Source organism: Panthera tigris, chromosome F3, assembly GCF_018350195.1.
Source record: "Panthera tigris isolate Pti1 chromosome F3, P.tigris_Pti1_mat1.1, whole genome shotgun sequence".
NCBI classification, from domain to species: Eukaryota; Metazoa; Chordata; class Mammalia; order Carnivora; family Felidae; genus Panthera; species Panthera tigris.
This window is the reverse complement of record NC_056678.1, coordinates 34,075,863-34,147,951: the sequence shown is the minus strand read 5'-3', so window position 1 is coordinate 34,147,951 and position 72,089 is coordinate 34,075,863. Positions and strand designations below refer to the sequence as shown.

The window sequence follows — 72,089 nt, the reverse complement described above, 5'->3', positions numbered from 1 at the left end:
TGACGAACCAATTGAAATTCCACCTGCTGAAATTCTAGTTCCGGTCCCTCTGTACTGACAAGCTCAAGCAAGCTATGTAACTTCTCTGGGTCTCAGTTTCTGCCTTTGTAAAATGGGGACGTTGTAATAGATGCGCGCTAAGAGCCATACTCAAAAAGAATAATACGCAATTTTATGCATAATTAGATACTGTCTTGTTTATCAAGATTGCTTCATTTCTTTTTACAGAAGTCTGTAAGCCAGATTGTCTATTTCTTTTATAACCCTGTAAGACCTAGTCCACTAATATATTTGACTATCCTTTTTTTTTTTTCCTGATCGATGGATTGGTTGCAAACTCACTTTGCTGATCGTTACATTAAGTCTTTTGAGGGAGTGTCTACATTGAATTCAAATTAACTGTGGACTTGTAAACGTGTCTTCTCCCAGAAATGGACAGTACGTGAAGGAATAATGATAAGAGATAACATTTACCGCGGCCGTATTAACTGCCGGGCTCTGTTCTGGGTGTCTTGGTTTTTTTGTTTGTTTGTTTATGTAGTTGCTCATTTAATTCCCGCAAGAATCATAAGAGATGGGCACTCTTGTTATCTGTGCTGTAGCAAAGAAGGAGAGGTTGGGGATGTTGTTCCATGTTGCCAATTCAGTAAGTGGGCATTGGGATTTGAATGGGACTCTGGAACCTGTGCTTTCCTCCTGCCCTGCGCTGCTTTCTGGCTGTGCCTAGAGGAGCAGACTGGTTTCCTCCTGTCCGGCTGTGTGTACAGGAGGAGCATGCCAGAGAGCAGACGGACAGGTGATGTTGGTCCATGGATGCTTGTCCTAGGCTTGGAGCAGGAAAGAGGAGTGAGGTTCGAGCGAACGATCTCTAAGCTCCTTCGTTCTGCGGCATGTTATTGTGATTTCACTCTAAGATGGCAATGGTTGACCTTCCTACCACTGGATAAATTTGTTTCAACCTCATCCCAGTCTTTGTCATTCCTCCAGTGAAAACGGTAGGGTACACAGTGTATAAAATATTTACATAGTTAGGTACCTCTGAGTGCATACATGACCTGTATGTGGGTATATATGATATATATAATGGAAAGAAATCTAAAGTGTAAACGGCCATATCTCAGGAGGGGGATTATTTTGTAACAACGATTCTCTTTCCTTATAATTTTTGAAAATGTGAATGTGCTTCCAAACGAACCGCATTTTGAACCGTGTAGATGACGGCACCCGCATTAACCCTGGGCTGAGTCTTAGCACCCCACTTCCCCCCCACACCCCCCCAACTCCCCACGGCAGTTTGCTGCTTTGGCTCCTTCAACACCATTTTCACTTCCTCCTTGAACTGAGTGTGTTCAGCAAAGTAAAATATCTTGCAGGCCTAAATCATGTCTCACTTGCCTCACAATTGAAGTGGCATGGGGCTTGGGGAGGGACCTGTGGTTTCCAGAAGTGTAAAGAAGCTGAGAACGCAAGGAGAAAGACAGTAGCCTGGTGGTGAGTGAAATGAAATTGCTTTAAAAGACAAAACACGATACCTCTTTCACCCGGGATCTTCCCCTCTCTGTGACAGTCGTGCAGAAAAGAGTATCGCAGATTTTTAGGAGAAAAGCTATTGACATCTGAAGCCCAATTAGCTGGACGGATCTCCTCCCCTGAGTTGTACAACATGAAGTTCCTTTCACTTAGTAATTTCGTCTCCCCTAAAAGAGAAAATCTGGGATCACAGCCTGAATTCAGGGCTCTCCTCTCAACAAGGACGTCCTTTGCTAATAAGCCTAAATATCTGAAACTGTACCTCTCCAGGTAATAATTGCTACTTAAAACTGTCTGCTTTTTTAAGGCCTACAGAACTGGAAAAGCCATTCTTTTTTTTTTTTTAATTTTTTTTTTAACGTTTTATTTATTTTTGAGACAGAGAGAGACAGAGCATGAACGGGGGAGGGGCAGAGAGAGGGAGACACAGAATCGGAAGCAGGCTCCAGGCTCCAAGCCATCAGCCCAGAGCCCGATGCGGGGCTCGAACTCATGGACCGCAAGATCGTGACCTGAGCCAAAGTCGGACGCTCAACCGACTGAGCCACCCAGGCGCCCCAAGCCATTCTTTACAATAGACACTATGTAGGGGCGCTCGGGTGGCTCAGTCGGTTAAGCATCCAACTCTTGATTTCAGTTCAGGTCACGATCTCACGGCTTGTGGGATCAAGTCCTACATTGGGCTCTGTGCTTGGGATTCTTTCTCTGCCCCTCCCCCACTCATGCTCTTTCTCTTTCTCTCTCTCCAAAAAAATGAAAAACATTTTACAAAATCATTTAAAATAGGGACGCCTGGGTGGCTCGGTCAGTTGAGCGTCCGGCTTCGGCTCAGGTCATGATCTCCCGGTCCGTGAGTTCGAGCCCCGCGTCAGGCTCTGCGCTGACAGCTCAGAGCCTGGAGCCTGCTTCGGATTTTGTGTCTCCCTCTCCCTCTGCCCCTAACCCACTCACATTCTGTCTCTGTCTCTCTCAAAAATAAATAAACATTAAAAAAAATGTTTTTCGATCGTTTAAAATAGACAGTATGTGTACCCAACTTGCGCAAGTTTGTGATTACAGGATAGGTCAACGGACCTGGGTTATGCTCCTTTCATTCATTGCTTCCTTTACCTCTTCAACAAACATTTATCCATTGCCTGTGTGTCCTGTCCTGAGCCAGGCAGAGGGCACACAAAGAAAAACAGTGCATCGAGTCTGTTCCATGGAGCTAAGAGTCTAATGAGGGTCTACGGTTAAGTACATAGACAATTGCAGGGTGACAGTTGCAATGCTGGATTTGTGACCCAGTTTTTCAGACAGATACCAAAATAGTGCAGGGCGTACAAGACTGCACAAAAGTACTCGTGCGGCAGTACAAATGAGCTTGCTTAAATGAGTGCCGACTATTGTTGACAGCAATTTATTTCTCTTCCCAAATGAAGTGCTATTTTGTTGAAAAGGGGTCCAGCATGCCACCTACCTATACTGAGAAAACTCAAAGAGCAGATGCACATTCTAAATAATAGCAACGTTATTTGCAAAACATCTTTTATCTTGTTAGCCCATAACATGCTTTACAAACTCAATAAATGACTGTAATATATTTTTATCAACATTGGTTAAAACACTGACGTTTTAATATATTTCATGTCATAAAGTATATTCGTTTCCTAAAAAAGCCATCCAACAGTAATTTTGCCGGTACTTACATTAAAGGCTGTCACTTGCACTTCATAAAACATGTCAATCTGCTGACAGACAGAAGGTGAAGATGTTTTTCTCTTGACAGGGACAGAGTTTCCTGTGATGTTTCAGGCATGGGTCTTCGGTAGGTCTCTAGCCTCATTTTCCCTGACCTAATTTTAAAGAAGTGAATGTCGAAAGGATGCTGAGAGCAGAAGACACGCACAAAATCACCTTGCTGGGTGATAATCCTACTGTGATCTTAGTGTTACGTTAATGGGCCAAAAATATATGTGATGTTAATTTAGTGACTTGTGAGAAAGCATCTGGAGTTTAATGTAGCAACATCGACTATGCAAAAAAAAAAAAATGTAATCATAATGCCGGCAAGGCTCAGTGCTCTGGATGAAGCCCAAATTGTTAGTCAGTGCCACGAGGGCATTTAAAGCCAAGCTGGAGAGAGGGGAATGTGCAGAAAATGCCACGACATGTCCCCCGATGCCTCCGATCAGCTACCATTTGGTTACAATACAAAAACAATTTGAGAAAGAGCTTGGCAAAAACAGATAGAAAAGAGCCCTGGGGAAAGTGAAGGGAATAAAGGAACGCTCTGTTTTTGCTTTTGCTTTTCTTTATGTCATTTTACGTATGCCTCGTCTGATAGGTTATGAAGATCTATTAATAAATACTTTTTCAGAGAATGTAGACTCAGTTTGCACGCTGACATCACACTTAGAGATGTCTCGGGGTATTGCATAATGTAGGACGGAGAGCTGGAAGTTGGCTTTGAAAATGGCGGAATGGGTCCCGTCAATCATGGTTATCAGGTAATTTTTTGGAAAAATAAAATGTTACTGAGGCACCAGGTCATCGAAGCCATTACAAACTCCTGCGATAAATCGGAGTTGGGCTTACCTGGATACTTATTACCTGGAAACAAAGTGGGAGGGGGAGAAGGCAGAAACATGCATGAACGTTTGGGGTCATATTTTCTTTCTTCAAAATACAGACAGGCTGAGAGCAAGTGTTGGAGCATTTGCTTGCTTAAGCTATGCCTGTAATAGCCTGACCTTATCACTCTCAATGCAGCTAAGTAATTTGATGTCTAAATGTGCTTGTATTGGGGCGCCTGGGTGCCTCAGTCTGTTGAGCATCCCACTCTTAATTCCAGCAAGGGTCACGATCCCAAGGTCGGGGGATTGAGCCCCATGTCGGGCTCTGTGCTGAGTGTGGAGCATGCTTAAGATTCTCTCCGTGTCTCCCTCTGCCCCTCTCTCCTCTGCCTGCTCATACTCTCTCTATCACAAATACTAAATAAGTAAGTAAGTAAGTAAGTAAGTAAGTAAATAAATAAATAAAATGTGTTTGTATTATGTTAGAATTTCCTGGAGCTAATGGCTGAACATATTGAGAATTTACATCATCAAAAGGACTTATTTGGCCTAAAATCTTATTATAAGTTATGCACAAAATTGCTTCACAGATGTGACATGCCATTCTTCAGGGGTAGGTAGTGGGAAGGAAGTGGAGAAGGGGTCACTAACATGAGGGGCAGGGGCTATATTCACATGTATCTGAGTCCAATATTCCTTTAAGTATAGGTGTCTCAGTGTTAGACCTGGTTCCATCTCCTAGTTCATTTGGTGACCTTAGGCAAGTGATCTGACCCCTTTGCATATCACTTTTCCCAGCTGCAAATTGGGGACGTGTTGCACCCACCCTATGTATTTTTATAAGGTTCTAAATAGGGCGAAAGAAGAAAATGTATACAACGTTATTGTGAAAAATATAAGGATAGATAGATAGATGTTATATATATGTATTTAATAATTTGTTGTTATTCCGAAGTGATTTTAGTACACCAGCTCACTGTCCTGAGGGTCGAGATGGGATATGAAAGCTCTATTGCGGAGCTATTTCCAATGAGTTTTTCCAATAGATTTTTTCTATAGAAAATAGATACCCCTAGAAGGAACGAGGAGGAGTGTATAAATGAGGATGTGGGCAGAGGTGCCGGCAGCCAGAATAGACTTCACAGCGATTCATTCTCTCCCTGTAAACTCCAGGAAGGTGGGAGAGAAACTGGTTTCAACGTGAGAGACTTCTTTTTCACCTTGCTCAACATACAATGACATTGCTTCGTCATATGTAACGATACGCCTGCGTGCAAGTCATGATTTCCAGGCTATTTTAAGGATCTCTGCCTACATACAGAGGTATGCATCATTCAATTTGTCAGAATCCTGATGGCAACAAAAATTGATGTCTGGTCAGATGTTCTTTCTCATGTTCTCAGGCAGACCATATGCAACTGAAATACAGGAGTCAGGTGGGCAGAAAGAGACATGGAAAGTTTTACTCTTTTCTTCCTTCCACTTCCTATCCACCCCCGTTCTCTTCCGCTAACAAAATAGTATGAGAAATCAGGGGCATCTAAAATAGAAGGGAGAGTGTCAAAATGCTTTTTATTGTCTAGAAGCTCTTCTAGAAGGGAATCGCGGGTCTCTGAAGAGGAAGCAGCGTCTTCACCTATCTAGTGGCATCCTTCCTCAAACCCCACTACAGAGAGGGAACACTCTGTCTAGGAACAAGTGGCACTTTATGTCAAGTCGCCAAATAACTAGGGAAGCAACCTAGGGCATAACTACCCGCGCTTGATACAGTGTTTATAAAGTGGAAAACTGAGACCGTTGACTGATTTACCTCGACCAAAAATGGAACACCCAGAGGTTCTTGGGGGGGTGGAGCAGAGAAGGCTATAAATTGACTGCAATACCTTTCCTCTTCCTCTGGGGCACGTTCTCCTCCATCCTTCCAGTGATACAAGCCACTCCTGGGCCAGAGTGCTTCAGAAGCAATACACTCCCCCCTACTCTCTTTCCCTGCACGCTAGCTGAATGGAAAAGCTTCCAAGAAGCTACAGAAGGACAGAAGCAACCCAAAATAGAGCACCAAAAAGGAATTGTATGAGTAAGAAAATAGACGACCCTGACTGATAAAAAGGGAGAGACATTCGCTCTCTTTACGCTGAATTCATAGGATAATTCAACTGACCACTAAAAGCAGCGACTTGAAACTGTGACCTAATGAACATCTGAAGTCTACACCAGTGGTCTTCAAGGCATGGTTTCCAAACCAGCAGCATTAACATCACCCAGAAACACATGAGAAATGCAAACCCTTGGGTCCCACCCCAGATCTACCGAATCAGATTCTCTGTAGGTGGAGCCAGCGTTTTCATGACGCCCTCCTTGTGGTTCTGATGCGCGCTGAAGTTTGAGCACCTCTGTTCTGGAGGTTTCGGGACCAGGGTGGAGTTTGAAACACGTTCACAAAGGTAAATGGCTCAATGTTCCAAAATCTGAACTGTTGATATATACTGTTCAGGCATATTTGCAAATAACAAAACAAAACAAAACAAAACAAAACAAAACAAAACAAAAAAACCCAAATTGGAACAAAGGCATTACTGATGCTCTGCTTTAAGCTAGAATCTACTTAAAGAAAAAAAAAAAAGACTTGTATCAGATTAAAGGACATCAGATTTGTCTAGCAACTTGTATGATCCCGAGCTCATACATGACCTGGTTGGGGCAAGGTTCGGTAGAAGATTCGTCTGGAATTGGAAGACATAGAAGAGTCTCAACATTTAGTAAAGAGTAGCTTCTTCTAGGGCATATTTAAAGGGGCTGAGACTCCCCTGTAACCCCAAAGCTTAGAAAAGTTTTGCATAATTTTCAAACAGTATCCTGAAGGCTCAAGGAAGGTGGGTTCAGCGCTGCGGTAGGTGGTCCTATTAGCCGGGGAGTTTAGAAGCTTGCCCGGTCCACCTCTCATTTGCCCAGCAGCTGCCCTTTCATTCTTAAATCAAAAGAACTGTAAAGGATAAATTCTGTGCAGGTCCTACTTTAGCATGGGGCACAGCAGAAGACCCCCATAAAAACGCTTAACCCCAAGGGCTGAGTCTTAGTCACTTGGATGAAAATGAGAGAGGAAAAGCTACGCCATCTGAATTCTGCTGTCTGACCCTGCCAGCTGAGCCATCTTGCACCCAGAGTGTCAGGTTCATAAATAACCCCGCCTCCAGTCTGGCCCCTCTTCGCGTCCCATCAAGGGAGGCAAGACCAGATTTCATGGATCAGCTGGGGAGATTTGAAGGCCTAACCTTGAGGTCACATGGATCTCAAATGTGTTCCCCTGCCTGCCTTTGTTGCCTGCTGAGGCCAAAGAGATTTTCCTTTCTGGGTTAAAAATGACTCTCCCTTCCCTTCCCCTGCAAAGCCCAATACCAGGTGGGTGGCCGTTTGTCGAGAAGGTATGTACTGCTATGAGGGTCCACATGAGAAAAGCTCGGGCAAGTAAAAGACGGTGGATTTCTGTGGCTTCACCTGTGGCAAGGCAGGTGAAGGCCATGATGCACTTGCCTTGAGCAGAAATTCAAGCGTTGCCAAAAAGCTCAACCATCAGGATAAAGGATATTTTCATGCACCATTTTCAAAAGCCAAACTTAAAGCCAAAACAAAAAAAAATCCAGGAAGAACAAATATCAAAAAATACAAATAGAGACGGCAACAGCATCACTGAGTTTTCTTTTTGCCTCTGGCCCTGAGGGTTCTACCTAGCACTGTCTGTGACTACCAGCCACAACCGTGGGACGATGCTCAGTTCTGTACACAACAGATGGGTGAGTAATGAGTGAAGTAAAGCTAATTCTCTGGGGTCAGAACTGCCAGTGGTAAAAAAAAAAAAAAAAAAAAAAAAAGGCAAGTGGGTGATAAACAAAACAGGAAAAAAGGCAGAAGAAAAGGACGAGGAAGAAAACGACGGGTTGAGTGCTTATAAAGGGTGAGTAGGCGTTGTCCTAGGCACGTTGCATGTGTTAATTCATGCAGTCCTCAAAACATAATTATGAAGCAAATACTGTTATTTGTCACCGCTCCATAGGTGAGGACACAGACACGGAGAGGTTAGTTCCCCGAGATCGCGTGAGTCAATGGCAGGGCTGCGATAAGGCTTGGGGGCCCGTGTTTCTGACCAGCAGGAAGACGAGGAAGAAAGGAAGGAACCAGGGAGGAAATGCAACGGAGAGAAAGCTCCCGGGTTTCCAGTCCTTTGTGAAGTCCCCAGTAGCAGAGCACTGGCGAAGAAAGAAGAAACGGAGACGCGGTGGCTGTTTGAAGACCAGTTTAGCATCTTTGAACAGGAGACAAAAGCATATTGGAGACACTTGCTGTTGTGCTGGCACAGAATATCTACTTAATGTTGGTTGTTTTCACATCCTGACATCTCCCAGTTGACAAGGAAATGCTTAGCGTGCCATGAAATGAACAGGAGCCAGAGCCGAGCAGACGGCGGTGGCGGCGGACAGCGGGACTGCAGCGCGCCCGCTTCTTTGGCCCCCTCCTTCCCAAACGGGTCTCACTCTGCCTCGCAGTCTCTAAATCTTCCTCCGTAGACCTCAAGGAACAGCACACAGGGATGGGTATATATTATTTATTTACTTACTTCTTTATAGGTGATATCAGCGTGCACTGTGTAAGTATTTAAAACCCGACTCGACCCAGAGCCACGAGAATGATGTCTCCATCGCAGGGCAGGGGGGTGGCGGGGCACGTTGCACAGGTTTAAGCATGATAGATGGGGCAACCTCCCTTGCTCTAGCAAACTGCGGTGAGAGAAAGGGAATAACCCTGAAATTAGACCCGGGGTGGGAGGGGGAGGGTCGCGCTGGTGTAATATTACTGGAACAAGATGCAGAGAGAAGTAATTTACTCTGAAGTGACAGTCTGAAGGCGAAAAATAAACTAACAGGAGGGAGTTTAGGCTCATTAGCAGCCTGGTCTCAATATTTCATTATTAATGATAATAAAAAGAAGAAAGGAGGGAGAAAAGGCATATGAGCATGTGCGTCCCCCTCCCCAAAACACACACACAGACACACACACACACACACACACACACACACACAGAGGAGTCAGCGCACAATAGCTCCGGGACTTGGTTTCAGTCCGGCACAACAAAGGCACCTCCAAGAGAAAGGAAATGCCAGGCAGGATGAAGAATGGTTTAGCTCTGGTTCTGGTCTGCTCTCGTCTAAATGCCTGAATCAGTGGGGCCCCTCTGCGGGATTCTGCCTGATTTATTAGAACCTCTGGTACAGGCAATGAAGCCCCCAACCGATGCTCCGCAGCCCAGCCTGAAGGAGCAACACCGAAAGGGGAGACCACGCGGAGCTGCCCATGGGATTTCTCGGGCAACACCCCTCTGGGTGGGAGGCAATCACTCCTTCCTGAGATTGTATATTGTCTGCACCCAGACAGGGAAGGAACAAAGATACGGGGAATCGATAGCTACGGTCTGAATATAAAAGGAAACAGGATACATCTCAGAGATGGTAACGAAAACCTAAAAATGAAATTCTGCAGTAAGCAACCATGCTGGATTCCATTTAATTTAAAATGGCTCTCAGGGTCTACCTGTTGGCCCAGTAAAGAAAATGATAATTGTCTTCTCTGCCACCAGACTGCCACTCCTGACAAATATTTTGCTGTGAATAACTGATACATTTTCTTCTTGACTTTGACTTTCAGAACACGGCCAGTCTGGCCTGGCCCATTTGTCTGTTTTCTTGGACAATTTCTGAAATTGTCAATATGGTTATGTTAACGTTAATCTGGTTGGGAGGAACAGTAGCTCCCCAACGGCTTTGAGCGATTAAAAACATGTTCAAGGTGGGGCGCCTGGGTGGCTCAGTCGGCTAAGCGTCTGACTTTGGCTCAGGTCATGCTCTCACCGTTCGTGAGGTCAAGCTCCGCATCAGGCTCTGTGCTGACAGCTCACAGCCTGGAGCCTGCTTCAGATTCTGTGTCTCCCTCTCTCTGCCCCTTCCCTGATTGCACTCTGTATCTCTCTCAAAAGAAAAAAATATATTCAAGATCATCTCCTCTATTGTCAGTGTCCCTGTAATGTATTAACATGACAGAATTCTCCATCCAACCAACGGACACATGAGGGTCCACCCTGTTCTGGGCACCAGGCTAAGTTATAATGAATACAGAAATGAACAGATACGAGGTTTCTTTCCTCTTGTTGCTGATAGACCATCCGGGGGACCGATATGAAGCCGTAAATGCACAAATAATTATGGTATAAGTGTAAAGAAAATGATCCCTTGCTATAAGAAGCCTGGTGGATGGAAATGCTACTTTCCAGAGGGTGGTTCAATCAGCTTCTCAGAGGAAGTGCATTTAAGTTGAGACCTGAAGAAATGGCCATCTCAACAAATCAGAGGAGGAAGAGAATTCCGAGCAAAGGGACCAGCCCAGGGAGGGCTCAGAGTCAGAAAAGAGCTTATTGGTTTCTTGCTCAAACAGGAGGGAGAGACCAGCTGCAGGGAGGGCAGTAAATGGTTATTTTACTTATTATTATACACGCGAGGTCAAACCTGCATACCGATTTGCCTTGCTGTGGACAACAACTGTATCCGGGCCCCAGAGACCATCCTACATAGAAAATCTATGTTCTTTCTTCTGGTTCTGATTTTTTTTTCCCCTCCCACATTCCTGAGTCCTCCTTATGTTTCTCCTTTTAGTCCAGAACCTGATGATTTCTCAGGTGAGGCGACAATTCTCTTAGTGTGGTCCCGGGACCAACCGCAGCAGCGTGACCTGGGAATTTGTTAGAAATATAAACGCAGATCTACTGAACCAGCAACTCCAGATGTGGCCACTCAGCCATCTGTGTTTTCACAGCCCTCCACGTGTAATTTTACTTGTTGTTTTGTTTGTTTGTTTTTACCTTTTGAATGTCTGTAAGAAAACTCAGCATTACATTGTAATATCTATTGGACAGCACTGCGCAAAAGCATTGCTTCCCTGAATGCAAGGTGCACAGGAATTGCCGAGAGGGGTCTTGTTAAAATGCAGATTCGGACTTCATAGGTCTGGGATGAGGACTGATGGTCCGCCCTGGGAGCAAGCGCCCAGGAGATGTTCCTGGTGCCGGTCTGCGGACCACACTTGGAGTAGCAGGGCACTGACACATGTTGGGGAGGTGCCTGAAACTAGATCTCGTGTCACTGCCCAACCACTAGATGTGAAATCAGTACGCCTGGCTTCAAGTCCCATCTCTGCTTCGTAGTAGCTACATGACTTCAGGCAAGTCATTTTTTTTTAATGAAAAATGTAGGTAATAGAAATAACAAATCACATTTGATTATTGCATGGTTTCAATAAAATAATATTGACAGAATTATTTTCCTATGTTATCAAGGCCAAACAGGGCTAGATAATTATTCCACACCCCCCCCCACACACACACGCATGCATGCACACACGTGCACACACACGCACATACGTGCACACACACAGGGTGAGGCACTGACCATGCTGGAATCAGTGATACGTAGGCAATTTCCCAGTTTCTAAAATAACCGAAGGCTGGGGCGCCTGGATGGTTCAGTCGGTTGGGTGTCTGACTCTTGGTTTCGGCTCAGGTCATGATCTCGCAGTTCACGAGTCTGAGCTCCGCGCTGGGCTCTGCGCTGACAGTGCGGAGCCTGCTTGGGATTCCGTCTCTCTCCCTCTCTCTCTGCCCCTCCCCTGCTCATGTTCTCTTTCTCTCAAATGAATAAACTAAAATTTAAAAAAATAGAACAATTGAAGACTACATAGAGAGATCATAAGTACGTGGATGTTCCACATTTCCTCCCAATTATCTCTGCCTGGATTCTCTGAGTCATCGTGACCAGGGAGAAGCTATCTGAGAGGGATGATTGTATTTCGCCAGCGTTTCTTTCAGAAGCATTTGGTAATTCGACGCTTTGATACTTTCCCAAGGGGCGAGGCCCCCAGGGGATGTTATTCTAAATACCCATCTAAATACTCAGCTCCAAGTCTCTGAGAATCTGAACATCCACAGAGCGAGGGGCTCCGGCAGATTAGACTCCATCAGTAATTAACAAGCAACCAGACTCTTAGAAGGAGTCACTTTGTGACCAGAGGGAAAAGAGAACAGAGCTAGCCTGTGACTTTGTCATCATTAGGAAGATGGGGAAGGCGGAGAAAGATGCATAAAGCAATAGTCCCTCAAAGCATAATTGTCATGCTGTGGTGACAACATCCATATGGCTGAGTTTAGCCCACGTCTCCCTCTAGGGCTGTAGTGCTGGGAATCCAAGATGGCAGGAGAGGGCACAACGGCTCAGAAGCTGAACATATATTGTGCGGGAGCACTTGTGCTAGGTCCTGGAATCGAAAATATTGCAATTAGCTGCGACGGCAAGAGGAACTGCTTTGTTACCTGCTGTCCCCAAATCCTCCCTCACCTCCTCCCACCTGACAGAATTCACCTGTTTCATCGCTTCCCCAGCAAAGAGGGTGTGGAATGGTTTCTTCTTTCATGAAGGTTATTGATACGTTGGTTTTGAATTTCTGGACAGGGAAGGGGGTCCCCCTCAATCTTTCTAACAGCAGTTTTCTCTCGAAGGGAAAGACTAGGTTGTTTAGACTAAGGCAAGATCCCTGCCTTGCCACGTCTACCGCTGGCCTTGTTGGTGGCACATCCCATGCACAGCATGGAAAGCCACTTAAAACCAGAACGGCAGCTCCGAGAAGCGGTGGGCGCAGAAGACCCAGCTCTATTTACGAGTCGTACTAGCCCAGGGACCTATGGCAAATCGTTCCTCTTCCCCAGGCCTTGGTGCAACATCTTTAAGATAAGAGCGCTTGAGGACGCGACCTACAAAGTCCTTTTCGGCCACAGTATCCTGCTATTGCAAAGGGTAATTTGCTTATATAAAATGACCCCGTGGTAGGGACCGCTTTGCTGACAGGGTGCCCGTGCATGCCTGTGGAAAGCACACACTACCGCAGACAGGCTGAGGCAGCACGAACACCACCCCCACGGCTTAAAGAAGTGAGACCTTTGCCACTGCAGAAGGAATGGTCACTGGCAAGTTCCAGGGCCACCAAGCAGGGTCAAAATGGACGGGAAGTTCGCCACCAGGGCCTTCCCCATTTCCTCTCTTGCCGCTCAGGCCCTAGCCAAGGGCAGTGCGTCCCTGGGAAAGATCTCATTAGATAGTCTGGAGCAAAGGAAGGAAATTTGTACTTAATAACCTAGAATATGCCCGTAACTTGAGTACAGGTTCTTATTTAGTTTAATCTTTGCTATAAGGGACAACATAGTGCAAGAAGGCCCTGGCTCCTGAGGGCCGCGAGTAGGGGGTTGACTCACGTACCACTTTGAGGGCGAGCGCCTCCTTAAATTTTGCATCTACACGCCTCCTTTGCCTCACCTAGCTCTGGTCCTCTTACGTCTGTACTTATATTCCCATGTCATAAATACGGAATCAGCCATAGAGAGACCCCAAGTCACACAGCCCCACATCTGACATTAAGATCCATCCGTTTGGGGCACCTGGGTGGCTTAGTCAGTTACGTGTCCAGCTCTTGCTTTCGGCTCAGGTCGCAATCTCACGGTTCATAGGAGATCAAGCCCCGTGTCAGGGTCTGTGCTGGGAGCACAGAGCTTGCTTGGGATTCTCCCTCCCTCTCTCTCTCTTCCCCTCTCCCACTCCCTTTCTGTCTCTGTCTCTCTCCCCCTCTCTCAAAATAAATAACATTTTTACCAAAAAGATCTGTGTGTTTCCTCTATCCCAGCAGTGCAGTAGTGAGTCAAGGCACAGACCCTAGATAGTTTAGAAGAGCCTGCTAGTTTGGAATTCTGGTACCAATATTTGCTAACCAGTAGCCTCAGCCAACTTACTTGAATGCGCCACTCCAGTTTCCTGGTCTTCCAAAAATAGGCGATGCCAGCACCTACCTCCTCGTGTGGTCATTAAGATTAAAGGCGCATCACACAGGGAGCGCTGAAAACAGTGTCAGGAACGAGTATGTATTGAGATACGTGTTACCTACTTGGTAATGAGGATGACGGTGGTGGGGGTGATGATGGAGATGATGATGATGATGATAATGACGACGATGACAGTGTCTCGATAAATGTTAGTCACTCTTACTAATACTCTGATTATATTATCGACATATAATGCTCAGGGAATTATCCTCTGATAAGTTGTTTGCGTTTTAGCAGGAATTACTTACCTAAATGCTGGACCCCCAGCCGTAAATTACTAGCTGTCATCACCGAGTCCAGGCAGATTATCTTGTGGAGGAACGAGAGAGGCGGCCACAAATCATACAACGAATGTCATTCCCAGCTCAGACGGCCAGCCCGCAAACCGATGGCTTTGCACATTACGGAAATGACTTTTTCTTCGGAATCAGGAGCTTAACTCGACAGGGAGAATTTGGCAGGCGTGGCAGTTTGGGCCCACGTGGACTCCCGCACGAGGCTAGCATTTTCCTAGACTTTTGCCCCGTGGAAGCCAAGATGTTGCTCCTCGTCCGTTCACTGGCTGCTTGTCCGGGATGTAGTCCACTCCCTTGGGAGGCCCTGGCCCCAAGAATAGAAGGTTGGATTGTCCCTGCCGCCCTAGCTGGCTTCCTTTCACAGTTGATTACTCCCCCATTAATTGTTGGTGTTGATAATCTGCAGAACACGTTTTATCAGCAGTGCCAAGTGCCGGAAGGAAGACAAGCGGTGGCTGGCATTATTTCATCGGCCTCCCCATTAGCAGTGCTTGCGAGCGTGGTCACGGGGCCAGGATCACAAACAGGCTAACTGCTGGTCCCCAAGCACAGCTCTCGTCAAGCAGACTCAAGCTGATCCAAGGGTGCCTTGCAGCTGCGGTGGCTATGAAGGAACTGACCGAACCAAACTGGGGTCCCCATGGTGACAGGTGAGCTAGGCATCTAGCCTGCAACGGAGCGGCCGTCTGACTCGTTCCTCTGAACTAGACCACCTTGAGGGAAGACAGACAGAGAGCAGGGGTGACAAATGAAAAGGGAAGGCTGAATCACCGCCCTTGGGGCACGGAGCCCGGCACCCAGCGAAACCACCCTGAAGAGACCATGTGCTGTGGCTTTACTTCCTCAGGCTGGTGTCCCTGGTCCCCGCCACTGCCTGTCTCTACGCTGACAACTCCAATTGCATCAGCCCAAAAAGGACCCCAAAGGAGCACTTGATGGGTGTCACCCTGGACGTCTCACTGGACAATGCCCAAACGCCCACTGAGCCCTTGAGCGGAAGGAGGCCTTGAAAGGATCTGACATTGAAAACAGTACTCCGGGGGTAGGATATTGAAGCCTTGGGGCGCCATTACTAACGGGTCTTATGGCCCAAGCTCCTTTTCTCTTCGGCTTCTACTTTCTCTTCCTTTGCTTCTTCCCCCTTTGTTTTTTTTTTTTTTTTTGTCTCGTTTTTCTCCTGTGATGAACTGTACCATTCCCCAACCCCCCCCACGCACATCCCCCCCCATCCTAAGCCCAAGAACATGCGATACATCATATGCAGTTATGTTTATGCAGCATGCCTGAAAGAGGGCAGAAGCATTAATAATGCATCTCTGATTGTGACTTAGAAAAACAAGAGCCTCCTTCCTGCCTCCTTGAAAAGAGCCTTCCATGCTGACGACTCCCTTTGTGAGAAGAACAAAGACAGCCCATGTGGTGGGCCCGTGGGAGCAGGGAGGACAGTTATAGAAAAGATCGGAGAAAGAACGTGATGAAATCAGACTTCCCTGCAGCCGAATGGAAGCCCAGCTCCAAACCAAATCAGAGAGACAGATGACACGGAGGCCAGATAGGGGACAGGCTACAGGTTGAGCGGGGACCCGCAGGGAGGGCTTGGGGCTGAGGAAAAGCTACAGGCACCACCTCCCAAGGGTGCACGTGTTCTCGGCGTGCTTCTTACCAATGGTAGACAACTTCTTCCCCAACAAGAATCAGGACTTGGGCTACACACCATGGTGGGCTGAGATTTTATGATGGGCCAATGCCCTACAATAAAGAGGATGGGAGGAGGATTTAAGGGGACGCTGGCTGGGTTTTGAATTTCAGGGAGCTGGTACCATAGAAGAAGGTCCTTTGCATTATCATAAATACAGGGAGACAGTGGTCAGCCAGCAGTGGGCCATCTTATTATACTTGCACTTTGCCCATTATAATGATCTTTTCCCTGCTGCTCACTATGCCTTCCACCACCACCCCCATCCACACACACACACACACACACACACACACACACACACATGCCTTCTTGGGTACCTTTGTTTTTTTTAAGTTTTATTTATTTCTTTTGAGAGAGTGAGGGAAAGAGAGAGAGAGTGTATGTGTGTGTGTGTGTGTGTGTGTGCACATGTACAAGCAGGGAGGGGGCAGAAAGAGAGGGAGAAAGAGAATCCCAAATAGGTTCCATGCTGTCAGTGCAGAGCCCAACCCGGGGCTTCATCCTGCAAACTGGGAGATCATGACCTGAGTCAGATGCTTAATGGAATGAGTCACCCAGGCACCCCCTTCCTGGGTACCTTTTTGCCCAGGGATGGCTATCACCTGCGTGCCTGCCCTTGAATGTGCTGAATGACCAAGTCTTCAGACGAGCAATAGGAGGGGATATTTCAAAGGAAATTCAAGCACCAAGGGACTGCCTTGCCCACACCTGGAAAAGTCCAGAAGGATACAGAGAGGGCACTGCCTAAACTGGAGGCAAGAGGCCCTAAATAAATGTCCCCAGCTCCTGCATAGTGGTAGTGGACTGGTCTCCTGAGCTTGGTACTTCATCCTAACCATGCCAGAGGAGGCTCTGTGTTGCCCCACCCTCTCCCAAGGTCACGGCGGCCGGGCTGCGGGAACAGCTGAACCCCAATCTAAACAAGCTCCAATCATGCCTTTGATTTGTTAATGATGCAGACAAGTCAGTTTCAGATAAGAAAGAAATTACAAGACAGGAGGAGGGGGAACTAACTTAGATGAAACAGTTGGTTAACAATTTTTGCTGGGTTTGATCTTGGGAGACAGAGTGCTGAGATGGAAAGACTTGGGTTTTATTGTTAGACAAACCCGGCCGTGAATCCAATCTCAGCAACTTCTGTGAAGCCTTGGATAAACATTTCACCCTATCTGAGCCCAGTTTCTCGAGTCAAATACATATATTATTACCTGCCTCGTAGGTGTATGAGGAATAAATGTGATAATACAGGTAGAAAACCTTGAGCGTATTTGGTTATAAATAAATGTTGGCTTTATGTGCTAATATATTGAGCTATTAAAATGTATCCCCGCCACCCTCTATTTCCCCCCTTTCCTGTTTTCTTTTCCAGCAGGTAATTGTCCTTGGATTCCTTCATTCAAAGATTTATTGAGAGCCTACTACATGACAGATACCACTCTAGGCGCTGGGAACATTGTGGTTTATAAAATATACAAAGCATTATTTCCTTGGAGGACAGACACAGAAGAGCAAAACATAACCAACCTTCAAAAGAAAATCAAAAGCAAGAAGTATAATGGATTTGCTTTCAAAAGCCCAAGCCACCAATAGGAGAAAGGATTGGAGTCTAGATACAGTGCTCTGGCAGAAACAGTGGGGCAAGCATGGTTTCCAGACTGAAAAGCGACTGTGCGGGCAAGAAACTGGGGAGGCAAAGACAGACGGGGGCACTGCGCGCAGTCTTCCTTGCTCCTGGGAGGCTGCTGAACTCCGGAGAGACGTGGATCCGGGGTCCATCAGGGACATTTTGGCAACTGGCCGCCTGGCACGTAGGTTTTGTTTGGCCCAGGCTCCATTTGAAAAAAAAGGATTATGGCCTGAAACACTTAAGAGGTAATCGGGCCCACCTCTTCTGTTACAGAGGAGGAATGTGAGGCTGAGTGAAGTATCTTAGCCAATTCACATAGTAAGAGAGTGGGTCACTGTGAGTGTAACCTAGATGTAGATAGTACTGACCAAGGGGGGCGGGGCAGGCTCAGAAAGACGGTCTCATTCAGTGTGTATAAAGGCCACTTGGAGGGGCGCCTGGGTGGCTCAGTCGGTTAAGCGTCCGACTTCAGCTCAGGTCACGATCTCACACTCCGTGAGTTCGAGCCCCGCGTCGGGCTCTGGGCCGATGGCTCAGAGCCTGGAGCCTGCTTCCGATTCTGTGTCTCCCTCTCTCTCTGCCCCTCCCCCGTTCATGCTCTGTCTCTCTCTGTCTCAAAAATAAATAAACGTTAAAAAAAATTAAAAAATAATAATAATAATAATAATAAAGGCCACTTGGTTGGGGGGAGTAATTAAAATGCAGATTCTCAAGCCCCACGCTAAAGGCTTCTGATTCAATGGGTCTGTAACAGAGGCAGCGGAAACTGCATTTAATACGCACCCTGGGGTGATTCTGCTGCAGAGGGTCTGAGGACTAATGGCCACCCTGGGCCTCTCCAGTGCTAATTTGTATGGAAACCCACAACCTCTGAGATGTAATAAGGTGGCATGAATTCCATCAAATCCCTGGCTAGTGCAGCTCCCTTCCATAGGTACCAGCCGAACCTCTTCAGCTGAGTTATGGCGTGTATTTGCATAAATTACCATGAGAAACTTGTTAATATTTCCTAGATATCTCTTCTCATTGCTCCATTAGACAAGGCTTTGTGCTTTTGTTTGGGGCTGAATGTCAGCCAATTGGAAGCCGCAACTGCGATGGCAGAGAACTCGAGGTGGTAATTTATTCCCCTCATGGAGCCCTGGTGTCACCTATCTGTTCTAAGAAACGCTATCTGAAATCGGTTGAATTTTATCATGCAAATTATAGGAAGTGTTATCATTATAAGCAGCAGGAGGTTCCTGATTTGCTATCATTTACGCGGTAAATGAGTTCGACCCGTTAGGGATAGGGAACGAGTTTGGGAAGTAGATGGGAAGGGATTCCACCAGGGGTTGAGCACCCCCTCCCCTCCCCTCCCCGGGGCTTTGTGCCTTCAGGAAAATGAAGCTTCCAAAAGATGATTGGATTTGCTGGATAGAAAAGACTCAAGAAGTTTGCTTTTTGGAGAAGATAGTCCACCAGCCCGCAGTGTAATCTGGGCTGGCAAGTATTGTCTCCAGCGGTCCTGCTCAGATATGTTCTCCTCCCAGGGTAATTGCAAATAAAAGAAAGTGTAAAGGAAACCATGATACTTTAACCTTTGATATTGAAATTTCAGCCACAATTACAGCAAGCACATTAGAAACATCTCCAGGCAGAGCTGCTTCTTAATGACTTCCCTCAGGCTGGGTTGGCAAGGAATGAAGAATTTATTTTCCATTCGGCCAGTTCTGTGTATCCTCCTAAAGGTGAGGGAACAACAGCGAGAGATAGTGGGGGGTGGGTGTGGAGGAAACACGGGGAGAGAAGGCACAGGGACCGTAAAGAACAAGACGGATAAAAAAAAAAAATGAGTTGTAAGATGCTCAAGCGAGTGAACGGGGGAAAGCAGAAATTTAACCCTGGAGTTGGAGTAGAGGCATTGAAAGCGGCTAGTAGGGGACTCACTGACCAGAATGATCAGTGATTTGGGATTTTAGAACGCCTAAATTCTCTTCCCTGTTCAGCCACAATTATCCATTTAAACCTGGATAATCCATTACAGCTCTCTGGCCTCTGTGTCCCATTCTAGAACTAAAATGTTAAAAGTGAATGATCTCTATCATTGTATAATTCTTAATGACCTTATGTCTATGGGAGTCATTGGCAACAGGCCTGTACTAACACTAGGATTTCTGGAAGAGACACAGCCCCTGTGGTGGCTAAAGATTTCAGGAAACTGGCCAAAATAAAGAGAGGATCATTAATAACCAAGAGCAAGCAGGGCAATGATGGGTAGTCAGATGACAGAGACAAGAAGAGAACAGGAGAGGGAAGGGTGTGCTGGTTTCATATTCAGCCTTTCTCAGAAACCATCCATATCATCGCTCAAGAAAAGTAAGGAAGGGGACGCCTGGGTGGCTCAGTCGGTTAAGCATCCGACTTCGACCCAGGTCATGATCTCACGGTTCATGAGTCCGAGCCCCGCATCGGGTTCTGGGCTGACAGCTCGGAGCCTGGAGCCTGCTTCGGATTCTGTGTCTCCCCCTCTCTCTCGCTGCACCTCCCCAGCTCATGCTCGCACTCTGTCTCTGTCAAAAATAAATAAATTAAAACAAATTTTTTTTGGAAAAAAAAAAAAAGAAAGAAAAGTGTGGAAGTCACCTTCCGCCTGACTAGCAAGGTGATAGAGCACATGGGGCCAGGCTTCACCAAAGACCTGAATTACGGTGATCAGAGTCCAAATGCACTGGACCAGTTACTCCAGTCCCCCAGGTCTGTCTTTCCCTATTATTAGGTCTAATATCGGTGACCAGAATCTTCCTTTAGATGGCATCACTTATCTTCCTCCGGAAGAATTTTGAGCTCAGTTGGCAAATGGAAAAGGAATACTTATTTGGGGAGTGCCCCACAGCTGCAAGGCCATGCAGAGTTTTGGGGAGGTGGCAGGATTAGGAAGGGGGGGGGTGCTAATAGCAGGGATTAAGAGCTTCTCTCATTCCAAATCTGGAAGCTACTTTTAATTCTAGCTTCCTGGGTTGGTATATATATATATGAATGGGATGCACAAAGAATCTGGGAGATCTGTTCCCTTCAGTCTAGCTCCACCTGTGACTGTATTATGATGGAAGAATGGAAGAATCTCTCTCTTTAAAAAAAAATATATTTATTTTTGAGGGCTAGAGAGAGCGCGCACATGCACACGAGGTAGGGGGGGCAGAGAGAGAGAGGGAGAGAGAGAATCCCAAGCAGGCTCCATGCCGTCAGCCCAGAGCCCGATGACTCAGGGCTTGAACTCATGAACCGCACGATGGTGATGCGAGCCGAAATCAAGAGTCGGTCGCTCAACCCACCGAGCCACCCCAGGCACCCCAAGAATCTCTTCCTCATAAATTATAAGCAGAGAAAACAAAGTCAAGACCTGTATTCTTCCTTGAAGCCTTAATATCCATTATGCAGTAAGCCCTAGGACTGAAAGTCAAGAGTTCCTTGAGAATGAAACGTTCTTCCGAATCTGAGTTGTCGAGTAGTATGAAACTATGTACTAATCTCCCTTATTAATTCAGTGTGCTGATTCTTCTCTGTCAGTGACCAAACCCGTGTGTTTTGACAGCTCCCAAGCTGCAATCGTTTGGTTACTTTCCCCCTTCCTTGTTCCTCATACATTCTGTCAAACATTTGGTTCAGGAAGTTTAATCCCTAGACAAAGACGAGAGTGTGTTGTACGTCTACGAGGATCCAGCTGGGGGTTGAGGTTGTAACACATTTAATTACTGGGAAAACACCACTCAAAACAAAGGAGTGGTGTTTTGCCTCCCGCCAACATCTTCTTGGCCAGACAGACAAAAGTAGGGAGCCCAGGGAAGCCAGCCTGCAAGCGAACCTCGGTGCTTTGTCTCTGTGATACTCTTCATGCACGGGAGGTATCAGTGCCTAGTAGCCATCCCCCGGCTGCCATGTTTGACAGGATCTCAGACACACATCCTGAACATGGGCTGTCCCTGGAGAAGCTTCAGCACTTAATCCTGTCACCGTGAAGCATCCATGCACAGCCAGGCTACAGGCAGACCCGATGTTCTCAGGGAATGGCTGTCAGTCATCAGTAATCCTACAGCCAGCAAGATTACACACGGAACCGGCGTGCAGATGGGCTTGAGTAGAAGTAGGAGAGGACTCGGGCTGTAACGGGCACCCCCCACGCAACCAGCGTGAGATTCTCTTGTGCTTTGAGGAGTTGCAGATGGAAATTGTTTCCAGGATGGTGTCCTTCCAGGGTTTGTTACTGGCACGCTTGGAAGGGGTTACCTCCGTGGTGTCTGAGACATAACCTGCTGTGGCTCATCAGGCCATCGCTTTGAGGAAAATATCTAGAAGCTCCTTAAAAAAGCCAGTCATTCATCCATCCATTTATTTCCCCTGTAACCTGTAGTGAGCAACTGTTATCAGGCATCGCATGGACCATATAAAGTTGGAGTGTGGAAAAATGTGTCTCAGGAAAGATCACACTTCATATCTTTGGCCACCAAAATGAAGAGACTATTGTTCAGGGTCTGGGGAACTGTCCTGCAGCCATCACTCTGTTCTCTCTTTACACGCTCCAGCCCCGCCCCCAAACTCCTTTCTCTTTGGATAATGGGAGGCCTAGATTAAGCAACTATTTCTTGAAATATGCTATTTTCCTGATAAGCTGGCACACAAAATATCTTAATCCGACACACCCATGGGGATATGTCATAATGCTATTAGAGTCACTCGTCGATAATGTATCAGAAAGTAAATAAGGCTAATTGACAATAGTAAACCCCCAGCTAAATCTCTGAATCTTCTGCCTCCCAGTCCAGTTCCGGAGTCCTCTTTCCACACCTCTGGGTGACTACAGGTCTCGCCTGTTGCCTGCTTGTCGCCGGCTGGACGAGCGAGTCATGTGCTTGGCTGAGCAGCCTGGGCTGGTGGCCGTGTCCACCACAGGACTAGAGGCACCCTAAGAAAGGAATTCCTGGCTCTTGAGAAAGTTTCCAACACCCTCTAACAGAAAATGCGCATCCAAGATTGTTGGCAGTTTCTTCACAGGGAATTGTTTTCAGCAAACTAGGTGGCTTGAACTTATCAGGTGACACCAGGCCGGGCTACAAAAGTGACTCTGAACAACCCCTGGTGAAACATGTATCCTGAAAGCTGTCCAGGAGATAAAAGCTCTCAAGGTTATCGTGTCTGTTTTTCTTGTCTCTGTCACCTTTGATTTGAGATGGGAGGACATTTGTGATGGCCTAACCTTTTGGTCTCTAGGGATTTGTGTTTGACATTTGATTGAAGGGTGATTAAAAAAAAAATGGGTGCATATATTTCCAGAGCTGTGAACTTTTCAACAGGGTTTAGTCCCCGGTGGGGTGGGGAAGTGGGTGAGATTTACTTCAGGACTCTGCACCTGCCTTTTGCGGCCCTGCCCTTAGCGTCTCTTGCAATTTCTTCCTTGATTCCCTTTCTCCGCCAGGAGCAGTAATCTCACATCCCGCTACCCTTCCCCCCTCACCCAGCCACACGAACACATTCTTAGGCTTTATGAGGAGGGGATTATGTATATCTAGGAGTCAAGAGTATTTCTGTTATTTTTAAATTTTTTTAAGTGTATTTATTTTGAGAGAGAAGGAGCGAAAGACAGAGAGGGAAGGGGAGAGAGAGAATCCCAAGCAGGTTCTGCACTGTCAGTGTGGAGCACGACACGGGGCTCGAACTCACAAACCACGAGATCAACCAACTGAGCCACCTGGGCACCCCTAGAGTATTTCTATTTTAAAGATGCTACCCAATAACGCGTCCACAAAGCTGAGCACCAGCTGGATGGGAAGGATAAATCTACGGGACGGCTGGGGAATTTTCCCATGCCTCCTCCCCACCCCCCCCAATCCCGTCCTTGAGTCTACCACGGGCTTGGGCTGAATGGCTGGTCGTGCCCCCCGATCTCAAGGTTGATGTGACAATACCTACACATATATTTTCACTTACTCGGGGATACCAGAAAAGAGTATGTTGGGACAACAGAGTGGTTTTTCATTGTTGCCTGTAAGTCATCCCATGGTCTGAGGGAAAGGTTCAGCTCACACGGAACCTCAGAGGAACAACTCTTCACTCGTCTCGTTACGTTGTGTTTCTGATGCCAACGTATCTAAGAAAACCGGGAAGGCTGGAGGAGAAGCAAGCACACACTGAAAGGGGTGGCGAATAGCATTCCCAAGTAAGGATGAAAAGATTTGTCGTAAGCAAGGGATTTCTAAAGGGCTTAATGATGGGCTTTAAATATATGAAGGTGTATTATGGACAGAGCAGGGGCCATCTGCTCCCCATTCCTCCCTCCTCTGAAATCCTACAGCACATATTGTCTGTAACTTTCAGCCATTCATCGTATGCTGCCGTAGGACTCGTCTTCTGTTGTCCAGAAAATCCATTTAACTTTATCATGAGCTTCTCTTTCTTCTTTCCAATTAAGACCATCGCTCCTTGAGAGTAGGAACGAGTTGCCTCTGGTCTTCCTACCTCTTTCAGTTCTGACCACCAAACTTCGCAGATGCTAGATATTAAAAAAACCAATAATAAATACGATTTTTGACTTGGTGATTGATACTGAGGGGAAAAAATAACTTTCACTCTCAGGGATCTAGCTTGGAGATAAGAACATAAGATCTTGACTGCAATGAGTTCGAGAGGCAGTAGGCTGAGAAAGACAGTACTCTGAGGAGTGAAGTACTTTGGTACTCGGTAAGCCTGAGTATAAATGCAAAATAACCTCTTCCCAGCTACATTCTCTTAGTCAAATACTTAATTTCTAGACCTCAGTTTTCCTACATATAAAATGGAGGTAATAATGCCTACTACGAAGGATATCTGGGTGGCTCAGTCGGTTGAGGGACCAACTCGATTTTGGCTCAGGTCATGAGTTCAGGGTTCACGAGTTCCAGCCCCATGTCAGGCTCCACACTAACGGTGCAAAGCCTCCTTGGGATTCTCTCTCTCTCCCTCTCTCTCTCTGCCCCTCCCCTGCTCACTCCCTCTCCCTCTCTCTCTCAAAATAAAGAAATAAACTTTTAAAATTTTTTCCAGAAAAAATGCCTACTAGTTAAGAACTGCTCAGCAGTTATGTGGCCTTAATGTATGGCCCTCAGTAGCCACACAATCACGGGGACTTTTGAGTCAACCTTCAACGTGAAACATGGTTCCGCTCCTTACAGATGGTGGGACTCCAGTGTGTTACTTTCCTCACTAAGCCTCAGTTTCTTGACAAGAGTAAGTACTCCTCAGGGTTGTTGTGCATGTTACATGAGTTTGTGTCTCTAAAATGCTTAGCACAGTTCAGCACACATTAGGTGTTTGATAAATATGAAATATTATTAGGTTCGTTTCGTAAAATTCCTCATTTTCTCTGGGACAAAGCCTTACGAAGAAAAAGATAATCTCACCCCTTTCTTCATGTCTCTGCATGGCTTTCTTACTAAGAGCAAACGGGCGGATGACGGCGCCTCTTCCAGAGTGAGGTAAAGTCAACTCTCAGCTGCTGTAAAAGTGCCTTGAAGTCGATCATCAAAGAGGCATTGGAGAATTCTGTTGCGGAACCAGAGGTAGTTAAGAGTAAAGTCCAGGTCCGGCTAGTCTGGTATAGACTGTTACAGAAATTACAAACTGGTTAGAGATCATCTGTTATGTCCACTGGAATAGTCCCCATCTTGGATAATTGTTTGTTTTATGGAAAACATCCTGCTTACATTAGAGACTGGAATTAATGGCTTCGGTTTGGGTTTCTTTTTCTTTGGCCTGGCGTAACACTGGAAAAGAGAGGCACTTAGTCATTATTTCATAAAAGTGTGGAGGATTATATGGCCTGTTGGACAAAGTTGATCATCCCTTAGAACAGAGGCACATGGCCAGATATGAGCGATAAGGCTGGTCCACAGACAGACATGTAGATAGAAAAACCAAAACTAATACAGAGAGAAAGAAATGGAATCGGAGATAAAGCTAAAGGTAGGAAAGAGAGAGAAAGAGAGACACATTGAGGAAAAATAGGTACTGCTTATCTTGGAAGGTATGCAACCCACCTTTAAATGGAAGGGCTGGGGCACCTGGCTGGCTCAGGGAGGAACATGTAACTCTTGACCTCAGGGTCATGAGTTCTAGCCCCACTTTGGGTGTAGAGATTACTTAAAAAACAAAAAACCAAACTTTTATTTTCTTTTTCTTTCTTTCTCTTTCTTTCTTTCTTTCTTTCTTTCTTTCTTTCTTTCTTTCTTTCTCTTTCCTTCCTTCCTTCTTTCCTTCCTTCCTTCTTTATTTTTTCTTTCTTTCTTTCCTTCCTTTCTTCTTTCTTTCTTTCTTTCTTTCTTTCTTTCTTTCTTTCTTTCATAGAGAGAGAGAATACGAGTGGGGGAGAGGGGCAGAAGAAGAGAAAGAGACTCTTAAGCAGACTCTATGCTCAGCTTGGAGCCTGACATGGGACTCAAATCACACGACCCTGGGATCATGACCTGAGCTGAAACCAAGAGTCAGATATCAACCAACTGAGCCACCCAGGTGTCCCCCCACCAAAAAAATAAATAAACTTTAAATGAAACTTTAAATGAATTTCCCTAGAAATTTCATTTTTCTTCTCTTTTCTTTGCTGAAATGGTTTTAAGCAATACCTTACCTTTGAGTTAGTCCCAATATCTCACCCGCTCATACCCTTCTGAGAGAGAAAATAGGAACTTTCTAGTTAAAGTCTTCGCTTGCAGCCCATTAGAGTAATAATTACACTGTAATCTTCACAAGAGATGCAGGGTGCCATCGTGCAGCCTCCAAGGTCACAAGCCTCATCATAAACAAACCACTTTATGACAATTTCTGAAATGCAATCTCTCTCTCTCTCAAAGGTCCATCGCTTCATTAATGAACCTGTAATCCCATGCACACCTGTTTGCCTGATTTATAGGTGTTTCTGTCTCTTCAACAGACCCATACATTTCCATGCCAGTCTCAAGTGCCTTCTCGTTTGTCCTCTGGTATAAAATGTTGAGAATGGTCCACCATTTTTCTCCGATCCCACACCCTGAGACCCACACACCCTCTCTGGGGCACTGGCCACAATACTCTCTTGCTTTCAAGCCTTTGTGAAACCTAAAACCATTCACTGGCTGCTCCAAATCAGAGTAGCACTCTCTTCAGGTCACACTGAATCAAGACTCTGTATTTAACCCTATAAACTGTTTTATTGAGGGGCTAGTAGAGATAAAGGGTGCCCTTGGCGGTCTTAGAAGACAGTGCAAAGGGCATATCTAGAAGATCATGTGCGTTGTCGTTTGAGAGAGCACTGACCGAGAAGAGCCCCTCCATTCACATCAAAGTGTGACACAAGCAACCAATAAACACTTATTATGTTGAGCGCCTCTTCTTTTGGGGTTTGTTGCTGTCGTTGACATTAATTACTGTGAGCGACATACCTATCCATCCTTCAGGGTTAAGATCAAATATTACCTCTCTCAAGAGAGCTTTCTCTACATTTGTAACCATCAAAACATTCATTCCTGCATACATCTAATAACTAGATCTGAGTCATTTTGCTTCATATCCAACTGTTGGAAGGGCGACATTTTAGCTTCATAATTAAATTTTAAGCTCATGGGACAGTTTCTTCCAAGTCTATTAAATCTCCTACACATGGTCTTTTAGGTCGACAATAAAGACACGGAACGAAGGAAGGAAGGAAGGTCTGATTATTTGACACCAGGCACTGGTAACACCCACGTTGTCAATTGAGCGGCCCAAGGTGAACAATTGCTATTTGCTTCACAAAATGCATGGAAAATAAAAGCAGAGGTGAAAATACCTGAGGGCAGGTGGTAGGGTAGGAAAGACGGAAGAAATAAATTCTGTAATTTGTAAGAAATTTTGGTAGTCTCTGTTTAGGGAAAATAGACTCCGTGGATATTTATTGAATGTGTATTTCATGCCAAGTGTTACAATAAGATATTTTGCAAACATGACTCCTTACAACAGTACCATAAATTAGGTTTTGCTATACGACTGTATGGCTGAGGAAATATAGCTGGGATGTTCCAGAGACTTGCCTAAGGTCACGCAGCTAATAAATGGAAAAACCTGTTTGGGAGACCAAACCAGGTTCTCATTTAATCACTTCTTCAACAAATATCAGTTAAACACCAGCCACATGCCAGGCACTTTTCTAGGAACAGAGAACCAAAGATAGAATCCTTGCTCTTATGAAGCTTGCATTCTAGGACAAAGAGATATAACCAATAGATGAATGTGCTTTAAAAACATCACGCCACGTGTTGATGACTGTTATGGTAACAATACAGTTTGGAAAGGCATAGCGAGTGGGGGGCTGTGGGAATGTGGTGGCTACGGCATTAAATATGGTGGTCAGCAAACACCTGAGAAGTGAAATTTGAGTAACTTCAATAGAAGAGGGGGTATGCTACAGAGATGCCAGCAAGGACAAAGATACCGGGGTGGTAGTCTGTCTGACCCAACTGAAGAATAATGAGGAGGTCATCGGGATTGGAGTAAAGTGGAAAAGGGGGAGGAGAGGAGGAAATGATGAGGTCATGGAGATACTGTGGGGTCTGACCATGCCAAGCCTTATAGGCTTTTACTGAGTGGGTTCTGAAGTTATTAGTGGATCTTAAACAAAGAATAACCAATATAATTCAATTCTTGGAAGAATCACTTTGGAGGTGAGATTAAACTTCACAGAGGAAAGGCCAGCAGCAGAAGACCACTTAGGAGGCTATCACGGTAATCCAGGCGAGAAATAACAGCGATTTCTGTTCTGTAGACCAGCCTGGTTGTTGACTTCAGTTGTAGTTTGAGTGTGGGAGCTTAGAAGATTTGCTGATGGATTTGAGATAATATGTGACAAAAGCATAGGCATACAGATAGCTACAAGGTTTTGGAATGAACAGTTGGAAGGATGGAGTTTCTGTTTACTGAGACGGAGAGATTGAAAGGAAGGAGCAGGCTTGAGTGAGAAGATCATGTGTTTTGGGTTTACGCATCTCAGATTTGATATGTCTTTTGGACCTCCGCATAGAGCTGTTGAACAGGAGTTGGGTATATTATTCTAGAGATCAGGGAGAAGTTTAGACTACAGATATAAATTTGGACTTCCCAGCAGACAGGTGGTAATTAAAGCTGGGAGCTTGATTAAAGACACGAGAGTAGATAAAGAGCATATAGACATTGGAATCAGATATAAACAGAGACTAATAATGGTGTTGAATTCAGCCCAGACATTTCCAATCTTAGAGTTTCCAGAGGTGAAGAGGGAGATTGAGAAGAAGGCATCAGTGAGTTAAAACGATTACCAAAAATAATACTGTCTAGTGGGGAACATATAGCAAGGGAAAGAAAGGGATCAGCTTGAGCTCCATGCAGCTACGAGTAAGATGAGGGACGAGAACCAGCCATTGGGTTTATTAATGTGGATTTATCAATATTGGCATTTACAAGTGGTTTATTGTTGCAGTGGTGGTGATGGAAACTTGATTGACATTGATTTAGGAGATAAGATGAGGAAAATGGCGGACGATAAGTATAAAAGACTATTTTGAGGTGTTTTGCTATAAAGGGGAGCAAAAACAAAGAGGCAAAAGTTTGAGGGGGGTGTGATCTCAAGAAAATATCTCTAGCACAGGAGGAATACTTACCATGTTTGTGTCTCGATGAAAGTGGCCTAGGGAAAAACAGATGATGTAGGGGAAAGAGCAAAGAATTAGTTCTGTCCTCAGGGAAGCAAGAGGGGACAGCCCCCAGCACAAAACTCAGCCGTTGAGATATGACCCTGAGGTGAATATTCAGGCGAAAAGTAACAGGAGGGTACAGATGCAAAAGGGAGATATGGCTGCACTGTGGAAACTTCTCTTCTGAGTGATTCAGTTCCTCAAAGAAGCAATGTAACCAGTTGAGTGTGAGGGTTGGGTAGATTTTGGAGGCTTAAGGAGAGAGAAGGTGGTATGTCTAAAATACAATGAGGATGGGGCACTTGGGTGGCTCAGTCGGTTAAGTGGCCGACTTCGGCTCAGGTCATGATTTCGCGGTCCGTGAGTTCGAGCCCCGCGTCGGGCTCTGTGCTGACAGCTCGGAGCCTGGAGCCTGTTTCAGATTCTGTGTCTCCCTCTCTCTGACCCTCCCCCGTTCATGCTCTGTGTCTCTCTGTCTCAAAAATAAATAAATGTTAAATAAATAAATAAATAAATAAATAAAATACAATGAGGCTACACGCATAAATTAGACAGACGTTTGGACTTGACTAAGGAATGGGATTTTTCCAGACTAGCACAATTTGAAGAGAGAGAGGCAAGAGAGTTGAGGAAATACCCAAGGGTATGATTACGATGATGGCGAAGGAGGGAGATGACGCCTTGAAGGGGATGTGTGACAGAGAAAGAATGGTTGGGTCAACGTGTGACGGCTTCCAATGTGATAAAACAATTATTAGGTTGGGGGCCCGGAGGGAGTGAAAGAGCCAGGACAGGGCTGGACGGTGGGATGTTATGAGGTAATATAGAAATTGCTACCAACAGATGCTGCGGTGGGGGTAATACAACCTCACCAGAGAAGACGAAGTCAGGGGCTGAGAGGCAGAGGGGCAGATGCTGTGGGTGCCCTCCTATACCTCCTTGGTCCACCCTGGAGGTCACCCTAGACAGTTCTCAGAAATGCTCGTAGCTTTCCGCATCTCTGCCTGGGGATGTTCTCTGACCACAGACGTTTCCTTGGCCTACATGAGGTGCAAAGTTCATGTCCCAAAAGTGACTTCTAATCACGGAGGGAAGGAAATTAATGGGAAAATTCCCCAACCTCACCACCCCTCTGACACCCTGTTCTGAAGCGTGCTTTACAATGTCTCAGAAGGCCCTGAGTTGTACTGAGCCCCAGTTCCCACACAAGAAACCCATTCAGTCATTCACCTATGATCGGTCTCACTGTCTTACTGGGCCACCTGGAATCACATCCTAAACAAATCACCTACCTCAAAATCCTTGTTTCAGGATTTGTTCGGGGGAAACCCATTTTATTTTATTTTATTTTATTTTATTTTATTTTATTTTATTTAAGTTTATTTATTTTGATAGAGATAGCACAAGTAGGGGAGGGGCAGAGAGAGAGGGAGAGAGAGAATCCCAAGCAGGCTCCACGCTGTCAGCACAGAGCCCGACACAGGGCTTGAACTCACGAAACCACGAGATCATAATCTGAACCTCAATCAAGAGTCGGATGCTGACTGACTGAGCTATCCAGGCCCCCCGGGGGAACTCATTTTAAAATAGTTGGGATTTGGGAAAGATAAACTATGCGGACATTGACATGAACTAGGAGCAATCAGAAGATCTTCAATTATATATGATAATGGTGTTATTTGCAGGCCCATTTTTAAAAGCAACAATATGCCGTGTGTGTATATATGGAGGCAACCGTTGGAGATTGGCTGAATGCAGCATAGAATAGTTTTATCGTGAAACACCACGCATCTTGAAAAAATAATTACAGCTCTAGGGGTGCCTGGGTGGCTCAGTCGGTTAAGCGTCCGCCTTCGGCTCAGGTCATGATCTCACAGTTTGTGAGTTCAAGGCCCGCGTCGGGCTCTGTGCTGACAGCTCAGAGCCTGGAGGCTGCTTCACATTCTGTGTCTCCCTCTCTCTCTGCCCCTTCCCTGCTCATGCTGTGTCTCTCTCTGTCTCAAAAATAAATAAACATTAAAAAAAAATAATAATAATTACAGCTCTAGATACAATATAGTCTTGAAAAGATATTCATGCTAAGGTACATGAAGAATGAAAAACAGGTAACAAAGCAGTATGTGGAAGGGCATTTGTGTACATATATATATATATATATACACACAAATATACAATTCCATAAATACAAATATATATATGTGTATATATAATACATGCATATATATGTCTATGCTTTCCTCTCCACATACGTGCATGCACACACACACACACACACACACACACACACACACGTCTTAATTTTTCTTTAACAAGTATACAATATTTGTGTCTATACATTTAAAAAACAATAGCAGGTCCTCTTACCCCTAGTGCAGGGAACTGTGTCACCACAGAACTCAGAAATCTCACATGAAACATTGGGAGAAATTCCGTTGACCAACGGTCCCTGTCCCGATTTGCCCTTGACTGAGGGCTTCCTGGGGATGCCATGAGGCTGACTCTCAGTACTGAAACCCGTCACACCGAGGTGGTTGGTCACCCTAGGAAACATTTACAGTCTCTCTTCCCTCCTTCCCCATAAGTGGACAAATGACAAAATAGAATCCTTCAGAGTCCTGGAAAGGAAGGCATGATGGGAGTGCAAGACATCATTATTATTCAGGAGACATACATTTTTTGCTGCAAAGACCCAGGGATAAAATCAACACATTTGGTTGATAATCCCTTTCACATGTGCATGCTAGTTTGGCTTTCATTTTCATCTGCAGGGAGTCTTTAACAGCTGTTACTGTCAGGCCTTTGCACTCTGTTTCCAAACCTATAGGAACCACACAAGGGCACGAATGTTCAGAGAATGAAGTTGGAGGGGCTTAAGGAAAACTAGTTCATCTGCATTGTTATCTAGAAATTCACACCCGTTCTCTCCCTCTGTTTCAGTTCCTTGCTCTCCTGCTTTCTCTCCCTGTGTACCAGGCAGAGATCCTGGGATGAACACCAGCGCGCCTGTTTGGTATGCATACCGTGTGGATGGTCCAGACAGGAGGCTCTCACTTCATTGTTCATGAAGGCTCTCTGTTAAATAATTTTTAATGTTATCTAAGGAGTTTAATGGCACAGTTATTGGAAATATTACAAAGGCAAGAGGAAAAAGAAGTCATCCCTCTTACATTTTCCAGACCTGTCACAGGCTCACTCAGCCCCAAATCTGCCCCTGTTAGCTCCGGAAGCCGTGTTCATTTTTGTTTAATTTATTGAAATTATGTAGGATCGCCTTCTGTCCTAAAAGAATTGAGTTGCCCATAGCTCCATTTAAAGAAAGCGTGTGACCCTCGTCCCAAACACATTTATGTGGTGATATGACTTTGGCTGGGGAAGGTCTATGGGAGGCCTAGATGGTAACCTTTGCCATGGGTGGAAAAACCCAACACAAATAGGAAATCTCTGGTATGGATCCTAGGCATTAGTATGTTTAGATACTCCAGTAGGTAATTCTCTTTTTTTTTAAGTTTATTATTTACTTTGAGAGAGAGAGAGAGAGAGAGAGAGAGAGAGAGAGGCGGGGGGGGGGAAGGAGCAGAGGGGGAGGGGGACAGAGGATCCAAAGAGGGCTCTGGGCTCACAGCAGAGAGCCCAATGTGGGGCTTGTACTCACGAACCACGTGATCATGACCTGAGCAGAAATCAAACACTTAACCAACTGAGACGCCCAGGTGCCCCATCTGCTAGGTGATTCTACTGTGCAGTTTGTTCCAGTTCCTTCTTGTACTTCAACTCATTCATTCATTCATTCATTCAAACACACAGGTGAAGTGCCCTATAGAAGATGCTATTGTCATTAGTGAGAGTAACTAGGGCATACTTTACCTACGAGGCCATATTCCACAAGGTGAGAATTTAAGTCTGCAAGCCCAGAGACCTGAGTTTGAGTCCTGGCTCCACCATGGCTAGCACTGTAAGCATATGCAAGTCATTCCCTTCTATGAAACATTGTATTCCCTCCATACAAAACATCCTCCAAAGTTCGTAAAGATCAGCTTAGATAATGCACGAGAACAAGTTTTGTAAGCTTTCGAGTATACCAGATATTTTCATTGTTAGTGACTACATACTTTCTATAGAGCTCTATTCCCTCTAATCCGTCCCCGACCTAGCTTTCCAAATGTATGTTCAAGTTTCTAGCTTTAAAACCGAGGCTTTTTCTTTATTGCATATTCATCTATAGCTGGACTGATTTATTCTTTCCTAAAACCTGCCATGTGTATTCCCATAGTCACGTCTTTGCTAATGCCATTTAGTCCTGAGAATACCTCTTGTCCCCAGTTCCTTAATCTTTACTTAGCTTTCCCAAGTCGAGTTATTGATTGACTTGAATATCAGGGACTTTCTAACTATGCTAATGCACACTGAACCCCCTTTCCAAGGATCTTACAGCCAATAATGCATTGCATCATAACATGCCTTGGTTGAATTGTTTTCCACATGTTTCTATCTTATTTCTCCAACTGGTTTGTAAATTCCTTCAAGAATAGGTACCATGGGTTACATTGCTTTGCTCAACTACAAAGGCTTATGCCAAATTGATTTGTATCAATGCATACTTAGAAGAAAGGAAGAAGGAAGGAAAAAAGGAACAAAGGAGGGAAGGAAGGAATGGATATGTCTTGGCAACTTGGTTAAAAATAAATTGATTATTGATTTTTAGACCTGTTTCTAGATTCTGTGTTCTATTTTATTGGCCTGTGTCTCTATACTTCCATCAATATCACTCTGTCTCAATAGCTACAGCTTTACAGTGAGTTTTAAAACCATATACTGTGAGTCCTTAAAAAAGGAAAGAGGGAAGGAAGGAAGGAAGGAAGGAAGGAAGGAAGGAAGGAAGGGGAGAAGATAAAAGGATTGGAAGGAAGAATTATTCCTCTGAGAGTCCTCTCATGATAGCTTCCTGGCAAAAGTATTTGAGATGCCTGCCCTTTGGTCAATGCAGCTCTCAGACCAGGGAGAGAGAGTTCCAGACCCTGGCTGGAATCCTGTATTAGAGGCCCTTTTCTGCTTGTCATCCAGCTACAATCTCCCCATCAGGCAAGTAGTCCTTGGAACCACGACTGGTGCTTACCTAGATCCCATGTCCCTCTCTAGATCAGGTTGTGAGACTGTAATTTCCCACTCACATGACCCCAAGCCACTCTCCAGGGCCTGTATGTACCTCCTCCTGGGTCTGTCTTTGCAAGAGTGAACTACACTCTCAGTGTGCAACCCCACAGGAATGGCCAATAGGCAGTGCTTTGTGGGCCAGGTGGGCAGAATTTGCACATAGAAGTTGAGATGTCCATGTGCGTTATGTGAAGCATAGATAGATAGAAAGAAAATTGGGGTGGATGAAAAGCTAACAGTCTATATATATGACAGTGCTCTAGGTCATGGGAGTCCCAGAATCCTAAGCTCAAATCTGGCTTCCAGGTCATAATTCAGGTATTTGTGTGAGGGTAAGAGGTCAAGAATATATTTTATGTGAGACTTTTTATCTCAGTATGATACTTCCTAAATCTTCAGACATACAGGAATCCCTGTTTATACTCTTGCTATGCTATGGGACCAACAAATTAAGGACATGCCTAAATTTGAGAATTTTAAAGCCCTTCCCACTCTTCACTTTTTCTTATTAACTTTGAAATAGAACTTAATGAGATACCACTTATCAGTAATGAAATGCATAGATTTAAAGTGTACAATTCACTGAGTTTTAACAAATAGAGACCTGTGTAATCACCATGCCCGTCAAGATAGATCATATTTCCATAATCCCTCAAAATTTCCCTGGGACCCCCCTCCCTTTTTTTTTTTTTTTTTTTTTTTTTTGTTTTTAATCAATTCTCCCTCATTCATGATCCAGAAAACCACTGATTTGTTTTCTGTTGCTATAGATGCATTTTCCTTGTTTCAGAATCTTATCTAAACTGAATCACATGGTATTTATTCTTTTGTATGTAGCTTCTCTTGTTCAGCGTAAAGCTTTAGCTTTATCTTCTTAACTTTAGTAGATATAAGTTGTAGCATTGTTTAAATTTGCATTTTCCTGATGTCAAATGATGCCAAGCATCTTTTAATGTGCCTATTGGCCATGATTATATCTTGCTTTGTGAAGTGTTCGTTCAAATATTTCGCCTTTTCTTTTTAATTGTGGTTTTGTTTTGTTTTTTTGTAAGTTGTAAGAGTTCTTTATTCTGGATACAAGTCCTTTGTCCAAGGTACGTGCTATAAATATATTTTCCCCTTGTAAACTTTGTCTTTTAAAAAATCTTTTCAATGGTGTCTTTCAAAGAACGGAAATTTAAATTCTGGCAAAGTCCAAATTACAGGATTTTTGTGCTTTGTCTAAAAAATGTTTGCCTATCCCAAATTACAAGTATTTTTCCTATGCATTTTTCCAAGAAGTTTTATAGTTTTAGTATTTATATTTAGGTCTATAACCCATTTTGATTATGTTTGGTTTTGTGTATCTTGTAAAGTAAGGGCTGTGATTCACTATTGCTGTTTGTTTGTTTTCTTTAGAGATATCTAACTGTGCCAGCACCATTTATTGAAAGCATTATTCTTTCCCTATTGACATGTCTTGGCAATTGGTCAAAAATAAATTGATTATTTTTAGGCCTATTTCTAGATTCTCTATTCTGTTTTATTGGTCTGTGTCTCTATACTTCCATCAATATCACTCTGTCTCAATAGCTACAGCTTTACAATGAGTTTTAAAATCATATACTGTGAGTCCTAAAACTTTATTCTTTTTAAAAAAATGGTTTGAATAATCTGGGATTTTTTTAGACCCATCTAAATACCAGAATCAGCTTATAAATTGCTATTTAAAAGGCCTGGTGGAAATGTTGAATAAAATTGATATGATTTTATAGATCAATTTGGGGAGATTGACATGTGAACAATTATGAGTGTTCTAGTCCATAAATATGATATGTCTCTTCATCTATTAGGTTCTTTTAAATTTTTCTCAGCTAATTCAACCTTACATTCCTGGCATAAATCTGATCTCTCAGTTTATAATCCTTTTTATATATTGTGGACTCAGTCTTCTACTATTTTGTTAAGAATATTTACATCCATGTTTATTTAAAAAAATTTTTTTTTCAACGTTTTTTTTTATTTATTTTTGGGACAGAGAGAGACAGAGCATGAACGAGGGAGGGTCAGAGAGAGGGAGACACAGAATCACAGGCTCCAGGCTCCGAGCCATCAGCCCAGAGCCTGACGCGGGGCTCGAACTCACGGACCGCGAGATCGTGACCTGGCTGAAGTCGGACGCTTAACCGACTGCGCCACCCAGGCGCCCCTTTATATCCATGTTTAGAAGGGATATTGGTCTGTAGTTTTCTCTTGGGAGCTGTCTTTGTTTGACTTTGCTATAAGAATAACATTGGTCTCATATTTGAGTTTGAAAGCAGTTTCTGAGTTAATTTGTGTTGGATTGGTATTATTTCTGCCTCAGATATTTGATATAATTCAATAATTTGGGTCTGGAGTATTCCCTGTAGAAAAATTTTAAATTATGAATTTAATATATCTAGTAGATGGAAGGCTTTTCAGGTATTCTGTTTCTTCTTGTATCATTTTTGGTAATATCATTCTTTAAAGGAATTTTTTCCATTTCATCTAACTTGTTTAATATGTTGCCGTAAAGTTCTAATATTTTCTGATTTTTCCCCCCACGGGAAAATGCTCAAAATTGATTAAGTGAAAAAAGTTATACCTGATTACCTTTTTAGTGTTTGGAGAGTCTATAGTGATATTTCCTCATTCATTTCCAATATTGGTAATTTTCCTTTTCATTTTTTTTTTTCTCGGTCGTTCTAGCAAGATATTTAATAATTTTAACTTCTCAAAGAATCAGCTTTTGGCTTTACTGATTGTCTTCTATTTTTTATTCTCTATTTCATTTATTTCAACTACTATTTTTATTTTCTTTCTTCTACTGACTTTGAGATAATTTGTTCTTGGTTTTTTTTTTTGGCTTTTACAGGAGATCCTTGATTTTCGGCACCTCTTTTCTAATGTAAACATCTACGTTTTCTCTTTAAGCACTCTTTCAGGTGTTCTCACAAATCGTAACATATTATGACTTTATTATTATCAAGTTCAAAATATTTTCCAATTGCCCCCGAGATTTCTTCTTTGACACATAAAGTATTTAGGGGTCTGTTGCTAATTTTCCAAAGATTAAGTGATTTTCTAGAAGTATGCTTTTCATTTATTTCCAATTTAGTTATATTGTAGTCCAAGAATATACCCTGAATGACTCCAATCCATCTAAATTTACTAAGACTCGTTTTTGTCTTGCATATGGTCTATTTTGGTGAACATTTATGTGCACTTTAAAAGATATATATGCTTTCATTTTTGTATACATAAGTGTCAATGAAATTAAGGTAGTTGACAATGATGTTCGAATCTTCTCTATACGTATTACCCTGATTTTCTTTTCACTTGGTCCACTTGATTTTTCTTTTCAATTGCCAAGCGAGGTGTATAGAAATCTCCAATTATAGCGAAGTAAATGTCAAGTTTTCCAATCACGTTTAGGATTGATTGATTATTACACTTTCCTCTTGGACTGACCCTTTTATCATCGCAAAATGTCTTCTTTTGTCTACAAAAACATTTCTTGTCCTCAAATCGACTTTTCTTCATATAGTCACTGCAGTTTCCTGTGATTCTGGTTTCCTTGGTATACTTTTCCCATCCTTCCCCTTTCATCTTACCTCCATCTTCAGATGTAAAAGACTTTCTTCTAGGCCAGAGCTAGTTAGGTTCTGCCTTCCCATCCAATAGGACACTGGCTGTCTTTCACTTCAACTATTTTATTCAATACACCTGTGGATTTGTTTGACTAAGTCTGTCATATTGTTATTTACTCTCTATTTATTCCATGTTTCTCTGTATCTTTCTACCTCTTTTTTTGTCTCCTTTGAATTTTTTAGATATGTTTTATTATTTCACTTTATTTTATTGTTGGCTTATTATCTTTAAAAAATTAACCATTGCTATAGGGTTTACACATCTTTATCTTAACACAATCTACATTTAACATATTACTTCTTGAACAAAATGAGGAGTTAATTACAGAGTTCCTAGATCTTCCCATCTCTCTTTTGTGCTATTATGGTCTTATACTTATATATTATGGTCTTTTTACTTTTGCAAATGTCATAAGCTCCACTTGCATTATTATTAATTTTGCTTTAAATGGGCAATTATCTCTTAAATAAGTTTAAAAAAAAATATTTACTCATCCATTTATCATTTCTAGTGTTCCTCAGTCCTCTGTATAGATCTAAACTTTTACTACCATTTTTGAAGGATATAGTCATTGCTTTTAGATTTCTAGGTTGAGACGTTAACTTTTTTAAAAATATTTTTGTGTAATTTTTTAAAGTAAGCTCTACACCCAACATGGGGCTTGAACTCATGACCCCAAGGTTAAGAGTCCCATACTCCACCAACTGACCCAGCCAGGCACCCCTGAGAAGTTGACTTTTTGTCTTTGTTTTTGTTTTGTTCTTTCAGAACTGTAAAAATATGTATACGCTATCTTTTGGCTCATATTATTTTGATGGAAAGTCTGTAGGTTTTTGTTTGTTGTTTTTTGGGTTTTTTGGGGGTTTTTTGTTGTTTTTTTTGTTTTTTGCCCTGTGTATCTTTTTCCCTCTTAGACGCTTTTTTAGATTTTTCTTTATTATTGGTTTTCAGTTATTTCATTATAATGCCCTGTGGTGTGGTTTCTTTGTTTATCCCGCTTGAGTTTTGTTAGATTTTTTATATCTGGAGGCATATATCTTTTATCAAATGTGGGGGGGAAATTGAACTTATTCATTCAAATATATTTTCTTCTTCTCTCTTTTCCTTCTAAGATTCCAACTACATACATTAGGTTATTTGATGTTTTATCAAACATCTAGTCTTTCTCATTCTTTTTGCCTTCTATGCTTTAGCTTGGATAACTTCTATTGTTGTACTCTCAAGTTCATTGATTCTTTCCTTGCAGTTTATAAGCTGCTGTTACTCCCATTAAGTTAATTTTTAATTCTGGATACTGTATTATCCAGCTTTAGAAACTCCATTTGATTAAATTTTACATCTTTCATTTCCCTCCTTTTTATGATCTTATTTTTTTTAAATCCTTGAATATATATATAATAGTGATTTTATGCTTATAATAGCTGTTTATCTGTTCTTTCTATCACTTCTGCATCTGCTTCTATAGATTGGTTTTTCTCTTAATTATGGGTCCCACTTTTCTTTCCCCCTCTCCATGGTCCCCGGCTTTTTTTCCATATCTGGTTATTTTTTACTGGGTGCTTGGCATTGTAAATATTATATTTTCAAATACTGATTTTGTTGTCTTCCTTCAAAGAGTATTGAGTTTTGTCTGGGTTGGCAGTTAAAATACATGAGACCCTCTTAATCCTTTCAAAAGAAGAATTTTAAATTTTGTCATGTTTAGAGTAACATTCACTGTATATCTAGTTTATATCTGAGCTTCTGGATTCTCTCTAATCTGACAGCTTGGGACTTGACCATATCCTAGTCTGCTCTGTAAGAATCATTCGGCTTGTAGCTACCCATTTGTTTTGTTTTGTTTTGTTTTCACGATATTTGTTCTTTGCTCCGCCTTTACAGGGTCTTACCCAACAAGTATATGATTTAGTATTCAACAACCAACTCAGAGGAACCATCCTGCTGGTTTTAAGGGTTCTTTCTCTGTGTAGTTCCTGCCAATATGGTTCAGCAGACTTAAGCCTCCTCATCCTCCCCAAATTGCAATTACTGTATCTTCAACTCAGCCAGACAATTGCGCTTTGCTTGTGTTCCCAACCGCACACTGTGCTCAAAAAAATTGCTTCCAAGCAGAAAGCCAAGGCAAAGGTAGGGCTCACCTGTTTGTTTCCCTCCCTCAGGGATCATGGTCTGGTGCTGCTTTTTATCTGTGTCTGAAAACACTTGCTTCTTATATTTTTTTTTCCAATTTTTCTAGTTTTTTTGGTTTTTTTTGTTTGTTTGTTTGTTTGTTTGTTTATACCAAGGAGGACAAATCCAGGACTAAGGATTAAAACATAGCTGGAAACATAAGTCACCTCCCATGGTTTTTAATTCCCTCACACTTCTGATGTTATCTGTGGCCTGGGAGTGCCTGTCACTTTTCCTTTGGAAATCTTCCTTGTAATCTCCCCCCTACTTGTGCCAGGGAAAGGGATCAGAGAGGGTGTACAGGTACGTTTTAAAAAGGAATGGGACACACTTTTCTGAGAGTGGTTGGCAAATATTTAATTCTGAGAAATAGAAAATAGGTGCCCATGTCCTTTAGGAATCCAGACAATATTTAGGTATGGGGGATAGACATCAGCCAGCTCTGGGTTAAACATCATCAAGTTTGGCAAAAGCTTTCTTAGTGATGCTTTCAACTTCTGGGAATTTCTGACACACATTTTCCCGCTAACCCAGGGACACAGGCTACCCTGACTCTTTTCATCTTTCTGGCTCGAATTCGGTTATCCACTAAGTGTGAAATAAATTTCTTATGAGATGTTAATGACATATAAAACTCAATATGGTATTCTACTAAAAACTTTTAGAACATCTAGAACCGTAAGTTGAAAGAATGAATCACTAATGAAGGCAGTTTAAGGCCAAACCAGAAGTATGGGGGTGAATAGGAAAGGACGGGATGTCTCCCAACACCCCTTATATAGACTAGAGTGAAAGACGGGACAAAAACAGCATTCTCACAAAGACCTAAGGAGAAAAGAGAACGCTCACTGTTCCACCTTTTCAATAACCCCACAGTCATTACAAAGCTTGGCCTAGTCTGGCAATAACCTCCACCCCTCCTTCCCCTGCCCATTAGCTGGAGACAGTGAATTATGGTGGAAGGCAGGAGCTCTTCCCGCCTCTAGGGGGAAAATAACTTTAATCTCGTCAGAGCCTTGGAAGAGAGACTATTAAAAGAGTTAATGGAAGAAACTTCTGAATAGATGAGTCAGGCTGTGACAAACCAAAGTCATTTTTTGACTTAAGAAGGAAAAAAGGAAAAGAAAGCTGGTGATGCGACCCTGTGGCTCTGATGGCCCCCAAGTCCCCCATCAAATCAATCCCGAATGCAGTAGAGTCCTGATAATTTAATGAAGGACTCCAGAGGCGATGTGGTGAATTTGGTCACAAGGGTAAAATGGGGAAGTATAGTCCGGTACAAAGAGTGTCATCCCACATTGTTACCTGGATTATAACTGGGAGGAAATGAGTCTGTTTTAAAACGTCGAAAGCAAGTTGTTGGCGTTTCAAAAGATCCTAGTTAGGAGGTTCTCCTGAAATTGCAAACATATATAAGAATAAAATTAGACTGTAATTTAGCAAATAAAATAACCAGGCTGAGCAAGAAGTGAGGGAAGAATAAAAGGTAGCTTTTAGAGTCTAGTCGGCAGTGAAAATATGCCTCCAAACAAATGTTCCCAGTCACCCCAGGAGAAACAATGAAGTTACCATATGCTGATGGTTTCGATTTGCCAAACTCTCTGGGACATTTGTAGATTTAGTTTGTAATCAGCAGAGATAAAAAAGGGGACAAGTCTTTTTGACCACGTTCATTCTGAAAAGATCTATCAGAGATGCACAATTTACAGACCAGAAGGGTGATCATAGAACTGATTTTCTTTCATAACGATCCCAAATGTAGATCTTCAAGTACGTCTTGGAAACAATGATGTATGTAACCACAAGTCCTTAAATGTCACGAAGATAGTGAATTAGACAGAGTTACTCGGTTTTAGCTACCTCTATGGGCCCCAGACCTGAGAAACTGCATCTTTAGAAACTCTTGGACTCCTCTTGAAGCCCTTTTGTGAGCGAATCATGTCTCATTCCAGGGAGATGGAAAACCACAGAGATCTAGGATTCTCACACTCTTAAAAATTATTGGGCTAATATCAAAATAGTACTGAGTAATAGCTAGAACCCCAAGTCAGCTCCGCCTAGTGTGAACCATCTGATTGCCTTAAACGAGACGAGAAAAGTGAGATTAAATGCCATACGCTGAGTAGCTATTAGGTATCAGGCACTCTCCAAACTTCATCTATAAAAGACACTTTTGTTTTATGGTGACTATAATTGATAACACTATGTTGTATAATTAAAATTGTGAAGAGAGTAGAACTTCAGTGTTTTCACCAAAAAAGGGATAAAAAGATAAATATGTAATAGAGGTGTTAATCAACTCAACTATGGGAATTCTTTTACAATGTATATGTATATCGTATCATCACATTATATACTTTAAATATATTACAATGTTATTTGTCAATCATACCTCAATAAAGCTGGGGCAAAATGAAGGCATTTTTGTTTTAAGCTCTCTGGCATTCATTTCCTCCTTTCTAATAGTATCCTATTTCAGTTCATTGGAACGCCTTTATCTCACGAAATATTATCCGTTAGAGAAATTGCAATCAGTGATGCCCCTTACTCCTGAACAAGAAGTGGCCTCAGTGACCCAGTCTGGAACAATTAGATGTTTTCTCTCTGATATTTCAAATAGGATCAGAAAGTCAGAGACTGACCGTGTTGGGTCAGTTCCACTCGATTGAGCATGCTCAGACTAGTTTCTGTTACAAAATTATTGCTAGATTTTCAACCTCTGCCTCCAGAGCTCCTTTGGTTCATCCCCATTGCCACCGCCTGATTCTTCAGGCTCTTGTGGACATTGTAAAGTCCCGATAGCCTTGCAATAAATTACTTTTTTTTTTTAAGTTTGTTTTTAATGTTTTTATTTATTTTTGAGACAGAGAGAGACAGAGCATGAACAGGCGAGGGTCAGAGAAAGAGGGAGACACAGAATCCAAAGCAAGCTCCAGGCTCTGAGCTGTCAGCACAGAGCCCAACGTGGGGCTCGAACTCACAGAGTGTGAGATCATGACCTGAGCTGAAGTTGGACGCTTAACCGACTGAGCCACCCAGGCACCCCGTGCAATAAATTACTTTTCCTGAATTTACGCCAAATTTATTTGCTTCTAATGAAAGCATCCTTAATGATATACCACCTTACTCACATAATTCTCAGATATTAACAATTATAACCATTCTACAGAAGAGAATATTATAGCAAAGAAAGGTTAAATGGCATGCCCACAATCACAGAGCTGGTAACTGATATAGATGGAGGGCTCAAGTCTGGGTATGTCTGATCCTGAGTTTCACGTTTTTAACCTATATCGTGCCGATTCCCGTCTGTACTTTTCAAACCTCTTCCTCAAAGATTACCAATGTCCCACGTGCTGATCCAAGATTTTTCACCACGGAAATTGAATAATGTCAGTGTTGCCCATTTTGAAGAAACAATAGCTTAATGGATAGAATGTTTTCCATTTTAAATTTTCTTCCCATAAATTTTTCTTAAATCTTTGGTGGTTTCCACTGCTTGTCTGTGAGGCAGACAACAAAACAAATGAACAAGCAACAAATGAATATTAATGGCAAGACTCAGAAACAACAGATCGTGCCTCCCTCAAGAGCCTGTTTTTTGCATCAACATTTTATGTTGCATACCTATAATATAGTCATTTTCTGCCAGTAAAATTGTCCCTAGTTCAAATGCTGGAATTAAATACATCCATATTTCATAGTGTTATGCAAAGAGCACTATGATTTTCAAGCTGTCTGACACCTCACAAAGTTTAGGGAAAATTGCCCCAAATAAGTCTAAGACAATGGCAATGGGAGATTTTGGGTGGTATCAGTCACATCACCTTTAGGAAACTCGGCCCTTGATCTACATCCAAAGCCATCAGATTTTGAGGATAAGGACTTTGGCACCTGCTGGATTCGACAAGAATAATGTCATTTGTCAGCCTAACTGCAAGACCCAGAATCAGTTTAAGGGGCTTGAAATCTCATTTTAATTCTTGGCCTGGACACAAGTAAAATGCCTTGGGCCTTGAGAAAGGCCAGTGTATGGTATATTTATTGGCTGTGACTACAAATCTGGTTAACTTGATGGGGATTTATAGAAAAGGGATAGAGCAAAGCCAGATTGTGCTTTTGGCCACAGATGCATCAGGTTAATAAGACACAGGATAGTAGCTTGGCCTTAAGTCGGAATAGTAGCCCAGTCAGACTTTCCAAGGTCTGAGGATTAATATAATGAGAGTAGAAAGTGGACCCCTGGACCTTCCTTCCAGCTTCCCAGCTTCTTCTCCAGCATCATCCTTTTTTTTACCTGCACCCCTTCCTGTTATATGGTCCCCCCTGCCCCCAAGTTACCTCTCTCCCAAGATATCTGCTGCTTCTGAAATTGCCTGTTCACCAAGAAGCCAAGCCAAAATAAAATTATTTAACATTTGCTTTGGGCCAGCAGTGACCATCCCATAGGTCATCCTGCACGTGTGGTTTATTGTCTAGCAAAGCAAAATTTTTCCCCAGGAGATGAACTATCTACTACCCTTCCCATCCTGAATATAAAGCTTTTACCATTTTTAGTTGTGCTGGTGTGCTCTCTTTTGCATCCGGGGGGGGGGGGGGGACAGGACTGTAAACACCCCTGTAACCTGCTGACCACGTGATCTAATTCGACTCAGCTCTGCGTTGGCACCGCTATCCCGATGTCTGTACATCCCGTAGCCTGTGGCTGAAATGTCCTGGGTTGTAACAGATTGGAGCTCATCAATTTAGGTGAAGTAAACTTTCAAATAAATATATAGGTAGCGAGACTTCAGGGAGAGACCCAGGGATCATGGTCCCTCAGTGCGCCATTCCCTTAAAGAGGCAAAGCTGCTTCTCATCTTTCCTTGCGAGAAGCTGTAGCGATCTCCATATGGTCTAGTGTCCCTGTTTTCCAGCGTTCTACCACCCACGGAGTTTAAGAACTGCTTCTGTGACATCTAGAAATGGCCGGGGAGCCCTTCCATCCCTCACCGCTGATCTTTATTACCGCATGTCACCAGGCAGTGCACTGGGCTCGTTTTGTTTACTTCCGTCAGCCATTTATATTGAGGTATAATCCCGGATCCTAAAAAGAAGAACACTTTATGTCCCGAGTGAGTGATTCACACTCAACACCGCGTTGACACATTCTGTGGGATGTAAAAATCTCTGTTCTTGTGATTTCAGCCCCATCAGCATAATTTTCTTCCACATGGTACAGGTAAATCATGGTTAAATATTGAATCATTTATCACCCAGTGCTTTGTAAGCCAGATCTCATAAAATCTCGGGAATAGATTGTGCTAACAAAGCAGCCAGCAACCAACTACGATTATCAAATTTTTTCCTTCCACAATCTGTTCCTCATTTAGAGAGAAAATGCTAAGGAAATTAAAAATTAGTAAGCTTTACCTTTTTATTGGTAACAATATGAAAAGTGTAATGATTTTCTTTAGAATAAAGATCTTATTTGAGGGTTTTATAATAGAAAGGAAAAGTTGGAATCTCTGGTTCTTCTGGAAGATGAATGGTAGTTCCCTGTGAGACCAATGCATTTCAGAAAGTAAACCCCATCTTATGCACCCCATGCTTAGACTTCAGTCCACAGGGAAAGCGCATTGAATGAGAAAAGTTTATGCTTAGATGAAGGGGTTCTGTGACAACCAGGGAAGTCGACCCTTAAACATTCCGGTAAGGAAAAACAGTACCTGAGTAAAGATGTTCTAAAGACAAATCTGTCCGCAATCAAACCTCATTTACTTCTGAAATGGTACCACCAATTGCTTTGCTGGGAAATGAGATCAAATCAAGAAAGCATTTTCTAAAGGCCAAGATTTCAATTTGACTTGTTCGTTGCTTGGTTCTTTATGTTTACAAACAGGGGCATACAGAGAGCGGTTCAAGAACAAAGGCGATCATAGTTTCCCACCGGCAGGCTCCTCTGTGCATACCTGAGTGCCAGACACCTGATTACAGAAAGGAAGACTATGAACTTGAATCGACAGAGGGCTTAGAAAATGATAAGGAGACGTGACCTCAGGTGGAAACTGAACAGAGCCTGAATATGTAAATGGTTGGATATGATTTTAAAAGATGAGATTAAGAAACTTTAATTCCAGCCGCTGTAAGCATTCCTTTCCTCTTGGAAATGGTAAATTAAACTATCATTATTTCTGCAAAGAAACAGTGATTCTTTCTATTTCAAGACAGTGAGGTCATTGCTATTTCAATGATCGGTGACCCTAGAAACAAGGTTGAGTAAACAACTCTCTCATTTAGAATGTCGAATGCCCAACCACACCTTCTTGCCTTTGGGGATTGTTTTAGAAAAAACCACCCATCAGTACACTTCCAAAATAAACTGTGTTTGTTCTTGGGCTGTCAGAGGGCATTAAGGCAAAGCCTAAGCTCTCTTCAAGATAAGGACACGCTCCAGGCGAAACCTGGAAAGTGTATGTCCCCCTGTCATGAAAGGAATGTGAGTACAGGCTGGATAGGTCTAGAGTTTTCTGACACTAGAAGTCCAAGTAGACCCTGAGGGTCAAGGTAGGCTGGAAGTTACTATGGGGCGAATCAGAAAGAGACAGGAATCTAGAAAGCAGTTTCCCCAAAGAGGTGATTAATTTGAGGCCCAGAAGGAGAAAATAAGGACAGGAGGGAAAAGCAGGGTATTGCTCTCGGTAAAGATGAGGGAAGCAAACCAAAAAGCTCCATGCAGGCTGAAAATCTGCACCGGTGTGGAGTGAGAGGATGTAGGGAAACGGAAGATCTTGCGCCTGGGGACAAGGGTTCACTATGCAATTCAGTGGTACAGAGCACGAGCCCACTTTCTTGGGAACAAGGAGAGCCCCGTGACCAGGTTCTTAGAAAACCGGAAATCGCTGATGCCAACTCCATGAGGAACAGAGGGAAGGCGCCTTGTGACACTTGCCTGTTATGAATATTTGTGCCAGATTGAACCTATGTGTACAAGGTTGAACCTGCAGGGGAGGATGGGTAGGGTATAGTTATTGGGAGTTAGAGAAAGAAGGTTCTGGAAACCTAACGGGCCAGTACCATACTCCTTAGTATATTAGGCAGGCACAGTGGAAAGGGCACCGGTTGCAGCATCTGAAACCCTGTTACCTGGACTCGAAGCCAGTTCTGTTGCACTGGGTACATTTCTTAACCTCTTGATGTCAGTTTCCTTATCTACAAAATGGACCATAATTATAGTATTATTCCCAACAGTTGCCGGGAATATTAAATGAGTATAAACACTTAGACCTGTGTCTGAATCCGCTGATAACACAATCAACATTAACTATTATTATTATAAGGCGTCAAGCAGGGTGCTCGGGCTCTTTTAATTTCTGTTTTCTCACCTGAAAATAGACACAATAGCACCTGTCTCACAGAGTGATTATAAATAGTTAAATGAGATTTAAGTGAGATATAGAGAAACTACATCATGTTTGGCCCTGAATAGGTGTATCAGTTAAGACTGCTTTTGTGTCCTAGCAACAGAAAACCCTATTAACAGTGACCTAAACATATGTAGAGTGAAATTTCATCCCAAAGACAATAGTCCAGAGTTTGGATGTTCTTCACGTCCAGTCGGAGACTTCCTGAACAGCGTCTCTCTGATTTCTTTGATTGTCACAGTCCTTACTTAAGACGGGAAGAAAGAGGAGGGGACACTGGAAGCTACATACAAAGCAAAAATGTATGCATGGGTAAGGTTGCCAGGTAAGATAGAGGAAGCTCAGTTAACTTTGGGTTTCAGATGAATAAACGAATAAATTTTTAGGGTATTTCCTAAGCAGTATTAGAGACATACTTCTACTAAACACTTGTGGTTTATCTGAAATGCAAGTTTACCTAGGCGTCCTGTATTTTATCTCCCAGATCTGGTAGCCCTATGCCAGGAACACCTAGTCAATCGCTGCTGTAACCTGATTGGCTAGACTCTGTTACATGGTAGCCATTAGCCGCAAAGGAGCCCGGGAAAACAGGATTCTAGCACCCTTTCTAGCTGGCAAGGGACAAAGGGAGTAGGGAATGAAAGTAGGTTGGTCAACTAACATTCCCTGCCTTAGTAGGCGTTCAGTAAACGTGCATTTCCTCTTCTGACCCCCTCCTCAAAGACCTGATTGTCCCTTTACAGAGAAAAAAGAACACGCTAAGGCTTATTGATCACTGTGACGTATTGTATAATTAATGTCAACAGATGAAATCAGCAATTTTCATATTTTTAAAAAAGAGATCTGGGGCGCCTGGGTGACTCAGTCGGTTAAGCGTCCGACTTCGGCTCAGGTCACGAACTTGTGGTTGGTGAGTTGGAGCCCGGCATGGAGCTCTGGGCTGACAGCTCGGAGCCTGGAGCCTGCTTCGGATTCTGTGTCTCCCTCTCTCTCTCTGCTCCTCCCCACTTGCACTCTGTCTCTGTCTCTGGCAGAAATAAAGATTAAAAAAAAATTAAAAAAAAAAAAAAGGGAGAGAGAGATCTGAAGCTTCATTGACCAATCTAGTGGTAGACCACATAAAACTGATTTTTTGCAGGCTGATTTTTTTGCTCTGCAATTATATCGGTGCTAATAGGCCTCCCTGCCCCATATGGGAAGTTTCTTTTCCACGTTTGAAAGCAGGGTTAGAAAAAGGTAAAGTAAGGCACCCAGGGAGCAAATTTTAAGGAGACACTCTCACTCATTTTGTGCAATCTCCTTAAATTATGTGCCCAAGATACCTTACTGGCCTCACCCTGGTACCTGGCCTGGGTGAAACACAGCTGTGTTTCCCTTACTTAAGCCACAGAATGCACCACTGAAGGCTGTTAGTTCTTAAACTCCCAAATACAGTTACAGACGAGGAGCCATCTACGTTGGTTAGTTCTGCGGAGAAAGCTTTGGGTGACTCACGTTACCTAGTTTAGCTCAGGTTTAGCCTAGGTTTTCTGTGCATGCCAGGGGTACTCTTTACCGCCACCCTTTCCCCCGTGCATGGGAATATATGTATACGACTTTCACTCCTTGGGAGAATAACTCTGTGTCAGAGTATATTAGGACCCGTCAAAACACTATGATCTGGTCGCAACATGTTTTCAATTATAGACAGCCTCCCGCTTTCTACCAGACAAGAATACAGCCTCAAGGGTCTGATGTGATTTGACTCTATTTCCTTTATGTGCCATAGAACACTGTAAAATTATCACTTTTTAAAATTTCTTCCATCGTCTCTCTTTTTTGTCTCCGCACCCTCTACGTCTCTCTTGGATGCTCATTGCCAACAAGGTGGTGACAGGATAAACTGACAGCTTATCACTACTCTCACCCTAAATCATGGGAGAGATTTGAAGGTCAAAGGACAACTAATAGTGGATGGGACAGCCACCATCCATCACAAAGGGCTCAGACAGAGGCCTTCTTAGCTAATGTAGAGACCATATGAACAGGCAAGTAAGCTTAAGAAAGAGAAGGTATGCCGCCTTGGCAAAATACAGATAGAGTTTATAATTTCACAAAGAGCAACACTATTTTATTTTTTAAGTTCATTTATTTATTTTGAGAGGGATAGAGAGAGCGCAAGCAGGGGAGGGGCAGAGAGAGGGGAGATTGAAAATCCCAAGCAGGCCCCGCGCTGTGAGCACAGAGCCTGACACGGGGCTTGAACTCACAACCGTGAGATCATGACCTGAGCCAAAACCAAGAGTCAGACACTTACGCGACCGTGCCACCCAGGCATCCCTCTTTTTTTTTTTTTTTTTTTTTTTTAATAAGTTTTACGCCCAGCGTGGAGCCCGGTGCAGGGCTTGAACTCATGACCCTGAGATCAAGACCTAGGCTAATATCAAGAGTCAGACGCTTAACAGAGTGAGATATCCAGGTGCGCCAGAATTATTTCTATAGAAGGAATGCATGCATCTCACAGAAGACTAGACCTAGAAGAAATTCTAGAAGCAACTGTACCTTCCTGGTGCTAAAAATATCTGCCTTCAATTATCCTGGAGATATCTCAGGCTCTGTGCCGACAGCTCAGAGCCTCGGGGCTGCTTCAGATTCTCGGTCTCCCTCTCTCTTTGCCCCTCCCCCCGCTCCCACTCTGTCTCTCTCTTATTCACTTGGGACAGCTCCCAAAGGCCTGGACCATGAGATGGCATGCGGCCCCTTGTGTGGCAGAAGCGGACTGATCAGCTGAATCAGGATGTAAATGACAATCCGCTGACTCAGCCTCCCTGGAAGACGTACTGAAACCTCTCATGCACAGGTCAGCTTAAACCGTAACCGGAGTCCAGCATGTGCTTAATTTTTGGATAACGTACAAGGTGATACGGAGAAAGGGCAGGTTCTGCTTCCTGGTCACCACACCACCCCTGCCCCATTTCTGAAACGATGGCAGGCAGATGACTCCCCAGGGCGATAGACTATGGGCTGGTTTTCCCCAGACTCCCACCCCAGTGTGCACCTTCCCCAGAGAAGAACAAGAGTAATTCTTGTACGCGAAGGAGGAGACTGGTTACAATGCATTATTCTGCTAACTGAGACATGGAAGGGAGGGAAGGGACTTTACGGAGGTAGCGGTAGGCGGAAAATGCCCTGAAGGCCGTCAGCTCCAAAACAGAAAACAGAATCTAACGGTAGTTATAAGGTGACTTTGATCAAGAGGCAGCAAACCAAGAGCTGAGAAAAAGCAAACCTACACTCTGTCATTTGAGATGAAATGTTTTAGCCTTCTCTCTTTCTGCATCTTCTCTTTCTGTCTCCTAAGCAAATAAAATAATGTTTGGGCGAGAAATGGATTTACAAACAGGCATCTATTTGGATACGTGGGCACCCAAAGGAAAGGTTTTGTTCTTCCCCCCCAAATTCTTGCACAGAAAATGCACACAAATGATTTCAGTGGTCACCGTCACAACTTAGAGAAAATGCAGATGGTAGAAAATAATATTCACAACTGGCTAGTAGAATTTTAATAGCTACAGGAAAGAAGAGAAAATGAAAACACTGAATCTATTTGGGATGTGAAGAAAATGAGGAGGTTCCGGAAAAGTCTAACAGCTCCGGCACAGCAACCCTTGATTTTCCCCATGTTTAGAAGTGGCATTCCCTGGTGCATTGATTTATGTGAGGATTAGGCAGCAATCATAGTCTCTATACTAGCCTGGAAGGCATGTGCATAAAGTATGATATTTACAATATGCAAATGTCATGTATGATGAATGAAATGCTCAGTATGTCTCGAGGACACCCAGATGCTAACCAGCCACTGCTTCCATGCTGCAAATTGGAAAGGAACTTGGAGCAAAGGTATCTTTCTAGAGCTAATTGATTTTTTTAATAACATGGTCTTTGAGTCTAAATACCAGTCACTAAAGCATAAGTCATTCTACCCATGTTAGCTTTGGGGGACTTGAGATATTTCTCAATGATAATAACTGCCAGAACGGGGGATTAAGCAATGGAAATCTGGGTCAACCTCAGTATGTATAGCACCTCTAGGACAAAGTCACCAAGCCACAGAGCCACAAAGCCAGTGAAGACTGGACGAAGGATGACTTAGCTAACCAACAGCTGAGTTCAGCAGTAGAAATAAAACTTGGAAACTGTTCTGCAGGTCAGAGGACAAATGGGTCACAAAGGTCCTCAGCCAAAGTCCACGCTGACTCAGAATGAACAAGAACAGTAAAAGATAGAAGGCCCATAAAGACTCCAGATCAACATCTGGATGGTTTGGGGAGAGGTAACTAAAGAAGACAGGTTCAACAGCAACAATGCATTCTCCGTTCTCTGTTTGCAGGCAGGCGTTATATCACCGTGGAAGGAGGATGGAATCTCATCAGTGCAGACCTGGGAATTCAAAGTAAGACCAGGAGAGTAGGGACCTCTCTCTTCCTGTGCAGAAGAGGTTTGAGGGTCTTTAAAGTCTAAGAATGCGCTGACTCCAACTGTACAAAATAGAGACACAATGTACAGATCCTGGGCGATCATCCACATAGTACCCATGCCTGACCCCCTGTAGAGGCTCCAAATGGTTTGCCTCGCAGCGATCCGAGTCTCCTGGATGTGAGAGGATCTTTCTTATTACCAGTTCCTGCCTTTATCTTCTCTGGCCCTTCTTTGACTAGAACTAGGTGTGCAGTCTAGAAGACTGCCTGCGAAATGCAGAAGTCATTCAAATGCAGGTCAGAGCAGCCCGCCCCCGGGGAGGCAGCGGCCAGAGAGCCTTGCTAAGTGCGCTCCTGGGGAAGCATGCTTCAGAGGCCACATAAAGAAGAAACTAGGGAACAGCTTCCCATCGTTTTCAGCGGCTGCCGGTTCTGAGCCTTTGTGCGAAGCGCCTAGACTATGGCAGGACTGGGAGGCCAAGGAGGCCCAGGCAGTGAGGCTGCAGGATTTGGAGCATACAGGATCCACATGGCCCTAAATAAGTGAACGGTTGCTTCTCAAGGCAGCCTCTCAGAATCTCATCCTTCACAGACTTAGCGTGGATGTATGCACTCATTTGCTCATCTAGTCAAGAAACAATGAGTAGTTACTATGTTCCAGGAATTCTGCTAGATGCTACAGCTACAAGAATGAGTGAGACATCGGGCTGCTCACAAGATTGCAGTGTATGGTGGGGGGGGGGGGGCGGGGACGGGACTGAAACACACACCTTGCATGACAAGACATGGAGTATGGGCCTGGGAGAACGACAGTGGGATAAGGTTGCCATGGGCCAAAGAACTCAAGGAACTCTCTGTGGATCCTGGAACAAGTCATGCTGCCCTCTGAGGCAGCTCCTGGTGAAAAGAGGCAGCAACGAATCTGAGAAAAAGACCAATGGTTTCAGATTCAGATCGAACCGGGTTCGAATCCAGGTTTCTCTGTTTATAGGCATATGGCCTGGGACCTCAGTTCCCATCCCTCTAACGTGGAGCTAGAGTGGGGCACCTGGGTGGCATCCAACTTCGGCTCAGGTCATGATCCCGCAGTTCGTGGGTTTGAGCTCCGCATCAGTCTCTGTGCTGACAGCTCCGAGCCTGGAGCCTGCTTCGGATTCTGTGTCTGCCCCTCCCTCGCCCGCCCTCTCTCTCAAAAAGAAATCAACTTAAAAATAAATAAATAAAGGAGTGCCTGGGTGGCTCAGTCGGTTAAGCGTCCGACTTCAGCTCAGGTCGTGATCTCGCAGTTCGTGGGTTCAAGCCCCGCGTCGGGCTCTGTGATGACAGCTCCGAGCCTGGAGCCTGCTTTGGATTCTGTGTCTCCCTGTCTCAAAAATAAATAAAACATTAGATAGATAGATAGATAGATAGATAAAATAAACTGGGGCTCGATATCCCCACTGAAGAGATGTTGCACGTACTAAGTGAAGTAACAAAGTTAAGCACCAGGCACATTAGAAGTGCCTGCATAAACTTTACATTCACCCTTGCCCAAGACAAGATTTTTCCTGTGAGGCTGAAACTACATGGGGGTTACGTGGACCCTGCTCTGCAGACTGGAGAATCACAGGGTCAGGGTGCTGGACGAACCACTGAGGAAGCAGTGGGCTCCACTGCTTTCAGGCTAGACTGAACAGAAACTTATGTTGGTTGGATATCAGGTAGATAAAAGGAAGAGTTTTCAGTCGTTTGAGTCGGTGTCTATGAGAAGTTGGGAGTATCCCAGGTCCCTGGCGTGCCAGAGACTTACGTGTGAGTTGCAAAGACGAGTGTGCATTACAAACCACAGTAACAGAGGACGTGAGATAACGGACAGGCAAGAGCTTTAGGCGGTGGAAGGGGCTAGTTGGTGCACGGCGGTACCGTTATTATGTGCCATCTTCTAGAAAGGTGAGGGCTGGGAAAATGGGCAACATGCAAATGCGAAGAGCTTGTTTTACACAGAGCCAAACAAATGGGTGGTCCCTCCTTGAAGAAGCTGACATCTGATTAGTTGTAGGACCCTGTGTCCCAGCTCTGGGAGCCAGTCCAGGTCCAGGGGGTGGACAGCTGCCAGCCTGGGGAAGAAGAGCCAGCCGATTCAATGTAACATCAGTCATTTAGTGGCACAGACAGAAGGCAGGGGGGGAATGAGAGGTTCCCGTGCGTCAATAGCTCCTGCTTAAACAAAACCAAAATGAAGTGCCCAGGCATTTTTCTTGCAGCACCAGGCAGTTAGCTGGGGGGTGGGGGGCATATTCAATCCCATTGCCGATGTCTTTAAAAAACACACTATCATGGATCACCGCATCCTTATGCAAATGTGGTGGCAATCTTAGAGCTCTAATGGATGTGTATTCTGTGTGTGTGTTTCCACAATCAGCTATGCCTAAGGTAGCACTGTAACCAAGAGGATTTTTTTTTTATTATTTCCATTTGATACAATTACTATTGTTAACTGGACTCACAGAAATTAAGACAATAAAACTATATTATATGACTGTTCTGTCACCAGCTCTAGGCTCTGAGCTGTCAGCACAGAGCCGGACGCAGGGCTCGAACTCACAAACTGAGAGATCATGACCTGAGCCAAAGTCGGATGCTTAACTGACTGAGCCACCCAGGCACCCCACATTCAGCTCTCTTGACTAACAGTGATACATACCAGATAAAGGTTTGTTTGCTTGTTTGTTTGTTCGTTTGAAATCCTCCCAGATGATTTATGCAATCAACCACAAACCTGATTAACTTGGGATTTTTTTTTTTTAATAAATTAGCTGAATTTATGTAACAGTAAGGGAATCACGTATGTGTAGACCCGTCTTTGAGGTTGTGAGTGTAGAAGTGTGTACACGTGCTTGAGCAAAGTGTTGGAACAAGTTGAGTTTCTGCAGACATGGGGCTTTGTAGTTTTGATATTGAAAAATCACATCCAAGAGACAAAAGGACACAGTTTAAAGACTTTTTTTAGGGGGAAAAAAAGTCAGATATATACAGGGTTGTAAATAGTTTCTGGGAAAATTATATAGAAAGCAGTGCCTTTTGGCAAAAAGCTTGGGGGAGGCAGTCATGAATATAATGAAGACCACAGGGGACAGCGTGCTGGACAATGCCACAGTAAACAGACCTAGGAAAGGTCGGGAGATGTCTATATTTTTATACCCTCTTATTTTACTTTTATTTTCTTTTCTTACTGATTTCAGGAGTTCTCAAGTGGGGCCCAGGCATCTACATCTTTAACAAGCTCCCTAGGTGATTCTGATGCGCACCACAAGTAGAGAATCACCTACACACATACACACACACACACACACACACGCGCGCGCACACACACATTATTACTTAAAAATTACATAATTGCTTCAGAAAAAATTAAGAAAATAATCATAAAAGACGATGGTTATTCACAATTCTACCATCGTAATTCAACTATCTAGAGCACTTTGGGATATCTACTTCCAGATTTTTCCCCCCATGTACATGAATGTTGTTATTTTATAAGCAGAGTTATAGCTCTGTGATTACTCTCCGCTGGATTGTGAAAGAAACGTACGGTGAAGGTTCTAGTGACTTTCTTTGGGAGGCTCTTTCCTACTTAATACATCTGCCATTCAGGAACATTTATCTCCTTCCTGGACTCGGCAGCCAAATCACTCTCTCCTGGGATTAAGCTCAGGGCACCTGACTACCTTTGTGTTAATTCAGTTGTTCTCTTGGTGCGTGCCATACCTCTGTCAGAAAGGCTTGAACTTAAAGCAGCAACCTGGGGTAGCAGGTGGGGATCTTAACCTGGATTTATCCATATTTTCCACTGTGATTTCTATGTTTATATATACTAGGGGATATCAAAGCACTGCCTGGAATCCCTCGCCTCCCACGAGTTCATGAATCTCTCCCTTTCACTTACACTGCAGGGATATTAAACACATTATTCTGTTTTGACTGAACGCCAGTAAAATTAAATTCCATCTTTCCATCTGCGGCACCACACCGGGACCACTGCCTTATGGAGAAGGGGAGCATAGCAATGGAGGAGGGACCCCTTCAGGACACTCATGAACATGCCACTTTCTGCTAGACGAGACGAATTCGTCCCTTCCATGGCACAAATCTCAACATCTGCTCTGTCTTCGCCTCCCAGACACCCTGACAGGTGTAGCCATCTTTAAACCAGCGCTAAAGCAACATATGGATTGTCATCAGTGAATAAAGGAGAAAACGACCCAGGGTGGAAGAGGGGCTCTGCTTCTGATCTCCCGGCCTTTATTTGCATTTTTAAAATTTGCCTTTAGTTTTTCCAGGCCTTCCTGGGTGCCCACCTCTCACTGCCCCCACTGACACGCTTGGCAGGGAATTCAGATTTTTCACTCTTGCCTTTTCCAGCTGTTTCTCACCATTCAGCCCCTCCCTGTCTCCCCATCCCCCCCCCGCCCCCCAGGGAGAGGAAAGTTAAATGATGTTAATCTGCCAAACATTTCTGATCATTAGGAAGCCATAAAAATTAACATAACCAACAGAGGAAATTAATTGCCAGAGAAGACAAGGTTAGAGCGGGATGGGGGCGATAGGAGCAGAGGCACAAGGCGCAGGGGCACTTTGTTCCTCCTTTGTGGTTCTGAACTAGGTTTAGGCTGCAGCCAGAGGCACCCAGGAGGCTGCGCAGAGGTCGGCTTCCCCCACACTTAATTGTGAGCACAGGCCCAGAAAATCAAGGAGCGCCCGTAGTAACAGCCTGCGAAGGGATACCCTTAATGCCTACCCACCCTCCCTGCTCCTCTGGGGGAGACTTTTGGTTATTTTTTTAATTCTAGTTCAAAAAAGAGGTTGGGGAGAAAGAAGCCCACACAGGCCTCCTGCAGGAAATGCCATTAATAATTAATACCCAATAATAATCAAATCCATGGGAGACTCGTTACAAGTAACATCCTGACAGACCCATCGATGGATGCCTGTAGCTTTACTTCTTCATCAGCTTGCAGGATTGGTTCAGCAGGGATTTGCCCGCACATAAGCGGTGACAAAAAAAAAGGATAAATAGCAGGTTTGTTCACGGAAGAGGCTTATTCATCCCTATAGGGTTTTTTTCATTTTAGGTTTATGGCTTGGTGGGGAATTCCCCTTTAATTGGGATTGTAATATAAGGATGGGACCTGTCGACATTTACAAGAGAGATGGGAGGCTAATTCTTCCTAACTTGTTTGTTGTTGTTATCACACCGCTGCCGCCTTTAGGAGGCTCTGGATAAAGGAAGCAGACAATCAAACCGATCAGAAACAAAGTAAGCCAGTGAAAGGGGGAGAAGAGATCCACGCCCTGGACCGAGCTGGAGTTAGCATTCCTTGCGAGTCAGATTTGAGAGTGTGCGAAGCGCGAGACTTGGTCATTCGGAGCAGCTTTGCGCGTTGCTTTGTTTCACTGAATCTTCACGATAGCCCGGTAACGTAAGTGTTAATAAACCCACTTTCCGGATGAAAAAACTGAGGAATCGAGTGGTTAGGCCGTTCCCCAGGATTTTGCAGTTAATCAGCGGGAAGGGAGGCCGGCGGGCGAGTCAGCTCAGACTTGCTCCTGTTTTCTGCTACTTTGTTACTCTTTCACAAGAGATGTGAGAAAGGACTCTTGACCGGCCAGATAAACACGGTAGGAGAAGAGGTCCGGCCTTTGGAGGCAGGAATGTCCTATTATTCTACCCCATGTTCGAGAAAATATTTGAGAGTTATCAGGGCTTCTTTGTCCAACATCTTCACAGAGAAAGCAAGTAGGGTCACAGCAGGGAAACACAATCGCACTCTGATGGCTTATCCAAAGAGAATTTAATGCAGAGACTGTATGCAGATGTGTGGCGAGGACAGATTTAAGGAACCCAGAGACAAGCGACAGCAGCCATGGCTGCTAACACCTAATTCTAGGGCAAAAATGCGATCCTCAACTCACTGGAAAGCATAAAATGCTTCCTTAATTTCAAAGGAGAATTCTACCCGAAGCAGGCTGAGTAGGTATTTGAAGGGCCAGCTTGGAATTTCGTTATTATTGGCCACCAAGAAGACACACATTGGGACGTAACCAAAAGCATTTTTGGGGTCTTAGGGATTGCACTACAGGAGACACAGTGCCCACCCAAATCAAAAGCGCGCTCCAAATTCCAAGTGGGGAAAGCAGCCTTATAAAGGCAAAACCCCCAAGGTTTCCACAACTTGTTTTGAAAGAACTATGGTTGGTGCCTACGGAGTTAAACAATCTAATACGCCATTGGCTATTTAGCTAAGATATGTTACATTCTCTCTATTTCAGCCCCAAGTAGAAGAAGGTGTGCCAGGAAGTGGTCCAGTTGTAGGCTGCACGTTGCAATTGACAAAGGTCTAAGGTTCAAAGCATTGGCAGAATTGAAAAAAGCAGCTGACTTCGGCTCAGGTCATGATCTCGCGGTCCGTGAGTTCAAGCCCCCCGTCGGGCTCTGCGCTGACAGCTCAGAACCTGGAGCCTGTTTCAGATTCTGTGTCTCCCTCTCTCTGACCCTCCCCTGTTCATGCTCTGTCTCTCCTTGTCTTAAAAATAAATAAAACGCAGGGCGCCTGGGTGGCTCAGTAGGTTAGGCGTCCGACTTCGGCTCAGGTCACAATCGCAAGGTCCGTGAGTTCGAGCCCCGCGTCGGGCTCTGGGCTGATGGCTCAGAGCCTGGAGCCTGCTTCCGATTCTGTGTCTCCCTCTCTCTCTGCCCCTCCCCAGTTCGTGCTCTGTCTCTCTCTGTCCCAAAAATAAATAAAACGTTAAAAAAATAAATAAATAAATAAATAAATAAATAAATAAAACGTTAAAAAAAAAAAAAAAAAAAAAAGAAACTGGAGGCTTGCATAGGCCCTTGTTCTTCCGTGCCCTTCCATGCTAGTTTGAATGACTTTGTTAGCAATGCTTACTGCATCTTGGAGACTTCTTTCACATTGCAATTAAGAAAAACATTAGAATCGACAATACTGGAACTAACATAAGAAACCGGATAAAACCAACATCGAAATTTATCAAACGCTAATGCATTGTTGTATACACATATACAAGCTCCGTGTGTGTACATATTTTTTATCTTCAAAGACATTAAAGTTATGATGTCACTAAAGGCGTACCCCCATGGATCTGATTCATCTTCCCTCTCCCCATGAGTAATCAGTAGTCTGGAGTTGGGGGTATATCCTTAGCAACTTTTTTATACGTTTACTACACGCTGATGTATCTATAATCAGATTTATTATTGCTTTGTGTATTTTGAATTGTATATCAATTGTATTTGTATGTACAGCTTATATGTGAACTATATGTATTTGTAAGCACCCGGCTTTTTTTTCCATTTCACATTATTTTTAAGTTAGTTCTTATCATTATAGAGACACTGAGTTTGTTTTATTATCTGTCGCTCCGCCGTATGGCTACACCACAGTTCATTCCCCCCTTTGTTGATGATATTTAAGTTGGTTTTAATCTTTCTCTGTTAAAAGCAATGCTTCAGGGCGGCTCTTTATGCACCGGAGGGAGAAAAATAGCCAGCAATGCTGCAATAAGCATCCTTATATACATCTACATCAGCACGTAATGCAAGCAATTCTCTAGAAGAAGAGTCGCTGACTTATAAAGCATTCTTATCCTTGATTATATTAGATTGTGCCAAATTGCCTTCCAAGGTGCCAATTTTTATACTGAGTAACACTGAATGATAGTTCGCTTCCCCCACATTGTGGTTTTAATTTACACCTTCTGGTTCTAATTTCTATTTCCTTTACTACAAATGAGATTGGACTTCTTTTCCTATGTTTACTGACCACGCATGTTCCCACATTTACGAATTCTCTGTTCAAATGTAGGGTTTTTTTTTTTTCCATTTTTTTTTTCCTGGATGATTTTTATCTTACTCTTTAAAAGAGTGCTTATTATTCTGGTCACTGATCTTTATAGGTGTTACAAATACTTATCTTTTCATTTCCGTTCCGACATTTTTTTGTTGTTGGGCAGAAGATTTTAATTGTAATGTGGTCAAAGTTGTCAATCTTTTCCTTTATGGTTTATTGTGTGCGTGTGGGTATGTTTCTTGTTTAGGAAAATCTCTTTTACACTGCAGGTTCACAAAGATATTGTTCTATGTTCTTCTCTGAAAATCAATTGTGCTTTTCACATAAGGTTTTAGATATACCTGGAATTGATTTTTTGTGTGTGAATGGTGTGGGATATATATTTAATATATTAAATGGTCCTAATATTATCTGTTAAAATTACACTATGTTGTTCCACTGATTTAAAATAACACTCTAAAAAAAAAAATGCCACTGTGTAATATGCTTTGTTTGTCCATATAGGCAAGTGTTCATTTCTAACTGTAGTCTACTATTTCGTGAGTCTTTTTTGACCATTCCTATTCCAGTACACCACTGTCTCAATTAATGTATTTTTCAATAGGCACTGATAAATATATACATATCTTAATCTTCTTAGATGTTCTTGGCTTTTGCTCTGCTATCCTAGTTTTAACATTAGTTTATCAACTTTCATGAAAATCTCTGTTATACTTGATAGTGGTACCTTGAAATTTTATTTTCATCTGGAAAGAATTTTTATCCTCACATAAGGAAGTATTCCTACTCCCAACCATAACAATATCACAACTAGGATACCGACATGGATACAGTCAAGAAACAGAACATTTCCAGGGGCACCTGGGTGGCTCAGGCGATTAAGCCTCCGACTTCAGCTCAGGTCATGATCCTGCAGTTCGTGAGTTCAAGCCCCGCATCAGGCTCTGTGCTGACAGCTCAGAGCCTGGAGCCTGCCTGGGATTCTGTGTCTCCCTCTCTCTCTGCCCCTCCCCCGCTTGCACTCTGTCTCTCAAAAATAAATAAGACATTTAAAATAATTAGAAAAACAGAACATTTCCACCTTCACAGGGATCCCTCATACTGCCCTTTTATATCCATGTTCCTTTTTCTCCCTGCCTCCCCTATCTTTCTTTCCCTGGCCCTTCACTTCTGGCAACCACTAATGTGTTCTCCATTTCTATAATTAGTTATTTCAAGATGATTATATCAACGAAAGTACACAGTATATAACCTTTTGGAATTGGCTTTTTTTTTTTTTTTTTACTGCGTATAATTCTCTGGAGATTAATCCATATTGTTCCATGTAGCAATCGTTTGTTCCTTTGAGTATTTGAGTAGTGTTCCGTGGTATAGGCGGATGTGTTTGTTATATCATGCGCCTGTTCAAGGACATCTGGGTTGTCTCCAGTCTTAAGTATTTACGAATAAAGCTAGTATAAATATTCACGCGCAAGTTTTTATGGGGATATAAGTTTTCATTTCTCTGGAATACATGCCCAGGAGTGCCATTGCCGGACATGGGGAAGCCACCCGTTTAGTTTTTAAAGAAACTGCCACATCGTTTTCCAGAGTTGCTGTACCATTTTACGTTCCCCTCAGCGATCAGTGAGTGATCCACTTTCTCTGCATCCTCTCCAACCTTTGATGTTGTCACTATTGTTTAGCTTTGCCGCTTTGATCGGTATGTTTTGATATCTCGTTGCAGTTTTAATCTGCATTTCCCTAACGTCTAATGATAGCGAACATTTTTTAAGTGCTTGTTTGCCATCCGCATATATTTTTTTTAGTGAAATGTCTTTTCCTGTATTATGCCCATTTTCTAATTAGATTGGTGGGACTATTTATTTATTTAGTTATTTGAGTCTTGGGAGTTCTTTCTATATTCTAGATACTAGTCCTTTGCTGGAGAGATGATCTGATAATATTTTCTTCTCCGTGTATAGTTCACCCTTTCATGTTCCCAGCCAGGTCTTCTGCAGAGCAAAAGTTCTTGTGTTTTTCTTTTTCTTTTTTGTTTTGTTTTCCATACGTCCAGTTTCTCCAGCACTATTCGTTGAAAGGACTAATTTCCATGCTGTCCCATGAATCCATCCGTCTTTCCCTCTACTGCACTCTCTTGAGCACTTCGGCTTGAAATTGGGAAGACTGATGCTTTCCACTTTGTTCCTGATGCGCAGATTTGTTTTAGCTAGCATAGCGTTACGTTTGTTTTGGTTTTTGGTTTTTGGTTTTATTTTGTTTTTTTTAACTTTTTCTATACATTTTAGAATCATTTTTTTTTTTTTCTGTATCTACAAAACACTGCTCGAATTTTGACAGGAATTGTGTTAAACCCATTTGCCAGTTGGGAAGAATTGACATCTTTAATGTATTGAATCTTCTAATCCATAAATATGTCTCTCCATTTTTTTTTTTTTATTTCTTTCATGAGCATGTTGTAGTTTTCAGAACACTGGTCCTAGACAGGTTTGTATATCAACACCTGTGAAGGCTTTTTAAAAATTATATATTTATCTCCAGCCTTGCTGAACTCATTATTAGTTTTAGGATTTTTTTCTTTTTCTTTTTCTTTTTGAGATTCGTTGGGCTGTTCTATGTATATGACCAAGCTGTCTGCAAATAAGGAATGTTTTATTTCTTCCTTTCTGATATGTATGTCTTGTCTTTTTCCTTTTTCCACCTTTCTTTGTGTTACTTGAACACTTTCTTTAGAATTCTATTTTGATTTACCTACAGTTTTGGTGGGTTTATCTCTCTCTCTCTCTCTCTCTCTCTCTTTTTTAGTGATTGTTCCAGGCATTGTTATATATAAATAGCATCCAAGTTCACTGGTGTTGACATTTTACCAGTTTGAGTAAAGTACAGAAGCCCTATTTCTTTTCATTTCTCTTTAAATTCCCCACCTCTCAATGTCTTAATATTTTCTCTACATATATTTAGAACCATCTCGGACTGTATATGACCATGCTACCTGCAAATAAGGAAAGGAATATTTCTTCCTTTCTAACATGTATGTCTTGTCTCCTGCTTGAAGTGCTAAATATTCTCGAGAAAACTCAAAGGAAGGAGCATGTATTGGATTTACCCGTATTTTTACTCTTTCTGTTATTCTTTCTCCCTTTTTGATAATCTAAGATTTCTTTATTATTATTCCCTTATGGTTTAGAATAGTCCTTTATGCGTTCTCTTAAGGCAGGCCTTGTGGTGAAAAATTCTCTTCATTTTCCTTCAGCTTGGCATGTTTTTTATTTTCTCTTCTTTCCAGAAAGGTATTTTTGCTGGATATAGAATTCTGGGCTGACAGTTATTTTCTTAGTGCCCGGGGTGCTCAGTTGGTTGAGCAACCAACTCTTGATACGGGCCCAGGTCATGATCTCACGGTCATGAGACTGAGCCTTGCATCGGCTCTGCGTGGAGTGTGGAGGCTGCTTGGGATTCTCTCTCTACCCCTCCCCTGCTCACGTTCTTGGTCTCCCTCAGAAACGTTATGCCAACTCCTCCGAAGCTCCATGGCTCCCAATGAGAAATCCACTGTCATTCACATTGCTTTTCCCTCATAGGTGAGGCATTGCTTCTCTCTTGCTGCTGTAAGTATATTTTTCCTTTGTCTCTGGTTTTTAGATGTTCGACCATGATGTGTCTGGGCTCAGATTTGTTTTCAGTTTATCCTGTTGGGGTTTCATTCAGCTTCTTGGTTCTGTTTTATGTCTTCTGCCAAATCTGGAACATGTTCAACTGTTGTTTCTTTCATTACTTCTTCAGGCCACTCTGTTTCTCTTGTCCTCCCAGGATTCTGATGACACCGGTTTCAGAACTTCTGTTATAGTTGTGCAGGTCACTGATGCTCCTTTCATTACTTTTTTCAGTCTGTTTTCTCTCTGTTATTTACATTGGATGTTTTCTATTCAGTCTTCAGGTTTACTTATTCTTCCTTATTCTTCCTCCATTCTGCTGTTAAGGATATGCACTGAGTTGATGATGATGATGATTATGATGATGATGTATTTATTTTTTGGAGTGTTAAACAAGAGAGTACCGTGTGTTTTTCGTAATGTGTATTTATTATTTTTCAGAGAGAGAGACAGAGTGCAAGCGGGCGAAGGGCAGAAAGTGAGGAGATACAGAATCTGAAGCAGGTTCCAGGCTCTGAGCTGTCAGCACAAAGTCTGATACAGGGCTCGAACTCGCGAACTGTGAGATCATGACCCGAGCCGAAGTCAGACACTCAACTGACTTGAGCCACCCAGACGCGCAGAGAGTACCATGATTTTAACTACATTTTAAGATCACTCTGGATGCTACAGTGTCAGACAGAAGGAGAAGGAAGAAATGATGATGGTTTAGACTATCAGATAGCAGTGGAGATGGCAAGAAGGGGTAGGGCTTGAGATATATTGTAAAGGACATCTGACAGGATTTTCAGATTGACCGAATATGTAGTTAAGAAGAAGGGAGGGGTGCCTAGGTGGCTCAGTAGGTTAAACATCTGACTCTTGATTTTGGCTCAGGTCATGATCTTACAGCTTATGAGACTGAGCCCCGGGTGGGGCTCTGCCCTGACAGCTCAGAGCCTGCATGGGATTCTCTCTCTCCTCTCTCTCTCTGCCCCTCCTCTGCTTGCATGCACACACTCTGTCTCTCTCTCTCTCTCTCTCTCTCTCTCAAAATAAATAAATAAACAGTTTTTAAAAAGAAGGAAGAAATCAAGGAGAACTCCCAGGTGTTTGGCCTAAGCAACTGATGAGTGGTGAAGCAATGTTTTTTCGGTTTTTTGTTTGTATATTGAGAAGAAGTGAGTTGGGAATGAGAATAGGTAATCCAGAGTATTCAATGGACATCTTGATTCTAAAATGTTTACTAGACATCCAAGTGCATATATTGAGGAAGCAGCTAAATGTATACTTCTGAATCACAGAAGAAAGTTGATTTTGGATACTTTTTCTTAAATATTTTTTAACTTTTTTTAAATTTATTTTTGGGAGACAGAGAGAGATAGAGCACAAGCAGGGGAGAGGCAGAGAGAGAGGGAGACAGAGAATCCAAAGCAGACTCCAGGCTCTGAGCTGCCCGCACAGAGCCCGACGTGGGGCTTGAACTCACAAACCGTGAGATCATAACCTGAGCTGAAGTCAGGCACTCAACCACCTGAGCCACCCAGGTGCCCCAATTTTGGATATTTTAAATATGGGAATCATCAATATGTCCCATATTTCATCAAATCAAAGTCACTAATGATTTCAAGATGCCTTAAGCAAAACAAAACAAAATAAAATATCCTATTAACTGGAATTAAAACAAACGAACAAATAGTAACCTAAAAAAAAAAAAAAAAAAAAACCAAAACCTACCAATTAAGCTATGATACATTTACTTAGTAATCGCCCTGCCTAATGTATGAATTGGTGACACTTGTGTCACTTACAAGCTTGTATTAGTTTTTCCAAAGCATTTGATGGCTTCTCTTGCCTTCATCTGCATTGATAAAAATGTGATAGATAAACCTCGCATAGATATCTCAGTAACTGAATATAAAAGAGCTTCTCCTGAAGGTATCTTCTCTCTAAAGATTCATAAAGCAGTTTGTTGTGGTTTTGAAGGAGAAAAATTGAAGTTTTGCCATTTCACGTTCTTTCTTTTTAAACTTTGTTAAAATATTTATTTATTTATTTTTGAGAGAGAGAGAGAGAGAGAGAGAGAGAGACAGAGAGACAGAGTGTGAGCAGGGGAGGGGCAGAGAGAGAAGGAGACAGAGAGAATCCGTAGCAGGCTCCAGGCTCTGAGCTGTCAGCACAGAGCCTGACGCAAGGCTCAAACTCACGAACCACAAGATCGTGACCTGAGCCGAAGTTGGACGCTTAACCGACTCAGCCACCCAAGCGCCCCTGTCATTTCGTGTTCTTTCACATTGCTCTATTTCCGTGCTTTTCTGCATATATAATAATGATTTTCTTTCAATGCCAAATCAAAGTACTCATTTTTGGATTCATTTTAAACAGCATTAAACCCAACATGTTCGGTGCCATTCAGCCATACATTTCCGCTGAATAAATATTAACAACAAAGCCCAAGCTCTCACAGCGCAGACAGTGAAGGACTAAATCAAGACCGCTGTCTGGATGATGACGACTATTCGAGGAGGCATCTCATTTATGGAGATGTAAAAGGTGAAACCATTTGTGTCTTAGATTGGATGAAATGTGGCGAGTACTTCACCAGTACTTGGAAAGTACCAGTACAAGGAAATTGAGGTCTCAAAGGGACAGTGTCAAAAGAGTAGAGGTGAGGTCTGAGGTCAGAGTCCCGAAAAAACGCTAGCGGCCAATGGAATAGGAAGGAAATGCTCCAAATGAAGCAGCTAATGAGGTAGGAAGGAAACTCGTGGACCGTGGTTTCTGACAAGTCAAGAAAGGCAAATGCTGATGAGGACGGAGGATTGACCACTAGTATTGGAAAGAGGCTAACTTTTTGAAAAATTTTATTCATTTATTTTGAAAGACAGAGAGAGAGGACATGTAGGCAAGACAGACGGAGAGGGACAGCGAGAGGGAGAGACAGAATCTCAAAGCAGGATTGTACTGTCAGCACAGAGCCCCGTGCCCTGCTCGATCCCACAAACTGTGAGATCATGACCGGAGCCAAAATCAAGAGTCTGCTGCTTAACCGACTGACCCACCCAGGGGCCCTAGAAACAGGCTAATCTTTGGTGACCTTAACAGATACCGTATCTTAGGCATGGTGGGGAGAATAACCTGATTGAAATGGAATTAAGAGAGAATGAGAAGAAGATAGTAAAGGCAACTCCTCGAAGGCTGGTGTGTCGGTGTCTATTTGTTTGATTTTGTTTTGTTTTTACAAAGAGAAGCAGGAAAACAAGGGCAGCAGTTAGAAAGGGAGAGGAGACTAAAAGATGTTTTTTTTATATTGAGAGATTTTTTCGTATATTTGTATGCTAATGAGAATAACGGTAGCGAAAGAAAACTTGGTCATGCAGAGAAAAGAGGAGAAATGCCCTTGCTTAGACATGAAGGGATAGGGTCCAGCATCATCGAAGCCTCTGGAGGGTGCCCACGTTGTATAATTACGTATATGTCTAAATCTCCTAGGCTTGGAATTCCTTTATGGCTGGAATCATGCTCCATTTACCTTTTCGTACGCAGTTCAGACAGAATAGCAAGGTGTGCATTAGTGTGAACTTTGGAGGCAGACCGCCTGGGTTTGGACCCTGAGTCAGACACCTGCCAGCTGTGTTCCTGAGAAATTCTATGCGAAGTTTCCTATGCCTCAGTTTCCTCTTACATAAAATGGGATAATAACATGACTTACCTGTTGTGGCAAAGTATGAATGTGTGCAAGGTGCTTAGAATGCTATCTGACATGGGTAGCAGATGTTCAATAAATGTTAGCCACTGGAACCTGATACAGAACGTAGCACGCTGTATGCACTCTGGGAATGAATGAATGAATGAATCAATATTATTTTACAATATCTTTATAGTTTAAATTATTTCCTATCAGAGCCCCTCTGGTCTTCTGAGATCAATTCTAAACTTAGAGAAGAAGGATTTCTAGGGTTTGGGCTGAATGTTGAGTTCTTATTTTGATGTTTGTTTGTGTGTTTGTTTGTTTTGTTTTGGATGTTCCATTCTGATCCCATGCCTCGTTTATGCAAACTAAGTGGGCATCTGCCTTTTTGATTTTCTTATGTTCAGGACCTCTTCTTTCTTAGCAATTCTTGCCTCTCGGGTTGTTTCCATGTCTGTTTCTCTTTTTCCTTCTTGACTCCATATAATCCGGGCTTGCTTTGCTGTGCTTCCAAGATTGTAAACTCAGCTTAGCTCCATGCATGACTTCGGAATGGGCAATAAGCTCCCAGGGCTCCCCTATAATTAATGTTCATAATTAGTGTAAATATGCTGCTGAGATCTACAGCACAATATGCCACATGTGGACCTAATTGGGACCAAAGGACTAGTAGCCCCAATTCTGAAGCCTTTAGGATAAGGGAATTAGAGGTATCTAAAGGGTTCTAAGGGAGCTAATAAGGCACAGAGAATTAGGTAATTAATGGATCTAATGCTGTCCTGGAAAATGTTGTAAGAGGCTTCTCACCAGCCCTACTCCTCTGAAGGCAAATTTCTTGATGTGAGATTATTCTTCATTCCTTTCCAGTTTGTGGGGGTTTTCCTCTGGGGGGACATCTAGGGAGAGTATAGCTCAGGTTTGCATTTGCTTATGCCCCTGGCCTTGGAAGACAATTAAAGCTTTAGCAGTCAGGTGCCATGGAGGGGAGTGTTGAGGCAATTACCTGGATAATCCGAGGAAGAAGGAAATCTTTATTTCTTGTCTTAGATTATGCTGCATGGATTTATTTTTGTGAATCAGCCTGTCGAACAGCCACGCAGGGGGCATAAGGCACAGAACCAGAATTCGTTCAATGTTTGCCGGGAAGTTGACTCTTTAAAATATCTCATAATATGAATAATTTTTAATAATTCTAGGCTGCACCTAGATTTCATCTCTTGACTTGGCAAGTTAATGAAGAGAGATAGGAAGGCCTAGTTCCATTTCCCAGATGGGCTTTGGTTTACCCAGCTGTGGAAGAGAACTTGGCTTTTACTAGATGGTTTCTTGTAAAACTTTGTGCTGTTTGTGATGATTCACCAGACAATGTTGCACCTTTACTCTTCTCTTAATCTGAGCAGTTTAAACCTGATACCACAGTGGCCTTTGAATATGGTAGCGGGGGGTGGGGGAAATCCGGCCACTGGTTTGCCTTTCTGTAGCTGAATTGGTGAGTTGGTTGATTGCTCGTTTTATTTATCTAACCGATTTATGAAGGACTGTTTCCAAATCCTTTCTGCTTGGGGGGCAGGACATTGGCTTCCATGTTCTAGACCTTCTGTATTCCTTGACATTGGTGCCTTTGAAGTATATTTATTATCACACGTCCCTCAGACCTTGATCAATAACTTCTACAATTTGGAAGCTAGAGATTTCCAAACCAAGAGTTAAGACACAGGAAAGAAAAAGGACAAAGGTGACGGACACAGAAGTGTCTGGATTTGGTGTTTTTTAAATTTCCTATTTGTTTGTGGGGGAAAAAAAAATGATAAAAGAAAAACTGCCTGGTTGTGCACCTCTGGGGAAAAAAAAAAGATTGTATCAGTGCATAGGATATTAGTGAGAATCGTGTGAAAGGCCTGTGAAAAGTTTGAAAAATTACTAGACAGCTTTTGAGTATACATGCGAGGCCAGAAATACCAGTGATATGAATCAGTCTTGACTTTCACATTGTAGAGGTGTCCCACAACCAGAAACTTGTCTAATTCCATCAAAGAACTTGCCACGGCAATATCTTCCAGATGGACCAAAAAGAAAGAAGGTGGTATACTGTGTGAGAATGAATTCTGTACCAGGCAGACGCCTAGGATCTTGTCCTGATTATCCTGAAGTGTCCCTAGTGCAAAGTAATACAACCAGCTGTTTACAAAAGCAACAAACTATATTTCGCAACAGGTAGAGGATAATCTCCCCTCCCTTCCCCCCCCCTCCCCAATACCACCTGCCAGAGCACCACCAGAGGCTAACAAAGCCTAGGCCTGTGAATTCCCCTCCAGAGGTGCAAGTACCCACAGTTTCTTCCTCACAGGACACAGACTGCTAGATTCAAGATGACTCTTGGTCAAGGAGTGTTCCCTATACCTACAGCCTAAGTCTCCCGCCCACCCAATGTTTCCAAGTCATAGAAAAAGCCCATGTGCTTGAAAAGAAAAGAACTCTGGAATTTAAGAAACACAACAGATGAACACAGGGGAAGGGAAGGAAAAATCAGGTAAAAACAGAGAGGGGGGCAAATCATAAGAGACTCTTAAATACAGAGAACAAACCGAGGGTTGCTGGAGGGGAGGGGGGGATGGGTGAAATGGGTGACGGGCATGAAGGAGGGCACTGGTTGGGATGAGCATTGGGTGTGTAAGAGATGAATCACTGGGTTCTACGCCTAAAACCAAGACTATATTGTGTGTTAACTAACTTGAATTTAAATATAAATAAACAAACAAACATTAAAAAAAGAAAAGAAAAGAACTCGCTGTAAGTTATAAGCTCTGCTTCCTGCTAACCGTGAGACCTTGAACAAATCACTTAACCTTTCTGAATCTTCATTCCCTCAATCTCTCTCAAATTTTCTCTAAATGTGGAAAACAAACGCCACCTCGCCCGTTTGCTGTGAGGTACTGAGATCACCGCGAGGGGGTTAATCAACGTCCGCTTCCTCCACGGTTCTCTCCCATTGGTTGACCGAGGAGAGCCAGGTGAGCCAGCCCTTCGCACAGCTACCCAGTGTCCTCCCATTTCCCCCTCTCCCCCCAGCGCAAATGGTCCCCAGTTTTCCCACTGATTTTGTTCTCACTACACACAAGGCAAAACCATTACAGGACCTAACACTCTCTGAGAGCTTAGTATCAGTACAAAGACTCTGTCCCAGGCCAAACAAGCCTTGAAAGAAGGAGAGAGACTGAGAGAGGAGGGGAAGGGGGGCGGGGGAGAGAGAATGCACAAACAGGGCTACTTTCAGCCTGTCTAGAAGGAGCTCGAAACAAAGAGCAGCTGGGAAGGAAGCCTAGATTACAGAGAACCTAAGGGTGGTGAGAGCGGCAGACAGAAAATAATTGACGAATGGCCCTCGGTCTCATCCATTTCTGTCCAGGAGTATGTTCTGTGTAATGGGAATGTGCCATTCTACTTCCGTCCAACAGGGCGACTACCAGCCACTGTGGGCACTGAGCGCTTGAGACGCGCAGCTCCTGCGGCCGAAGAACAATTCCTTATTTCATTTTGTTTACGTTCATTTAAACGTAAAGAGCCAGTTGAAGCTAGAGGCCGGGTATGGGTAATCTGTTGTCCTTGGAGACGTGGATTCCTGAGGGCTCAGATAGGTAACAGAAGGTGATTTCCATCTTTGCGCTCTTTCTTCTGGCACCAACAGAGTCACCAAAGCTCTTTCCGATATGTAACTGGATTGTGGAGAGCGGGGAGGAGTGTGGAGACGAAGCTGATGTATCCAAATGCAGCCAAATGGATCCGACACCAAACAGGCCTCCATTTATAAGCGCCTATCAAGGGCACCGGCTAGGTTTCCTCCAGACGCGGTCCCATCAGTCTCAGTGCTAAGGATGGCCGTCTAGATTGTGTCTGCCTGTTGTCACTTGAGAAGCAGGCGTAGAGAAAATTCCCGCAGAAGTGGTGGTAAAAACAATCCATAAACCTGCTGCTGATCCATCACCGTCTGCATCTTCTGGGAGAGGGTTCTTTGTACAGAGCCAATCCTTCAAAATCCTTTTTTTTTTATGGTCTTCGAGGCCCATCAGCAGCCATTTATCTCTGAGCCTATCATTTTCAGAGCCCAAGAAAAAACCGGTTCCGAATTAAAGTAAGATAGAGACAACAAGGAGATTTAACTGAGTACATACTTTATTCTCTCGGCGATGTTAATTGTCACGCGGCACACACTGCGATAAGGTTATATTCTAACCTTAAAGAACTAGATACCTACATTTAGGGAAATGAAATAAACACAGGGAGCGTGCAAGGCGGGTTTTGTAAACGGCGATCCAGTACTGCCTCCTTCAGTTCTGTGTCTAGACTTTTCACCCTGGATTTCTGTCCTCATACGTTCTGACCATCTACCACGGACTAAGGCGGAGACTTGAGAAGCTCTTCTCCACCCCCAGGTCAAGTCTATAATGAGTCTTACTACCATCCTGCATCTTGGTTCTTGGTAGCTGCTTGGAAACAGGCTTCTATGCCAGGGGTCCCCCCCCCCCGCCAACGCCAGCTACATTGGCTTCTTCTGTATAAACAAGTTCCGGAAGTCTCGTTTTCGCGAATTCCAAATTATTTGGCCAGCCATCACACATCCCCCTCAGTAATCTTGTTCATTTTCTTCCCCGGTAGGCTGAACTTTGTTTCTTGGCCTGCCAGATGAGAGCTGGGATTTTTGTCCAAACCACACCCCAGTTAGCCAT

The 72,089-nt window shown here is 43.3% G+C and overlaps 1 long non-coding RNA gene across 1 annotated transcript; it reads right to left on the bottom strand.

The window, feature by feature from the left end:
• Positions 1-23,878: 23,878 nt before the first annotated feature.
• Positions 23,879-44,926, bottom strand: LOC122235960. Its single transcript, XR_006214124.1, has 5 exons — positions 44,878-44,926; positions 41,635-41,723; positions 25,387-25,446; positions 25,084-25,284; positions 23,879-24,197 (listed from the first exon to the last, which is right to left on the bottom strand). It is a non-coding gene; the product is annotated as an uncharacterized LOC122235960 (long non-coding RNA).
• Positions 44,927-72,089: the final 27,163 nt, after the last annotated feature.